The sequence below is a fragment of the Neopelma chrysocephalum genome, unplaced genomic scaffold (genome assembly GCF_003984885.1).
Source record: "Neopelma chrysocephalum unplaced genomic scaffold, ASM398488v2 Primary Assembly neopelma1_22, whole genome shotgun sequence".
NCBI classification, from domain to species: Eukaryota; Metazoa; Chordata; class Aves; order Passeriformes; family Pipridae; genus Neopelma; species Neopelma chrysocephalum.
The window spans coordinates 30,779,605-30,842,718 of NW_020897689.1; the positions used below are offsets into that span (position 1 = coordinate 30,779,605).

The window sequence follows — 63,114 nt, forward strand, 5'->3', positions numbered from 1 at the left end:
TAACACTACTTGTCCCCATAATGTTCCAAAACATAAGGGAGAAACCAAATGCTGTATTTGCTACTGTTTAACTGCAAATTCCTGCTTGCCTTAGGTGTTCCAAGTTGCCTTTAATACATTATTTAAGTTGACAGGACTGCATGATCCATCCCAGTGATAACTGCCATGTGCTAAGCTGGAGGCAGCTTTATTGAGATGCCAGTGGATGTGCTACCATGGCTAGAGGGGGGCATGTTGAAGGCTGGCTCTCCCTAGTAAAGGTACTAATGTGTAAGCCAGGAGATGCTTATAGTAAAGTATTTTGTATCCTGTAATGGTTTCCAATATGAAGTGTGTTGCAGAACAGCAGCAGAAAGGTGCTAAAACTATTTTAAAGATGAGGAAACACACATTGAGAAGTACGTGCCAGATCTCAGTGCAGCCTATGGCGATGCTAGGAATACTTTTTCCCTCACCACTGTTCTCAGTCTCTCTCCACCTGTGAGGTGCAGTTTCCCTCTGCTCAATTCTACCATGCACATACACCTGTCTCATACAGAGCTGTTTTTCTGTGTTTGGCTGATAGTTGCAGGGCTTTGAGCAAGCAGCCAAGACATAGCCACCCCTTGTCCAGAGAAAGAGGGCACCTTTTTCATGGAGGCCAAAATGCCACCCTTGAGCCCCAGGAGCTCTCATCAATGCCAACACCAGATCATTCCAGATTAATTTAACATTTGCAGACATTAGAGTGATTGACAGTCGAGTTGAGTGGAAAATTCCAGTTTAATCCTGCTCTCTCTGTGTGCCACAGACATGGGCTCAGACAGCTTGACCTACATTTAACCCTGGGCAGCAAGAACTCTTAGGGGAAAAGAAAAAAAAGTCGTTTTCATCTCAAAGCAGTGAGAGTGTTCCTGCTCTACATGTCCCTGTGCATATGCATACGCATGTAATTGTGTTACAATGCTGTGACTTTCATAAGCTGACCCAAGTTTGCCCTAGTTGACTTTACTTGGTGAAGAAGACATATAAGTCAGATTAAAAGCACGAATGTGCTTGCATAGCCATTCAGCAGGGTTTATTGCAACAGCAAAATGTATAGGAGCTAGTTTTTTCCTGACAGTGGGGTTAGGATTGTAAGTGCTATAAAATTTGCTTACAGCTGCAAACTTTGTAGCTCTCAGGGAAAAAGCTGATGAGCTGGTAACTTCCACTAATGTTTTGTCAGGAAAAGCCTAACAGGTAAGGCTTGACTGACAGACTGCAAAGTCAATCTGGTTCCTTTGGCCCCACTTCTTCTGCAGATCAAAGTGCTGATAGCAACTTTGACTGTATTTGTTTTGGGAAGTCACTGGTGCAGTATTGGGTGTCACAGCCTTTCAGCAAGAGGTGCATTGGCAAACATTAAAAGCCCTGTGACTGAGTGGTAACTCAACGTGCAAGCCCACTCACCTTTTACAATTATGCTGTATATTCTGCTGATATTATACCTTAAGATAAGATAATATGCATGCTGGCTCCAGGCACTTCACTGTAAAATTGTGCTCTGTCAGGAAAATGGTATCAGGTATGCTAAAATCGCAATCTGACAGTAGTACAGGAGAAGTAAAGTGCCTGTCTGCAGTAAAACTGTACTGGAGAGTAAATCATGCAGCTGTAGTTTGAGTGCTGCTTGTGCACTGACAGTTTGACTTTTTTTTTTTGAAGGAAATTGGCTGTATGTGGGTATATTCTGTGCAGAGGTGTGCAAATCACTTAAATAGAGGATTAGTGCACAACAATCCAGCAATAGAAAGTATAGTTTCAGTGACATCAGGCAGAACTTTGAGTACTCCTCTTATAAAATTATACTGTGTTATCTTTATTTTCATGGCTTTTCTAATCTGATCCAGGATAAAAATTAAATGCGGGTCTTTGTTGAACTGAATCATTAGTCATTAGTCAGCCAAGGCTGAGAAATTTCCCTTCCTCCACTAAAATTCATCCAAAGTGTCTCCTCCTGCATTAAAACACAGCTGCCACGTTAGGGCTGAAGGCCACAGCTGTGTGCAGGCACCTGCTTTTGGGGGAAAGGTGCTCCAAGCCGGCACTCAGGGAGTGCCTGGATAAAGAATAGCACTGGTGGTACAAATGTGCTGGTGGGAGGTGCTTGTCAGTGCCAGCTGAGGGTACTTGGTGCCACTTACTGCAGAGTCTATTAAGCCTGAAGGGCAAGTGAAGCATCACTTCTCATCTCTAACTTCTCTCATGTTCTCTCAGATCCACGTCCTTACAAGCTCTCTGGCAACTCTTTCAGCATTTATGGACAAATTCTTATGAAATAATAAAAAAACCCACGTGGTAAACTTGCAGCTTGTGTATAGAACCTAGTGGTAGATCTGCACTTTGCCTCCATCTGCTTTGAGATCCCAAATGGGAGGACACCAGTAAGCACGAGGGCCAGGTCAAGGCGGAGTTCACAAAGAGCCTGTACTGTCTCTCCATGCCTGCTTTAGGTCACAGAGGTTGCCCAGCCACCCTGCTATAATCACTAGTGCTGGATCTGTTCCACTACTAGTCACCCAGCAGTACAGTTTTGATTCACATTGCATGTAGGAGCACAACTGCATTCCAGGTGGATTCAAGTACAGCATCTCAAGTGGAACTGCATCAGTTTTATGACTTTAGTCTGATTGCAAGAGTATATAAGATCCTTGATTCAGCATGCGATTAAAGGAATGAGTACACAGACTATTTGATACTGTAATGAGTCATTCTGACAATGGAGTTGACTGAAAAACTGTAGCATGTTCAAGCATTTTGAGACCATACTGCTCTGTATGTGTTAGGAAGCCATGGCAAATGTAATCTAGTACTAAGTATGCTAAACCTGGATTTACCCCCTTGAAGAACCAACATTATCAAAAGAGTGTTTGGCAGCAGTCTAGCCAAAGAGTAGTAGTTCAGCTACTCCAGCCACCTAACACAGTAATATCAACACACAGTTCATGAATTACTCCTAGAATCATAGAATTTTAGATGTGTTTAGTTTGGAAAAGACCTCTAAGATCATCAAGTCCAACTATTAACACTGCCCAGTCCACCACTCAACTATGTCTCTATATACCACATCTACACATCATTTAATAATACCTCCAGGCATGGTGAATCGACCACTTCCCTGGGCATCCTGTTTCATCCTAGGGAATGCTGGAGCCCAGAGGTTACAAATGAGATCTTGCCAGCATCACCCATTGTTATCTCCCTGAGTTCATCAGTGCTACCTTCTCAGAGCACTGGGACACGGGATTGCCTGAACCTTTGTTTTCCTATATTGGACTGTTCTTTATGGCAGCGGACAAGACTTAGAGAAGTGGGGCTCCACCTCCAGAGGTGGGCATTGTCACAACCGCCATTACCTTTGGGCAGAGAGAGCTGCACTTGCTGCTGTCAATGAGGAGCAAGTGCTCTCTGAGTTCAGAGGAGCTCATGACTCATGTCACGAGGATGTCTCCCATCTGGCACCTCCAAAGCACAGAGCAGTTTCAGTTATACCAATTCTGCACAGAAAAAGTAGCAGATTTGCAGTCTGATTTTTTTTTACAGTACCTTAAAAACAAAACAAAGAACTTAAGAAAACATTTTTAAAACAATGCTGGAAAATTTAACAGAGCTAGGGTCTCTTCTGCTTGCAGTTTACTCTCTTTCTGGCCACTTGGTCAGACCCAGAAGCAGCTAAAAATCTTTCTTTAATTATGTCTCTTTATGAAACTCTTCCCCTGTTGTATTAAGTCTGGATTTTTTTTTGGGTTTGGTTTTTTTTTCATTCCTAAACAAGCCTGAGTATCCTCCCCTATGTTCCCTCCTCCGCGATTGTCCAATCAATTCATCAAACTCAAGCTCAAACTTAACACTACATGTTGCCCTGCAGGCTTATGAAATCAAGGTATATCCTTTCTACTTAAGAAGATCATAAAACCAGCAGCTAATTGCCAGGGGATAATTACAATTCCCTAATTATTATTGTTGCTGTGGTAAGTGATGAACAAGGATGAATGCGGTGCAATGCTCTAAGCTGACACCCTGAAGGGGACACAATCAAAAGAATGTGCTTCACCTTTGGCTACGTCCCCATCTTGGGCCACTCTTGTGGCTCTGGCCTGATACTGGGTCACGGCTTTGGTTCCAGCCCTCCTTGGGAGGCTCGACTACACCTTCAGCTTGGTGGTTAATTTCAACTGTGGTTGGTTCTGGTCTTTGTTCAGGACATTATTTTGATTGGCCCCATTTTCAGCCATTGCTTCAGTTCCAGCCATTATTCAGGGCAAACTTTCAGCTCATGTTGGGCAGACACTTCAGCTCCAGCCTGATGCCAGGCCATGACTTTGGCACTGTCCCCCTGTCAGGCTATGACTTTGATTCTGATCCCATCTCAGGCCACAATTTTGACTCCGTGTCCAGCTCAGGTTGTAAATTCAGCTCTGGCCCAATATTGGGCTGCAGTTTTTGCTCCTGACTGTTTCAGGCCAGTACTTGGGCTTCAGCTTTGGCTCTGGGTGCATATCATGCTGTAAGTTCAGCTCCAGCTCCTGCTCTGGCCCTATCTTGGGCCACAGCTTCAGTTCCAAGTTGATATCAGGCTGTAACTTCAGCTCTGGCTCCTGGTCGGGTTGTGATCTTGCCTCTCCTCCCATTTCAGGCTGTGACTTCAGGTCTGACCTCTGTTCAGGTTGTGAGTAAAGATCAGGAGCCATCTTGGGCCATCACCATGTTTCCTACCCCATCTTCAGCAATCATCACAACTCCAGCCCCCATCCTGAGCCACAGCTTTGATTCTGGCTCCACCTCAGACTCCCATGTCTACTCTGCCCCTGGTTGGTCTTTAACTCTGCTCTGTCTTGTCTTGTGACTTTGGGTCCGGCCTGACATTGGGCAGCAGCTTTGGCTCTGGCCCCTGCTTGGGCTGTGACTTCAGCACTTGTGCTGAATTGAGCTGTTGACCTCAGCTTTGTAGAGATATTGGAGTCAGACTTTATCTCCTGCCCCATCTCAGGCAGCAATTTCAGCTCTGGCCCATCTCAGGCTGCTACTGTAGCTCTGGCTCAATATTCAGCCAAGATTTTTTGCTTAGCCCCATCTTGGACTGAAACTTGGCTTCAGCCCCATCTTTGGCCAAACTTTGGCTTTGGCCATTGCTCTGCTGCGTTGCATTCTTCTTTGGCTCTGTTCAGACTTTGGGTCTGACCCCTCCTCAAGAGGCTATTGTTTAGGCCATGGCTTTGGCTCTGGCCCCATCTTGGCTTGTGACTTTGTCTCCAGCCACATCTTCATCTGCAACTTTGGCTCTATCTATTCCTCAGGCCACAAATTTGGCTTCATTCCCATCTCAGGCTGCTGCTTTGGCTCCAGCCTGATATCTGACTGCAGTTTTGTTTCTGGCCCTGTATTGGGCTGTGACTTAAGCTCTGGCCTGATATTGGCCAGATACTTTGGCAATGACTTGATCACAACTTTGGCTCTGGCCTTGCTTTGGAGGCTATTGCAGCTCTTGGCTTCTACTTCAGCTCCACTCTCATAGCAGGTTGTGACTTTGGCTACCTTACGATCTGCATCTTTGTCTCTGGTTCAGTACTGGGTTGCAACTTTGGCTTTGATCCCTGCTTGGTTCATGACTTCTGCTTTAGCCCATTTCAGGCTGCAGCTTTGGCTCTGACCTCTTATTGGGCAGTGATTTCAGCCCTGTTCCATTGCAACCAGTGGTGGCTATTTTCAAGCCACATCTTCATCTTCTGTTCAACATGAGGCCACGACCTGGGCTCTGAACCAGTTTTTGGGTCATGACTTCAGCTCCAGTCTAGGGCTGTGAATTCTACTTCAACCCCATCCTGAGATGCAGCATCAGTGGCACCGCCTGAGACAGGTCTGGCTTAACAACAGGTTGCTACTTCACTCCAGTGCCTGTTTGGTTTGTGACTTTGGCTAGGGTTGGATAGCAGGTTGTGACTTTGGCTCTAGGCCCATGTTGGTCTATTCTTCATCTCAGTGGCATCTCTGGTTATGATTTCGGCTCTGGCCCAATAATTGTCTGTGACTTCAGTTTCTGTCCTACCTTGGGCCACCACTTTCCTCCAACTCAAATTTGGCTCTGGTCCATGCTCAGGCAGCAAGTGCTGCTCTGGCTGCTGTATAGGCAGCAGTGTAGTCTCTGGCCCCCATCTCTGGCCATGGCTTTGGTTCTAGTCCATCATGGCTTATGATTTTTTTGGCTCTGACACTACCTCAGGTGGCAACTGCTGCTTTGGCCTGATACTGGGCTGTGATTTTTGTTCCAGTCTCTGTTGGGATGTTTCTTTGACTCTGGGCCCATCTTCAGCTCCTCTGGTCATTGCTCGGGCTGTTGTTTTTGTCTCTTGCCCTCTTGAGCCACAGCTTAGGCTCCAGCCACACAATGAGTTATGGTGTAGGCTCTGGCTCTGCATTGGTTTGCAACTTCAGCTCCAGCCCCATCTCGGCATGTGATTTCACATCTGGCCTCTGCTTGGACCTTGACATCTACTCTAGTTCCATCTTGGGGCCCCAGTTTTGGCACTGATTCCCTGCTCTGATCACAGCATGTACTCTCATCTTGGGTTGTAACTTTCACTCTAGCCCAATAGTGGGCCCTGCCTGCTCAGGCTTACATTTGAGTGCCATTCCAATTTCAGGTCCAGCCCCATCGCAGGTTGCGACTTCGTCAACTATCAGGCCATAACTTTGGTTCCAGGGCACTACTTCAGCTTCTGCTTGGGCTGTGACTTTGTTTTCAGCTTCTGCTCTGGCAGGCACTCAGTGCCTTCATGTATGTACCTATTGCAGAGGTAAACAGGTGAGCAGTGTTATGTATGAAGCAGGGAGCAGACAGAAGCGTGGTAAGTAGCCAAAGCAGCTATTTCTCTGCTGTACATGAGGTGACAGATGCCTTAGTCCTGGTCTCACCAGACTTGAAGTTTTGCAGAGGTGGAGGAACCCCAACCCACCCCTCTAGGGCCTGAAGTACAGGTAAAAGGACAGCCCTGAGGATGCTGAGCTGCCAGGGGAAAAAGGCAACCCCTGACAGCACTGACTGAATGGTCCTGTGGGCAATGGAAGGTGCTGCTGGGCTTCTACCTGGGCTTTTCACCTCACCAAGGACTCTTGGCACTCTGCTGGGCACTCCCTTGCTCAGGTCCCTTGTGGGCTGCCTCAGTGCCAGCTCTAGGTGCTGCAGCCAAAGTGTTTTGCTATCCCAGGCCACAACACCTGCTCCTCTGTGCTGCCAAAGACACTGATGCTGCTCCACCTTGAGGGACACTGCTGCCACAAGTGTGCCAACTTTGCTGGCTTGGGCACCAGTAAGAGAAGATCCTGTGTTGTCCCCAGGTTCCCCCTTCCTTGCCCTAGCCTGTCAGCACAGCCTGGGCACACTGCCCCTCCAGCCATGCAGAGTCACACTAAGTCTTACTGTCACTAACAAGAACTGCACCCTAGTATTGTGGCAAGACCTATGGAAATTAATTTATAAGAGAGATACAAGATGAAAGTCAACTTTACGCAATAGTTACAATTGCAGTGCAGCTGGGTACCCGCTGGGCACCCAATGCACCAACAGTCATTCACTGGCGGCCCCAGGAACTCCCCAGCTGGTCTCTGCGCTAATGAGGCAATGCATTGATTCCAGATGAGGCTAATTTGAGACAAGCTCACCAGTACAACCAAGCATTTGACTAATTGTCACAAAAGCTCTCCAGGTCAGATTTTCAAAGTCCTGAAGATTTCCTCTCCTGCTTTGTACAGATTGATCCACGTAATTGTGTGCTTTGTTAATTGACATCCTGGGTGGAGGATGTGGCTATCCCAGAAACTTAAGCTTGTTCATGCTGCAAAATTGACCAAACAGTACACAGAGGGGGCACTTGCCAATAGTCACTGGGAGCTGTTCCTGCAGATGCAGAAATGGTCATATAGGACAGTCAACTGCACGTAGCTTTTGAACTCAGCATTAGTACTGATGGATCATGTAAGCACTGGAGTGGTCACTGGCCAGCTAGACAAGGGGAAGGGCAAGAAGAGGGGGGTACCCTGTGTAATGAACAAGTTCTAACATACCTGAGGGCTACAAACTCATCGTAGCACACCAAGGTGCCCCTGTGCAATCCCTGCCACATGCAAAGAAGAGATGGATCCTGTGAGCTGCATCAAGAGGGTCCCACATCTGGCCCCAGACTGAATGACCATGCAATATTATTGAGGCAGACTTCGGGCTTTGCAGGATTCTGCAGGACACAGGTAACACTGCCCCCAAAAGTGGAAAACCAGAAAAAATGCCAACATCAGAAGAATGTGTGCATGGGGATAGTAAGGAAAAGTACACCAAAACAGAAAAACAAAATAGCATCTCTTAACTCCAACCCTACAGTAGTATTTAGCATCATAAGAGTTCACAGAAATAATTTTTTTAATAATGTTTATCAGAAACATGGCACTTTACATCTTTAGGTCACTGAATATACAATGATTATTCCTCACAACATCCCTGTGAGGTAGGCATTAGATTGCAGTTACTATTTGACATGTGGACAGAGGCAGAGAAGTATGTAATCAATCCTGCAAAATGAAGTTAATGAAGCTCAACTCAAACACAGAGAGGCCCTCAGTGACTTGAATGAAAACAGGACAGTGGGACAGAGCTGATAGTTCATCAGCTATATTCTTTTACTCTAGTCAATTACAGTGCTTAGGGTCCAACTCTGTTGCTTCCCCTTACCCCCTGCAAAAAAGCACCTTTGTTAAACAACATACACATGCAGAGTTGCTACCAAGTGAGATCTGTAGTAGAAACAGGAAAAACAGACTTTCAATTTAGCCTTATTTGAGTAAGACCGAGAGAAGTCTGCCTGCCCAGTCAAATAGAACAGTTTCAACTTTAGTCCTTTATGACATCTCTGAGGCAGCATTTCAGCCTTCAGCTATGAGTGTTTGCTTGACTTTAGAAAAGCTAGGGGGAAAAAAGTTTGGTAGACTGTGATCACTGTCTCAAAAATCATGCTTATTTTACTCAAATTGTTCTATTGAAGTCTGAAGGATTTCTGAATTGTAGGAGGAACTCTTGGGTTTGACTCTAACTTTCTATGTGTTTTAAAAGCCCCTTAGTACAGCAATTTCTCAAATAAACTTCTCTTTCAAGTTTTTTATTTGTTTCAAAAATGAAATAGAGCAAGTTTGTAAACTTTAACACAATAAACAAATCCTAGTTTTTAATATACAATTATTGATTAATTTCATTTAGTGACTTTCTACTGTAAATCATCTTTAGGAAACAAAGTATACTTGACAGTATGGCTACTGGGATTAACTTCTCTTCCTATAGCTTTCAGTTGAGATTTCTGAAAACATGCACTGTCCAAGAAAGATTCATAGTCTCAACCTGTAAACTATCACAGCCTAGCTGAAGTCAATGTAGCCATTGTAATTCATTCTGGCTATCCCAGTATCTAATCCATCGATTCCTTCATGTGCAGTATCAGTGACAATGGTCTGTCTCCAAGTTGAGAGATGATCACGATTGAAGAGGCTTGGGTCCACATACTCTAAAAACCTAAATATGTTGCCTTTCCCAATAGAGAAATCTTCATTCTCATTTAATGGAAGGTTCAGAATCTAATGGAATAATGGCTGTGCACTACAATGGAAGAAGAATAAAGCAGTGGCTTTTGGCAGAAACCATCTCCATTTTGAGAAGGAGGGTGTGGAAAAAAAAAAGAAGAGGGAAGAGTAACTGTTAACACTATGACCAATGGACATATTAACTTCTAGCATGAGATTCACTTTTCCTTCTGTAAATTGAGATTTTGTCACAACCTCTCCCCCAGGGACTTCAACCTTTAAATCCCCATAGCAATTGTAGTCTCCAGACAAAGTTAAAAAACCCAAAAAGAACAAAAAGAAAAAAAAGAAAAAAGCTCAGAAGTGCACTTTGCATATCCTTCCTCAAAAAGGGTTAAAGTGCTGTTTGATATATCCAAAAATTAAGCATCTCTTCTACTCCTTTATTTTTTTAAATGAGACTTTATCTTTGGTTTCTTGTATCTTCTCCGTAATTTTATCCTTTGTTTCCTCCATCTTCTCCGTAATTTTATCCTTTGTTTCCTCCATCTTCTCCGTAATTTTATCCTTTGTTTCCTCCATCTTCTCTGTAATTTTATCTTTTGTTTCCTCCATCCTGTCTTGCAGATATTCCTTTACTGGTGGTGGTGTGGACATGTAGCCACTCTTACGTAGATATTTAACAGTGATGGATGTTCCTCCCAAAGTCACAGTGTATCTGGCAGGAGTTGCAATCTTAAAGAAATCAAAGAACACGCTGCATAAATAAAACAGGACAATAACATACAGCAATAGGTATTTTTAATGTTCAACATTTATTTTGACCAGTGTCAAATTTTAAAGATATCTTCAATTTATATGGAAATAAGCCAATTTACAGAGCATCCTCCAGAAATGCATACCTTCTACTTAAAGTATCATTTTGACAAAGCCAGCAAGGGCATTAGACTTCCATTAAAAAAAAAACAACAAAAAACACCACCACACAAACCCTCCCCATGCAGCTTGTGGGACAAGCTTTAGGCATCTCAGAATGCAATTCAGAACAAACAGTATGTGAACACTGAGTTTCTTCCAACACTGTCAGATCTCCCAGCTATAACAACATCCTTATATTTAACCACATTTATTTATTGGTCTTTTTTTAGGCGCAGGAATAATTGTGAAGAGTAGTACTTTCACATTTGGTTTGGGAAAATAACCCCTTTAAATAACAGGTAAGAAGCACATCACATTTGTAAACAAAACAAATAGTGGCATGTACAGCACATACAATACCTTGTTTTTGCATGGTCTGACACGATTCAAGTTTCCCAAACACAGACTGTGCAGATATAAAGCAATAAAAAGAAACCTAAGGCTGAATTTAACTAATTGATTCAAACAGACAATGAAAATACTTGACAGTGATGAACAACTAAGGTAGACAAACTAGAGAATCCTCTAGGATAAAAATAACTGTACTTCTATCTGGAATTCAACGAGCTGTTTAGACTTTACCTCTTTGTCCCTGTTAATTATGTCAGGGATACAGAAGAATAACTTAGTTGTATTTAAATCTCAGAGGACAGACAATAGTTCTGCAGTGAAGAAGTTATTTTAGAAATACATATAGACTCCTTGAAGGACACACACCACATACCAACTTGCATGTGAATATTTTTACTACAAAAAGGAATGCTCAAGTACGTGTAACTATCAAAGAAAGTTAATGAATTCTTTCTGCTGTAAATGAGCAAACCCTGTTTAGTTCACCAGGCAAGATTTAAAGCTTATATAAAAACTATAATTATACTTACTTTATACAATGCATACGCAGTTAGTGCATTTCCGCTCTGGGAATTTTTCAGGATGCTTGTTACGCTGTCTGGTAAGCCAATCAACTCTAGGAATGGAACAACATTCACCCCACTATAAAAGAGAAAAAAATTGGTAGCTTGATTTGGAATTTGAAACCTGAACAGTTATTGAGAGCACTATTTCCATTCTTTAACTCTATTACACAAACTTTGTAATTTGAGAGCAAAGAGTTTTTTTCATCTAAGCGATATACTTACAGGATTTATATTTCTGAACAAATGGGCAAATTAATGTTCTTTTCAACATTCCAAAAGGTGACCCATTTATATTATCCCTGTTGGGTTGAGTAGCTTCTAACTCACCTGTGTCCCAGTTTATGTTTGAAGGTAAGTAGATATAAAGGTGGTAAGACAGCTACTCAGGCTCCAGCTCTGCAGGCTCAATTTCATGTTCTGTTTTGCCTAAAATTAATTACTTTTTTCTTTTTAAAATTTCAGACAACGTTCTCCATTGACTTTCAAATATATCAAACAAATGGAATGTGGCAAAGGAAAAGGAAACAATGTGTTATATGGACAAGACTTCAGGGGCTTTGTGCTCAGTTGCTCTACCTTGTCAACATAAGGTGTTAAGATGGGTGAAGGGAGCTCTTATCACAATTTCTTTCTGTTTGAAAGCCGGGGAAGCTAACATCAGCACCAAAGGAAAAAAGAAAGCCCATCTTTATATTACAGTAGAAAACTGTATATAGAAGTTATAGAAGACCTGAGTTTCCAATATTTAGAGATCCTACATTATTAGTATCATTATCCATTTCTACCTAATAATTTAAGCCTTCTTCTGAGCATGCAGACACTTTAGCATCAAGAAGAATAACAGGCAGTAATTTACTAACAGTTACTAGAACCTACAATCTGAAGGCCTATTGCCAGAGTAGAAAATGGAGACCTAGTAAGATGTGACAGACAGCACTAACCGTGCTGTTTCATAAACCGCCACTGTTTAGTCTCCTATCATGAGCAGTCACTCTGAAAGTTATTTTTCCACTTCAAGAGGGTGCTGCTCTTCTGGCATGACAAACTGAAGCTTTGTTATAATTAGTTTCTAGTTAAATATTTGTTTTCCTCTGCCAAATACCTACTTTAGCATCTAGCTTTAGAGTTTCAAGAAAAGTAATCTTCACTCTATCTGAAATGTCTGGATGTAAGCATCAACCTGAATTCATCCAAAGCAAATATTTTTATAGCTCAAGACCTTTATTCCTCTGACATGAGCTAAATTTAGAATGACATTTGGATCTATAGCTCCCAGAAAGGGCAATTATGCCAGCTGGTTAGAGTAACTAAAACAAACACTTGTGCAGTAAGGCATTCTAATGTCAGTGTCCCATCCTTGCCACCATGAACTGTCCTTGCTTCATGCTTTCTATTAAATATACAACATTAGCAGTCCAGAGATAAACATTTGTTCATATTTAGCAAATTTAGCAAAACTATTTGCAGATAAATAAAACCTCTTTCATCTGAACTAGCAAACTAGCAGCTCATAGTTGATGTAGTGGTGTTTTTCTAATAAATGCCATTTTCCAGAACAGTATCTGGCCCATGCTATAACTAAAAGAAACTAAAATTAGAATATTTAATTTATCTTTTTTTTTTCCACCACACAAATATTTAATTTCCAATTAAAAAGTCTGGCCCACAGTAGCAATTTTTTCAGTGGATGGTAGGAAAGACAGGAAACAGAAAGAAAAAGGAAAGGATATACATAGCTTGCGAACAGCTAAATGAGGTTAATGATATGAAAATCCAGTGATGAGGGAAGACTGGGGACGAAGCAGGGAAGAAGTGGTGAAATACCCCGAAGTCCAACAGCAAGAAAAGAAAAGGTCTATAAAGATCTCACCTAATCAGGATTCCAAATCCCCCTCTTTACCTTTTAAGAGGTTACTAATAATTTCAGTGCTGTTTACATCCATTCATAATTTTGGGGAGATGACCATTCCTTCAAACATTAGCAACACACTTGGTACACAGGAATAACTGGATGACAGCAGTATGTATGTGACGCTCTCATGAACCCTATATACTTTTAATATTAACCTTATACTTTATTTAAAATGTAGCCACATTTCCCCATTACATATAAAGGCGCTTTTTAACATGCAATAATAATTTATATGTCCTTTCACCTGTGAAAGTCAGTCTCAATTCAACCGTGGTATTGGGCATTGCAACAAAATATCAACTTACTTCATGGCTGCATAGTAAAAGGATCCAAACCACACAGTGGAAGTCAGAAGATGCACTGGAATCATGACTTTTCCATACTGTTTAAAAGTTTTCTTGAATCTCTGAACGAGACTAATTGATTTATCTTGTAATGGATCAGGATCTAAAGGATCTGACTCTGCAGGGCTCTGCTTGGGTGTATCAGTGGCCGAAGGCAAAGGATTTCTCTCTTCTTTGTGAGGAGTGTCTGCTGGCTGTGATGGAAAAGCAGTTTTCTTTGAGGCAAAGTGTGCTGCACCTGCATGAAGACATCGTTTAGGGGGGTCCAGTGCCAAAATCACTTTGCATCCCACATTAGACAACACGGACTGTCCTTTTAAGCACTGAAGGACAGTAGTGTGAGGAAAAAACCAACACGTCCCATGTGCCAGCTGAGATGCACCATGTAATAGATTCCGTTGCATTTTGACAAACTGTGGATGAAGTTTCTAGAGAGAAGAAACAAGAGTAAATACGCTGCATTTCAATAATCTGATTTCAATAATCAATGCCACTTGAAATTCTCAAATTTTAAATGGTTTTCTATTCTTCTGCTTAAAAAAGTGTTTCCTTATCTTTCTTTGAAGAAATTGTTATCTTCCAGAGTCAAGGAAATAATTTTATATCTAATTTCTTCAGCATTCTGAACTAAAATGGCCCCTTCACTTAACATACTCCTCACTGCTAAGATGCTCATTCTACTCTCTAAAAACACTTTTAGGTGTTTAGTGCTGTCTACTGCTTCTATCTACAGAAGCTTGCACAGTTACTGAAAAGTCACCCTTGAAACTTCACTTAGAGTACCAACTGATAGCTTGAGTGATACTTTGAGCCTACATAAATGCAGTATAAACTCACTGAAGTGAGTGCAATCAAAATTAATTTTTGGTGTCAATACATTCTTAGTTTTGGTATAATTTTTCATGTTCCATACTATTTTGAACTAAAAGTTCATACAATTAAAAAACCCCTATGAAAGTAATTATTGATAATCAACCAATGCCTTAATAGTAACAAACCTAATTGTAACAACCTGACAGTATACATCTATCAGGAAGGAGGAAGGTACTGTTGAATATTATGCATTAACATGAGCAAAACTGAACTCCAATTTTCCAAATATTACAATGCGAAGAATATTTTAAAATGGTGGATAACCCTGGTAAACTTTATATTTTTGAATACTTACCAGTTACTCACAAAAGTTCAAAGAACTATTGAGAACTTCCCCACAAGGAAAGTCAGCATGCATAGACAGCAAGAAGTAATTTTTCCCCACAAAAATGCATACTTTGAACTAGTGAATAAAGTACTCTCTCTTTTCCTCTATACAATGACTGCAAGTTACAGAACTAACTTTCCTTCCCTGCAAAAAAACCCCCAGTGACACTAATTGATGTAACAAATGCCAGTTAAGTTAGTTACATTACAAGTTTTGAATTTTCTATTTTTACTTGTCATAACATTCAAATCATTCAAATTTAATTAAAACTTCATATCTGCTTCCCCTTCACTTGTAGCTTTAGGTATGTTTCAGTCAGGTGCTCTGATAGTGAATTTGTCTAGGCTGCTGAAAATGATCAATACTTTATAACATAGGCAGAAGTTTGAAAAAAACCAAACCTGAAATGATACATACTCTTTATTACTTTCCAGGTATGCAAACAAGAAAAGTATGGAAAGGTTTGTATCTTCAAAAAGTTGCAACTCTTCCACTAGTTCCCCACCTTTCAAATATATGTCTTCAACACATTGATGACTCTGCTGAAGTAAAAAAAAAAAAAGGCACATATTAGAGAAATAGCAACAACAGCAAACTAATAGTATGAAGATTTTTGGTCAGCCTGAAACCTTGGTTACTGAAGAAGTTATGGTATAAATTTGTCTTTGAATACTGATATGCTAACGGGAGATTTTTTTCTGCATAACTTAGAAGTTCCTCAGCTGTGAATTACTGTTCTCTTCCAAGAGAGGAAAGTTTCATAATACAAATGCATCTGTTGGAACATTCCTGACTGTTTTCTAGGTATTTTTATGTTATTGTTGTGCTTGAATTAACTGCAATTACTATAATTACAATGTTTGGTGTGAGAATAAGTGGAATGGTTTCAAACTCCCTGGGCACCTTTACCTTGTTTGTGAAAGCCACTTTTGTTGAACTCGTACTAATAGGAGGTACTGCATCAATAGGGGAAAGAGGAACTTGTGTCTCTATGTAAGGAAGCTGCTACTCAGTCCTGTTGAGTTATGAACTCAGTGGGAATCAAGAAGTGCTGCTGCTTACGGAGCAGTAAATCAGCTACAGGTACTGGCTCTCAACGAGTCAGTCTTCTGTAGGGCTTTACTGGAAGCAGCAACTGCTTGTAGTATCTCTTGTTTTACAAGAAGCAGAGATTCTTGCTGAGTTCTTAAATCCAAATGCAATTGCTTCTCAAAACAAGAAGTAGTGAAAACACTCAGCAAAACTGAAGTGTTCGGATGGCACTCTGCCATATGCCAACTACTTTTTCTGATTTATAGAAATTATAACAACAAACTTGAAGATGACAACTACATTCCTAGCCTATTGCCACTCACACTTCTTTCCTGAGGGATAACACTCTCCAGAGAGAACTCTTTTCCCCTCTCACTAATAGTACACAACACTGAGCATCTGCCCTAAGAAGATTTTCACAATACCCAGGCAGCAGACTCAGCAAAGCATACCCATCTATGGGAACCTGGGAGCTCTTAAGTCAGACTTCCACTGTTCACCTACTTTCAGTGGATGGTACCTCATTCAAAAATACCTGTACTAAACAAGCTTTGACAACAGCCACCATGCAGCATGGGGGAAACCATGCTGAGCACTCTGATTTCAAGTCATAAACGTTCCAGCAGCCTTGGCAGAACATCATTCTTCTGTACAGGACCAAGAAACTGAAAAGCATTTTTTCCATTCTATGTAGTGTATATACAGTAGCACTTCTCAAGGCACCATTTCTAGGCTTTGCTGTCCAGCACCTATTCAGAGCACAAAATTAACACTGTGTAACACCTCTGACTCATTGCAGTGGCTGCAGAACACTGGGGTATGAAATGGCTTCCATTCTCCTTAGTGTGAAGGAGCAATGGGTCACCACTATGTGTTCAGTGCTCACTCGTCAGTACTAACACAGTTGTAATCAGTAAATGAATTTCAAGGCCTTTGCTCACAGAGTTACATGCATCGTATAAGACTTAAAAACAGCTTTAAAGCAGAGCTTCCAGGGCTATTACAAGACTTGCCATGCCACCTTTTTTTTGGTGTCCTATATCCTCAGATGGACTTGAAACTCATTATTTAAAGTTTTTTTACTCCATGATGCATGACCTGGCTGGTCAAAAGGAAGGTTTTGTAACCACCTAAAGTAGATCCTGAAAAGGTTCTGCACCTTGTATGCACAGATAGTACAGTTCTAGCTAATATTCTGAGCAACAGTTTACTTTAAAAATTTGGAGAAGAAAAATACCTTGATATATAAGAAAAGGTCAAGATATGATAGTGCTTATGTTTGAGAGAATAAAAGAAAACATGTTTTTTGAACCAAGGTTAGAATTTTCCTAATGATCTTACTGTGATTCATAGGTATGTGCTTTGCTTCTCTAAATTAACAAAGGAGAGAACTTTAGAAGCATCAATACATTCAGGATTACACTGCCATCCAAAAGCACTACAAGACTAAAGGAGGGAAGTATTATAATGGTTACAGGAAAGGCATATGAACAAAATAATAGATTAATATAACGTATACTCTGTAAATTGATTTTAAAGAACCAAATATTTTTAAAGGGTTGATGGGTGCAGCTGCTCAATTGAAATATTTTAATTACTTGGCTCAACAATGCAAACAAATCTTAAAGAAGACAGAAAAAGTGCACAATAAATTTGGTTAGAGGTCGAAATAAATATGAAACTAGCTGTTTCATCGCTCTAAAACATGAAGTAGAAGCTCCAGACACCAAGGTAGAAAAGCATCTTGTCTGTGGCATGAGAATTTGGGGAGGACAGAGAGGATGCAGGGAGAATGGTGCTTTAAAGCCTCTTAGATTTCTATATTAGTTTTCTCTTAAATATGCCACAAAGGAATAAAATATTATGTCTAGGGACATAATGTCTAAGCAGCTTTTCTCTGCTCCTGAATAGATACTAGTTAGCCAAACCATGAAATGATATACAAACACTTGTGGGATAAGGTCTCTTCTTCAGCACTGTCATATCCCTGCTAACTGTTTACTATATCTCCAGCTGGCTGTAAACTGAGCTGTAAAGATCTTGGATGTTCAGGCCAAACTCCTGGTTGGGATTCTTGGACGTTCATTTAGTTCCTGAAGGTACCTCTGTCTCATGGCAGGCTGTTTAAAAGGCCCCTGAGGAAAGGGAGTGCTCTAGTGACCTCTTAAGGAAAAGTATAGATCAACTTCTCATTACAGTGCTGGAGGTTTTGTTTAACAACCTTTGATACTTCTGTTTTAATTTAGATCAGCTTTGGCATAAATCTGATATATTGCGGGAGCACCCTAGCTCTTGCATTTACTCTACTTTCCAATGATAACTAGGAAATAGATATTAGACTTGCTTTTTGTTCCCGAGGACAACAAAAGTTCAGGATCTTTTAACGTCACAGAGCTGGCCTATGTGACCATCACAGTCATTGGCTTTGGATGTGCTGGTAACATTTTATCCAAAAAAGAAACAGGGATCTTTGGAAAACACAGAACTAACAAGCCAGGCCCATATAGGTACAGCAAAGGCTGCTGTGGATCTGCTGTTGGAAAGAGGAATCATGACAGAGATGCTGTCAGATGAAATTTTCATCAGGATAATTTGTATAATAACAGGTACCCTGTTACAATTAAAGTTTTTTGACCTACCAGAGACATTAAAATAGAAGAATGGGGGTGGATATAAGATGGCAAAAACCTTAGTGTAAGTTCTTTTGTAAAAGAGGTCAGAAAGCATCTGAGGGAATTGAGGGCATAGTATATATAGAGAACACTGGTTTATATTCTCAGTTATACCAAAAACACTCTGGACATAATATGTAAATATGGATGACTTTAAAGCATTTTCACTTGTTTTGTTACTATTTAAAAAAAGAACATTAATTATACCACAGGAGAGTTCTCAATGAAAGTCCATGAGCTTTTTCCACTCCCAAGGCACCTTTCTATGAAACCAGAGAATTAATTTACATTCTTGTCATTTTTAGTGCAAAATCAAGAAAACTCTGAGGGTTATGTGTGGCAGACAGAGAAGAATTTTGAAAGGAAACAAATCAAGTTTTCAGAAATCCTTTTCAACTCATCTTTCAGATTGCATAAAAAGCAAATACAGAGATCTCATCCAAGCAGCAAAGTTTAATAAATAACCCCATTGTAATGCTAACTTTTTATCAAATATAATAAGAAAAATCAAAGCTTGTTTTCAGATTTAAATTGTTCTTTTCAAGAACTTATTGACAGTATATTAAATAAAAAAAACCCATCTTGCCAAGCTTATAAACCAAAATAAGAAAACCACAACAGAACTGAAAACATATATGGTTTGCCTAAAAATCTGGGAACACATTTTAAAATCACTGTAATACTAGTGCAACACATGCAAAGCATAATTTTTCTTAAACTCAGTGTAAAATATAACTCTTGGTAACTGCAATGTGTCTGCATAGCATGCAGTCACTAAGCATGGACAGGAAAATGGCAGTGTATAGGGACTTTTTAGGCTTCATAGTAGTACTTGAACATGATTTAGAATTTGTATTTCAACCTTTACTACTTTTGCAGTGCCTGCTATTCATTCTAAACTAAGAAACTTGCTTATAATTTGAAGTTTGGGCATCACTAGCTGCGTAGTTTTGTCTGCCATTCAGAACTGTCTAAAAAAATATAACACCATATTTTAGGTTAAAGGGAGTAATGCAAAATAAATCATGGTGAAATTTATTTAAATCTTGGTAAAAATCATGTTAAAACAAATGAAGAGTAAACCCTTCCAGACAAAAGACTCTAAAACATTAGCTCCACCCTAACTCTATCATATCTAACCTCTATAATATCTTCACTTAGTAAATGCTATGCTATAATTTTTTAAGTTGATCATATTACTAAATTCAATAGTGATATAAGTAGAGAGAAGCCAACAACTTTTTTTACCCTTATTTTATCTAAACTACTCTTGTTCTTGTTAAAACAAACTTACCAAAGTTAAGAGAGTAGAATAAACCCTCACAAGGTCCTTGCACACAGAACAATCTTTACTACTACAATCTTCTGACACTCAAGTATTAAAAAGGACAAGAAGCAGTTGGGTTAGGAAGAATGAAAGATCTTGTAGACGTGTAAAAAGTCTGAACATTGGATTCAGAAGACAAAGCAGGAGAACCTAATGCAATGCCTGTGTGTTGAATTATACATCTGGAATGCTAAACAGGAGCCTTAATAGCTGATCTGCATCCAGTTAATATGCCAGGAAAGTCTCTTTTCCTCTGTGTTGGAAAGCATTAGATCTTAAGCTTGCACGTAGCTAACCATTATATGAAAGTGTGAATGCTCTCTCTCAAAGGCTTCTAAAAGAAAGTATCTCAATCCTTTCATTTGTAGTGCTTTCTGCTCTTCAGAACTATGTTTTAATAACTGGTGCTATTACATCTGTTAACTCTAGTTTTCCTGCTTTGCAGTGCTATGCTGGTTCCTTGATTCACAAGTTCCATTCTGCCCTCTACTGAATTTTTATGTAAGTACAACTCAGAGTGGTACTACAAAAGGTCTACTCGCTATGATTCCTTCCAACAAGTGTAAATTTGCTGGCTCATCCTCAGAATGTAGGTACATGTCAAGAAAAGGGGAAAAACTTGCTTTTTAAAGTGCTATATGATTTGGATTTTTTATGTCCATTTGTCACTCTACAGATATGTTTGCAATAAGCAAGTTAGAGAAGTTACGCCTATAGACTTTAACTAAGCTTAAAAATAGGCATATATATCTATGATAAAACAGGGCAAAAAAATCCTTTTGTTAGTTCAAAGCAGGGACTGTATTCATGCGCTTCTTCACACAACCTTTCACTTTAGGCTAATGATCAAAATAAGATCCAATTCTCTCTACTTTCTATTCTACTCGTGGGTAATAACTCTCAATCCTAACAGCCTCTTTCATCCTTGTATCTCCCAAGGTATCACTAGTTCATTACCCTCAAAAAACTTGTGTTTTTCTGTCAGAGGGTTTTTAACCACAGAGGCTTTGACATGGCAAGGGTCACGTCAAGGGGCATGTGTGTGGGGCATCTGCGTAATGCTGTGGTTTAGAAAGCAGTGGAAAGTTTCTACTAAATAACTAAAGGGAGCTGCAAAAGGTCCTTCATATAAGCAAGCATCATGTCTGCAGTTTCCTGCATATGACCCTGAACTCTCTCAGAAAAAAACCCAAACAACCCACAATGGAATTGATAAGGGGTTCAACACTAAAATACACAGATCAGTTCTCTTCACTGCTCCAGAATCCATTGTTTGAGAATCTCTTAGGATCCTCCCTTGCAATAGTACACTGAATTTTGACAGATTCCTCACCTGTTTCAGCTTTCATTGAGCATCTCAAGAGTTCTGACTCAACATTTTAACACATGCTGAAACACACTAGAAATATGGTTATTAGTTCCATGTTCAGACTTCAGATACTTCTTTTATGAAGTTCTGCTCTCTCATTACAGAGTTCAGAGCTGCTGTGCACATCTCTTTTCACTAACAGAGCCACCGATTGATACCAGAGTCAAAAGGTTACAGACAAAACCTGAACTCCAGCTTGCTCAAGACTTCCTGCTACTCATAATTTGAATTCTAGTAGCCAAGCTCATTTTTTAATTCATAATTTTTCCAGTCACTCAGCACTTCACTTCACTTATACAATTTAAATTACAATATTTAATTTACACAGCTACTGTAATTATAATAAAATATTTATTCCTGAACAGTGTAATGGAATAATTGAAGACACACTGCAGATACAGTGACTTTCAACAAAACAAATTGTACTAACCCAAATCAAGTTCAGCCTTTTTGACCAGAGGTATTGGGTTTGTGCAGCAAGGTTCTGGTAGAGGGGTAGAAGCTGCCAGAAGCTTCCCCCATGTTTAACAGAGGCAATGCCAGCCAGCTCCAAGACAGACTTGCTGCTGGCTGAGGCCGAGCCCACCAGTGATGGTGGAAGCGCCTTTGGGATAACATGTTTAAGAATGAAAAAAAAAATTGTTGCACAGATGTAACTGCGGCCAGAGAAGAGAGGAGTGACAATATGCAAGAGAAACAGCCCTGCAGACACCAAGGCCATCGAAGAAGGAGGGGAGAGGAGGTGCTCCAGGTGCATGAGCTGAGATTCCCCTGCAGCCCATGGTGCAGATGGACGCCTGAAGGAGGCAGTGACCCTGTGGGGAGCCCACGCTGCAGGATGTTTGCTGGCAGGACTTGTGACCCTGTGGGAGACCCATGCTGGAGCAACCTTTTCCTGAAGGACAGCATCCCATGGAAAGGGACCCACACTGGAGCAGTTCATGAAGAACTCATGGGAAGGATTCAGGTTTGTAGAGGACTGTCTCCCATGGGAGGCACCCCATGCTGTCGCAGGGGAAGGAGTACCAGAGAATGTGTGATAAACTGATCATAACCCCCATTCCCTGTCCTCCTGCTCGGCTGGGAGGGGGAGGAGATAGACAACAGGTCGTAAAGTTAAGCCTGGCAAGGAGGGAAGGGTGGTGGAAAGGTGTTTCTAAGATTTGTTTTACTTCTCGTTATCATACTCTGATTTGATTGGTACTAAATTCAAACAACTTGCCCAAGTCGAGTCTGTTTTGCCTTTGACAGTAACTGGTGAGTGATCTCTCCCTGTCCTTAACTCACCAGGCTTTTGTCGTATTTTCTCTCCTCTGCCCAGGCAAGTGATAGAGCAGCTTTGGTGGGCACCTGGTAACCACAGAGTAAGATCTTAGGTATTCAAATACTTTATCTTGACTAATTGTAAAAGGCATTTATTAGGAATATCCTTAAACTTAGATCTTAGAATCAGCTTTGTACAGCCTTCTGCCTCACCTTCCATGGTGACTACCAAATCTGTTTCTTTTCTAGTCTTGATAAATGCCATTTTTGCCATCTTGGAACACTACAGGTCTTGCCGCATTGGTTTTTTCCCTTCATAACCCAACAGCAATCAACAGTATTGTCTGTAATAATATATTAAATGCAAATTATATTATATAATAATTTTATAGAACACTTAAAACAACAACCCACACCAAGTACCAAGTCTTTTACTCATCAAATTCACCCAAAATGCTTCTAAGACTTCCAAAAGACATCCTCAAGGAAAAACTATGAAGCCTTACAATTAGAAACAAAACAGGAACAAGAGTAAACCAGCATGAAACTGGAAAAAACATCCCAGCTTTCACAAGAACAGAGCTCACAGTGGAAGCAATAGGTTCAAGATTTTTTTCTTTTATTCTCACACCACATTTATTTCACATTTTCAAACACTAAAAAGCTGTCATTTTTCCCAGCAAAAAATACAGAACGTTCATCTTTCAGCAGAATTACTGTTGGCAGACATTCACTTACAGTATAAATCTTTTCTAAATATTCAAAGTAAGTGTTGAATTCTCTGTTGTGAATTCAAACTTCTCCATATGGGGAAATATGTGCAGTATCAATCAGAATATCTTGAAAAATTATGTGTGAAGAGGCTGATCATAACATTTACAGAACACACACATGCTCAAAACTACACTCTTCATCTAATTTTCAGTAAATGCTATTCCAACATGTCTACAAATGGATGTGAACAGTTCTTATGAAAGAAGTATTATTTTTGTTAAGGTCTTGATCCCCGAGTGGCTAAACCTTCTTGCCCGCTATTCAACTGACTGCCTTACACAGCAGCTTTTGAATAGAGGACTTGCAAAGAACCAAATGACAGCATCTCCAAGTGTCCGAAAGTGCATCAGACTCAGAGAGCTGTGTCTTTACACCAGAAGGAGCTCTGATGGGACTTTAGTAATGGGACCCTAATGACATTTCTACTCATAGTCTGAAGTAGCAGCTTTACTACATTGCTGAATTCAGACTGAGAAAGGAATCCCGTTTCTGCAACACTGCAATCTTTGAAAGTACATTGCATTCTGCCAGATGTCACCCAAGGCTTGTGTTTCACACAGAAACATCCCTCATCAGAATATACTATCCTATGGCCTGAGATAGCAGGAAGCAAAAGATGCCATCTGTTTTAACATCAGCAAAGCCAATTTTTAAATCCACAAAATATTAAGAGCAAGTAGTTAACTGTCTGACACATGCTGCAGCTAAGCACTACCACTGCAGTTAAAACGTAAGTGCCACCACATCCTACTAAAATCTTCCACCAGCTACTTTTGGGAGACTCACAGAACTGCTGTGAAGACCCTCACATATTTTTATTCATAACCAACAAAATTCATCCATTGGAAAAAAAGCTACTGCTTTGTTTTATAATTTGTTCATGAGCACCTGACTGTATTAAGCACCATTCCCTTTCCTCATCCCCCTCTTCAAGGACAGACTGCAAGTTCTAAAGAGCTGCAGGGGATTGTCTGCTACAACGCTCTACAAAGCCACAATCACAGCCACACAGCTTCTTGGTTTGTTCATATAAGAACTGTCACACGTGGTCAAGGTCTCTTCTCGGACAAGATAAAATGGTAGATCCAGGGAATTAAAATTTATAGCCCACCTAAGAGTCACTTTCATTTTCTGATGTGCACAACCAGAATAAGACCTAATTTTATGATTCAGATGAATTTGTTTAGAAGAAGCAGCATCACATCTAGAAACACAACAAAATATTTTCATTTTTTTCTGTTGAATCATACACTGGGTAGCTACTTTGAAGAGCATGAGGGGAAAACTGAGTGCTGGAAGGCACTGGGGTAGAAAGGATTGGAGATATTTAGAGGAAACACAAAGTTCCAACCAGAGTGAAGTTCTGTTGTACAATACCAGTGCCTTAAAGGAGACAGGGCTTCCGTCCTTAATAGACAAAAGTGGGAGGACAGACATAAATAGACACACCAATCTGGCCTGCTAACACCTGGTTAAACCATAATTTTCCTGACAGTTTGAAGTGATACATTTTTGACTTAATATGGATAAAATATGTTGGACTTAACACACCTATACTGGTACTTTCAAGACTGAATCTAATTTAGGAAGGTAGAATCACAACAGATCATATGGATTTTTTAACTGAATAGTAACTTTTTACTCTTACTGGAATTTTTGCATAGTGACAGGGACACGAAGAATGATCTATATTTTTTAGAGGTATCATGACTCAAGACTTAAGAAAAAGTCTTGTAATTTCAGCAGTTCTTTTGTTGTTGTTATTGCCATACTGCACAAACCATTTGTTTCAAGTCAAAGAATCTACTAGAGGTATATCACAGTCATTAAGAATCCCTGACTCCAAGTTTGATTCTTTATCTAAACTGGTGGAACTAGGTAGTTACCTACCAGAATATCAAGGTAAAATCCTTTTGATCTATTCTAATGACACCTAACTGTCCAGGGAGATTTCAATTGTGTTTTGGGCCCAGGCCTCAGTTCTTTCAGTGATTGTATTCCATTCCTAATACTGAAATATTGATGATTGATGCTGAATTTGCTTCACTATTCAACTTTCAAAGTAAGTTCACCTTCAGCTATCTGGGTTCTCAGTGTATCAACATCATAAAGAACTCTGTTGGATCATCTTTCTAATCTGCAAGACTAACTGACTGGAAGGAATTTGTTGTATTCAACTAGCAGTTTTACATTTTAAAAATCAGTGATCTTCCTGCTTTTGTCATTGAATTTGCTGGGGCCATATCTTCAAGACGGGACAGAACTCCCTACAGATCCAGAAGTGTGCCAAGATACAAACTGAGGGCTCTTATCTGAGATTAGTGGACATTGAGAATTCCCTGTCTTGCAAAAACAGGCTTCAGTTTCTTAGTGACACCTACAGAGCTAGGTCAGCTAACTTGCAGAAAGGATCATCCACAGCAGGAGAATTACACAGAACCTTTTACAAACCAAAATCAATCAAATCTTTTCTCACCAGTTGCCATAGCCTGTGAAGCAGACCTGCAGACAGTCACATTAGACAAATCTTTAACTTCTTACATTTCTTACATGAATTTGCCTACTCAGTTTTTGCCATGTGTCAGCCACCTGATATCCACCTAACCAAATTATCAAATGTGTTTTTTTTCATTCCCTGATGGAAGTGCTTCTCAGACAACAAATGCTGCCACAGAGGCCAGTCATACCCTTTTTACCTCAAACAGCCCTTGAATAGAAAAGGAGATAAATACCTGCTCTCAAGCCCATAGAAGATGGCTGGTGGGGACATGTTATCCTCTGCGTATGCAATTCCCACATAGGAGCAGCTGCAAGTCATATAAGCTAGTGGCACAGGCAGCAAAACACATTCCAAATGAGGAACCTTCTCCCTATCTCTTCCCAAAGCAGCAACACTTCGAAAATCATTTTACGTTTATACTTGTAACAGCAATGACATTTTGGGGATTAGATAAATTGAAGAACACTTTCAGTTTAAGAACTGACTTTGGTAAGAAATTCTAGGATACTTCATGTACTACTGTCTAAAGCAATGTTTTCTCTTTTGGGACAGTTAGTAGAGGACATTTCAGAAATGGACATAAGTCAGGCTGAACATGTAGTTTGTAATACCCACTTAAAAGCCTTAACAAAAATTCTGATGACTTCTCAGTCCAACTCTCTGGATATAGTTAATGATCAGTAGCAGATTACTAACAAGAACCATAACTAACATCAAACAATAAAACACTTATACAGCCACTTCAAGCAGTCTAAAAAGCCAAGACACAGACAGATCGTGGGAGAGAACCCCTCTATGGGGCACGACCCACCTGCTGCCCTTCAGTGGTACCACGGAATCATGGAATATCCTGAGCTGGAAGGGAACCCACAAGGATCATCGAAGTCCAACTCCTGGCTCTGCACAGGACACCCCAAAAATCACTCCGTGTGCCTGAGAGCACTGTCAAAACTTGTTGAACTCTGGCAGGCATAGGGCCCTTCCCTGCGGAGCTTGTCCCAGTGCTCAACCACCCTATGGGCAAAGAGCCTTTTCCTACTGTCCAGCCTAAACCTCCCCTGACATAGGTCCAGCCGTTCCCTCGGGTTCTGTCACCAGAGAGTCGAGAATGGTGCCGCCCCTCCGCTGCCCTTCGTGAGGAAGTCACGTAACAGCCCGAGATCCCACTCCCCAAACCCACTCCTTCCCACTCTGATGCCGCAGCGGCAGCAGCCCAACACGGAACACCCAGGCCCCTCGGCTCTGTATTTACAGCTCCATCTTTCTATCAACAAACCAACCTCCCATCCCGCTTCTCGTGTCGCGGCCGACATCTCTCGCCGCCGGACAAGACGGACTCGGCAGAGGGCAAGCAGCCGGGAGGGAGGCGCGGGCAGCACAACCCCTACCAGCCCGGGTGGGGGGGTCCGCCAAGTCCCGCCGCTCCCTCCCTCTCTCCCCACCCGTGCCCATTCCTATTCCCGCTCCCGTCCCTGCCGCGCGGGTACCTCGTGCTGGGCCCCCGCTGCTCCTCACGGGCCCCGTGACGGTTCCACGCGGGCCGCTGCCGTCACACACACACACCGCCCGGGCCCCCTCCCCTCCCGCCCGCCCCGCGCAACGTGCGGCAGCGCCCGTCCCCACCGTCACCTTCAGGCCCTGCGGCGGCCCCGCCTGCGCAGGCGCCGGACCCGCCCCCTCCCGCACGGCCCCCTGGAGCCCGTAGTCTCTGTGCCCCGGCGCGGGCTCCGCCGCCTCTTGTGGGACCGTCAAGGCTGGAAGAGACCTTTAGGATCACCCAGTCCAACCGTCCGCCCGGCGCTGCCACTGTAATCCCTAAACCATTATAGACCGCCAGATCCTGACGCCTCTTACAACACCTCCAGGGATGGTGATTCCACCACCTCCCTGACCAATGCCTGACCACACTAACAGTGATTTTTTTTTTCCTAATATCAAATCTGAGTCTCCCCTATCTCAGCTTAAGTCCATTCTCTCTGGGCCTCTCACAGCAGGCACGGCAGAACAGACCGGCCCCCGCCTCACTGCACCCTCCTTTCAGGGAGTTGTAGAGAGCGACAAGATGCCCCCGAGCCTCCTTTCCTGTGGGTTAAACACCCCCAGCTCCCTCAGCCGCCCCTTACGGGTTCCCCAGGGAACAGTGCGCGCGCGCAGCGCCGTGTTTTCCCACTCCTTCCTTTCATCCCTTCCCCCGCTCCATCCCCCGGACGTGACGCTCGTCACTTCCTCAAACAGGGATGGCGGAGCTCTGGGCCGGGTGAGTGCCGGGCCTCCTTCCGTCGCTCCCTCCCCGCCTGGCCCCGGGCGGACCCGCGGCGGTGCCCCGGGGTGGGCGGGGTGAGCGGGGCCGGGCGGGCGCAGGGAAGCGTCGGCGCCGCCGTTAACGGGCGATGAGGTCCCGAGGGCTCCCGGCCGCGTCACGGGCGAAGGGAGGGAGGGGGGGAGGGAGGGGGGGGAAGGAGGGAGGCCAGCGGACCCATTCGCCCACTTTTCTCCCCCTCCCCTCTCCCCCCCTTCCCCACGCTCCAGGCGTTTTGAGCTCTCCGGCTGTTCCCGCGAAGGAGCTGCTGCTCCCCCCGGGCGTTTGGTTGTGAAAGTCGGATCGTTTCACAATTTAGCCCTTCAAACCATCTGCTTGGAATAGCCGCGTGAGCATAAGGAGGGGTGTGCTGCTGCTGCTTTGGAGACTGAGTCAGGTGCTGTGGCGTAGTGGAGAGATTGTTTCTACAAGTTGCACTCTGAAGCCATCTGTTTTGAGGAGAGCTGCTCTGGTGTCTCTGTGTAGTGGCCCCCTTAATGGATGTGTTCTGGCATTAAGAGGCGAGCCTGGATACAGTGGACTGTGCATGGTTTTTGTTATGCGTTTGCTAAACTTTTTGTTAAGGAGTTGCCAATTTGCCCCCTCCCGTGCCTTATTAAATAGTAGGTGCCCCGCGTCCTAATGATGGTGTAAAGAAGAACAAGTGTAAAGAAGGCTAGGATGTGCCACAGACCAAATGAGCTTTGTGGCAGTGGTTTGCAGCCCTATGGGCTGTGTGGATATTTGTGAAATGGAGATGCGGGAATGCAGTTGCAATTGAATATTCCAGGTTAGGCTTGGAGCATAGTGGGTATTCTTGACAAACTGGAAAATCCACAGCTGATATGAAAACTTGCTAGTAAAAAAAATCTTGATCTTTTATTTTAGGACCTCTATTTCAAAGCATATCAGGTTAAATAATGAATTTACTAATTTCAGAGAACTTGTGTTTCTAAACAAAAAGTGATTTGTAGGTTACCTTTTACAGGGAGGGAAAGAGGGAGATTACAGTCTCAAAACCAATAACACGTTGCAGTTGAATCCATAAAGATACTTAGGAAAGACTCAAACATGAAGAGTAAAGATTTATCCTAATTTGATCTTATTATAATGAGAGCACTTTGAAATTCCACATATTTAATTGTGCTGTCTTTATGAAATAACTAGTCAAATTTGAAGTCTATATGTTGTCTAGGGCAAAAGCATGTTATGCTTTTATAATGCCAGTGTTATGTTTGAAAGTCACGATTGTAACCACCAGTAAGTGAAATTCGACACTGAAAATCTTTGGTGTTTTGTTTCTTTCCCCTCTGTAGATTTCCATTCTGATCAGTGGACAAGGAGACTAACCAGTAAAAAATGGCTGATGTAACCAAGACAGAAGAACAGGAAGTGGAGAAGAGTTCGGTTGAAGAAGTGGAAAAAACACCTGGTACTTCAGAGTCAGATTTGAGTCTTGGGTGTGGGGGTGAAGGTGACAGTTCCACCTCAGGTACAGTGCAGCCCACTGCAAATGAAAAAGAAGTTGGTCATGGTGATCACGACGGTAGAGCAAAGAGAAAGAATTTAGATTCTGCAGATGAACCTCCAAAGAAAATAGTGAGTATCATTTATTTTGAGTTGTTTTCAAATCCTTTTTTCAAAGCTCAAGAAAAGATTGAAAATATTTATGCTAAGCATATGTGAACCAGCATGAAACACCAAACATCAAGGTATGTGGGTAGCTTCCTAGCAAAATAACAGGTGCACAAATTATGTTGTCTTCACAGAAGAGAAAGAGGGCTGGTAATCAGAATGTTAGTCTCAGTACAAGCTTAGTCTAATTCTAACTGTCCTTCCATCATCTGTGTGGTAGCAGTCTGGTAGCGTAGGGTTTACTGGCGTTAGTCCAAGTCCTGCATCTTGAACTCAGATCTTGTGTATGTTGTTATGCTGTGTGTTAGAGCAGTTAACCTGTGCTTGGGAGGTTCTTCCATAAGATAATTTTGTCCTTTCATTTCATCGGTAAGGTATTGTATAGTTTACAAAACTCTGCAAACTGCATCCTCTGTGATATAACTTAAGTCTAATTTGTTTACAAAGTGAAGTACTGAAAGATTTAAAATTTTTAAGACTACAAAAGTGGCAGAAAATATGTGCCTTTTTAACTGGGAGGGTGAAAAGGGTAATGTTTTATAGATGCTGTCATTTATTATGTATGAGTTTGTAGAAACCGATGCTTTAATATCCAGTCTGATTTTGACCTTTTGGGATGTTTAAGTGTAGTTCAAAAATGTCTTTGACCAAACGTTTCGTTTCTCTGTCCAGAATTTTTTCCAGGATGTTAATTTATGGCTAAGCAGTCTGGTAAAATAAAGGGTGCCCTTCGCTGTGGTAGAAACATTATTAACCCTTTTATCTTTTTAACGATGTGGAGTAAGGTTTGGATGAACAAGAAATACGTTGTTTTTGTGTAGCTTAAGGGTGGAGAGAGGTGATTGAACATGTCTGCCAGCATCTAGATGTTATTGCTGATGGCTGTTCGCAGCTGAGATGTTAATGGTTTGTATGAGTATGTCCCCCACACTTGTCTAAGCCATTCTAGCTTATGTCACCTTCAGTTGCCATTCAGAGAGCCATCTGTGCTTACCCTAAAAAAGAATAGAAGTGGTCAAAATATTTGTTAGTATCAGTCAGCCTGGTTTGGTAATGAACAGATGATGGGGTCATGGAGATTCCAGACAACTGCATCTGTATTCATTCTGAAGGTTAGCAAATGTATATGAAACACTGAAGAATTCACTTGTTATCTTAAAGTCAGTCAAACCTTTTTTTCCCTTGAGGAACAGCTATTTGAATAGTAAGATCCTGGGAAACTGGCTTTTGTAGTCAACTCTGGGGAATGCTTTTGATGGTTGTATGGATTCATAGTGGCTGGGCTTTGTAGCATGTTTTTGTGTTTTAACTGAGAATCCTTCGTTCTGGTTTGTACTGTTATTTCAAATGCTTTTGTGCCTCATAGAATTTGTGTTGGTTCTCTGTGTTCTGTTACTTTATTTATAATTTATTTTCATTTCATGTATATAGTTGAAGATTATTTTCAAGGTGAAGAAATGTTGGGAGCATAATATCTGGGTGTAGATTGCTTCTCTTTGTAACATGGGACAGAAATCTCTTGGGAGTATTTAAAGTTAAGGCTAAATCAGAGACATTTCTGTAGCTAATTGTAAAGCATTAGATGGAATATATTGTTAAGTGATTCCTCATTCCCTTACCATTGCATGCTTAAAGCTCTGGCAGAGGAGTCCATCTGCTTGGGGCTTTATGCAGAATTGGCTGGTTGGCATTTTGATTAAATTGTTAGTTTATACACTTCTGTCAATGAAAACACTGAATTTCTGAAACAAGCTCTTTGAAGAGTCTTCACGTTCCTGCAGAAGGAACATCCTTTTCTTCAGTCCCAGGCTTAAGGGGAGTGAAAATGATTCTTTGAGAGTGGTGAGAGTATTAGAGAACTGAAAGTATTTCTCTGAGGGAAAAATGCTGGGTATCATCCCTTAGAAATTACTTGGATGAACTGAAAAAGGGATTAAATTTTTAAAGGACATGAGTACCAGGACACATATGGGAAATCTCTTTATAATGATGGTGCTCTTTGTAGTATTGCTTGTTGGCTTTCTTAAATTCTTGAACTGAACATGTGTGTCTTTTGATTAAATGAAAAAGTAATAAAGAGAATTCACTGCTTGAGTCTATTCCTTCTTGTCATTTCTGCAGTCTGAGATAGGCCACGGGCAAGCTGTAGCTGCACATTATAATGAACTTCAAGAAGTTGGATTGGAAAAACGTAGCCAGTCTCGCATATTCTACCTCCGAAACTTTAATAATTGGACAAAGAGTGTCCTCATTGGTAAGCTTCTTTGATTGATCGCTTAGATCAATCAAAGCGATTGAGTAAAATGTAACCAATTTTTGTATCAAAATGTAACCTTTTTTGTTTTCCTACTTGATTGACAGTTTCATAATACGTAGTTTTTCAACTGCAGTGAAGTGTTTATATTTAATTTGAATCTCTGTGATAGTGTTTTATATTGTTGGAGTGCCAAACGTATGGTAAAGCTTTAAAGATCAATTGACTTAAAAAGTAGAAAAAGTTCATACTGGAAACTGTTCTTCGTGACATTTTTGCAGAGAAAAGTACAGCTTTACATCATAAAGAATCGAGCTGTTCTTAGATTGAGCTGTTCTTATTATTTAAATCTAGCTCAAATAATTCCTTAGCCATTTTCCCAAAGCAGTCTGGGCTCTGGTCTTGGTTAAACAGTTCTGCGGGAAACTTAAACACATAAATATTTTCTCTGTCACCCATTAGTCAATGTTTTAAGAGATAAAAAACTAGAGGATGTAATTCTTTAAAAATCAGCAGGTTTTTATTAGAAGGCAAAATCCGCTGTCCCACAGGTTAATTCCTAAGTGAGAAAACAAAACCATCAGATATCTGCCAACAAAGAAAAGAATTATCGGCGCAGCAACACAGGTTCATGAAGAGGGATCTGTGCCAGGAGATGTTGGCACCATTTGTCTCAGCATGCTGCTTTTTGTTGTGTTGTATCAGAGCAGTTAGAAGCAATATTTAGATTTATATAAAGCTGTTCCTGAAGCCTGTGTTGAAGCCTTTGTGTCATAAGGAATTTCAGCAGTGTGGCTTTATAGCAGTTGTATCAAAACATATTTCATGTCTCTTACTGTGAAGAAAAGTTGCTAGCATGCTGATATGTTTTACATAATATGCCAACATCAGTCAGAGCAGAGAGAATCTAGACAGAGTGGAGATAGAAGAGAAAATGAAACTGTTATATGTAGGGTAAAAAGGCAGTGAACAAATGTGTAATGTTACTGCAAGGCCTGGGAGAGTGAGTGGAAAACATTATTCATTTTTGTAGAGTGACCAGGAAGAGATGTTGTTGTGGCTGATGCGTTTAATTGGCTTTTACTCTTCTGCAAAAGGTTTTCCCATACTTTCAAATAACAGCTGCCTTCATTATAATTGTAATGAAAGGGAACCCTGTTTCCCTACACATTCACAGGGTGGTTGTTTAGCCATGTGCAGTTTTGCCTCAGCCGGGGAAACAGTTCAGAGCTTCAGTCACGTTACACACAGAGCACATTAAGCACAGAAAATATTCATTATCTTCTCCATAGTTTTAAAAGTTTGGGGATCCTTTCATCATTCCAGACATTTAAGTCTAGACTTAAATGTTAAGAAGACTTATAGGCAAAGTAAGGTGTGAGGTGTTTTAAAATTCTCAAACCCTTTTGGTCCTTTAGACTTCTATGTGCAATACAAGTGAAGTACAGAAATGTGTATATATGTTTCCTCTTTATTTTTCTAGGTGAATTTATAGACCGGGTACGACAGAAAAAGAATGATATAACTGTTCTGGATCTAGGATGTGGCAAAGGTGGAGACTTACTGAAATGGAAAAAAGGCAGAATTAAAAAACTCGTCTGTACTGGTAAGAAGACATAACTTTCTAGTGAAAGTACATCACTGTTTTATGGGAAGACAAAGTATATCTCCAGTATTTTATTTTTTTTTCCACTAAGCCCAAGAATGCAATGAACATCTTTTGTCAAAAAATCTTATTTTGTCTTTTAGCCTGAAGACATTGACTTGATTGCCGGCAGAAATACAAGAATCATTGGTTTTCTGTGTATTTGGCTTTCAGTTCAACTCCTAAATACAAGCTAGTATCACTAAAGAAACACAGAACTGCCATAGATTGTCTTAGGCAAAATGTGGCACTCAGGAAAACATTGACATTTTGTATTTTATGTCTTATCTCTCACATCTGATCTCTTGTAGTATCTTTAACTGTTCTGAAAACACACACAGAATTCAAAAAACAAATAAACCCCACAATGTTGTGACAAAAAGTGGTCTTGGGTGTTAAAATTTTCAGACTAAGAAAGGGGAAAGAGCTGAAAGCTAAATAAAAAAATCTCGTGTGAATAATTTGCTTAGATATTGACAGGAAGATACCATCTTCCTTTTTCCCAAAAAGTGTCCCAAGGATAATCAGAGGAAGTTTTACTTAACTTCATATTTAATTAGATAATAAAAATCCATAAAATTCCCATAAGTGGGAATTATTCTGGGTATTCTACATTTTGCGGTACTTTCTTGCATTTTTTAATGACCAGTATTCAAATACAGTTAATTCATTTACTTTAAAAGTTCTTATGTAAATTCATTGCATATTGTCAGAAGCTCGCTGCCTGAGAAGGGAACAGTTTTAGAATTTTAAAAAATTTCCTATGATGTAACATATCAGAAATAATTGAATTTCAACATCTTTTATATTTGTAAGAACAGTAAGAATGAGAATCCCTGGGATCTGAACTGTTTTAACAAAACTGAAGATCAATTTTTTATCCCTGCCATATTGTACCTTCTGTGTTCCAATAATCATTCCAGTTTTCTTGTCTGGAGAGCAGTTTATACACCTCTTTTTTTTTTATTATTATCTTTTCATACACAGATATTGCTGACATTTCTGTGCAGCAGTGCAAGCACCGATATGAAGAAATGAAAGCCCGGTGTCGATATAATGAACACATTTTTGATGCAGAATTCATACAAGCAGATAGTACCAAGGTACAGTTTCTATGCTTTGTAATATTTTGGAGATTTAATGTTCTTTTATTAAGTAAGTGTAGGAAGTTGATGGTAGTGCTATAATATTTTGGGCATATATTTGTTTAAGATCAGATTATTGTACTACCAGGAGAATCAGCCATATGAGTTACTGGAAAGTTGCTTAAGATGTAGTTAGATGCATTTTACTGCTGTTGTACAGTGTAATATTCTTGAAGCCTGATTGTCTTTTTCAGATAATCAGTCTGGTGATTTCAGTCTCTTTTACTTGATAAGGGGAACACAACAACTTCTCACCTCTGGAGTTTCCGTGACCCAGCATGGGATGTTGGAAACTATCTTGGTGAATGTGTTTTAAATAATGGAATAAATAAAGAACCTCTTCTGATTTGACTTGTACATTTTGCTTATCCCATTTTTTTTCTAGCTGCATTTTAGTTACTTGTATCTTCAAAACTTGTGTGATACAGCAGGTTTCTTAGACTGTCAGGAGGCAATGCTGAATGCATTTCTGAGGCTTAGGAGGCAGTCTTGTAGCCAGAATTTGCTTTTGCTTCTTAGAAATGCAGGCTGAGAGTACCCTGCTGATGGTAGGCTGAGGTGCAGAACCTACCTGGTTCCAGCATATCTATGGAAAAGCTGAACCTGTTCTCAGCCTTGCAGGAAGGGTTGTTTGCTGAATTCTTGGTTGTCTTTCCTTCTTCTGAGAAATAGTCTGTTGCAGGTTCATGTAATTTCTCTCGGCTCAAAGTTACAGTTAGGGGAGAGAGTCTGTCCTTGCACACAAAAGTTTGTTTGCCTGGCTTTGTATATCTATCACGAATGTTGTATATCCTGCAAAATCTCATTCTTTGAGCTCTCTAATTCTGCCCACCTCTGTTTTTCACTTCCTTGAGTCTTTCTTAAAATGTGGAGGAGGATTAAATGAACAGATAATATTGCTATTGGTATGTGAAGTGTCTGTTTTTATCTTGCCATATAAGGAATGTTGACAGTGTGTGGCATGAACTAGTGAACTTTGGGAGTGAATGAATGGGTGGATGGGAAGTGTGTGAGAGAAGAGGAACTTGAGTAGAACTGTTAAGCATGAAATATTTTAAATACAGAATGCATTTCTTGTGTCTTGGGAGAACTTGTATGCTCCTGTGTTGTTTATGGTGTTGCTACTAGTATTGTATAAAAGAAGTCTGATCAAGAAGACTTAAGAGAACTGCTGAGTACAGAGTCAAACTTTGGCAGGCTTTAACCTGACAAATTTCAAGGGCTTCAGGTTCTTCTGATTTAAGTTACTTGGTCTGGAGTGGGTAGGAGTGTGTTAGTACACAGGTATGTATGTGAGAATACAGACAAATACAACTTGGTGGTCAGAGCAAACCACCATATTTGAAACAACTTCTCCTCTCAAATATGTGGTTAATGGGTCAATTCTCGCTCTCTGAGACTTAGTAAACTGAAAATTCATTTTATTACAGTATTTTTTTCCAGTTAAACAGTAGCCAGTTATAAACCCTCAACAGCAAAGAATCTGTGGAAACTACTAGGTAACTAACCTTGGGTTTTGACCTTTCAGGTGCAGTGGTATTACTTGACAACATGAAAAGAATTTGAGGACATGATAACTTTGAAATTGTGTGTGTTCTTGGTGTTCCTAAATATTGCGTATGGTTTTCTGTGTAGCAGAGAACTTTTTCTTACTCTTACCTTTTTCATCTTGTCCATGTTAACTTGTGAAGGAATGAGTGCTGAAAGGAAAAATTTAAAAGGATAATGGGCATAGTGTATTTGTTGGAAGATTTAAGTGAATCATGCCTGTTTCTGTAGCTTTTGTTTCTTTTAAATCTATTTCAGGATCTCTTGTCTTCCAAATATAATGATCCAGATATGCGCTTTGACATTTGCAGCTGTCAATTTGTTTACCATTACTCATTTGAGACATATGAGCAGGCTGACATGATGCTTAAAAATGCTTGTGGGAACCTCTCTCCTGGAGGTTATTTCATTGGCACAACTCCAAATAGCTTTGAACTTGTGTAAGTACTTCTATATTCTATTAGTCTTTCAAAAGTCTGTGAAGCCTTGTTAAGTGATAATTGTTCTCGCGGTGCTCCAACACATTTGAGCAAATAAAAGTGAGGTTTTTTGCAAAAATTTTGGATTCTAGTTAAAAAAATCTCACTCATGAAGCTGACTCAAACAGGTAAATCAATACTAATCCTTGTCTCTTGCACCCAGGCTCTTCTGGTATAGAGAATAGGTCTTCATACACTTCAGCTCTCTTTAGTGACTTAAATAGTGGCTAAATGGCTACAACCCAGGGAAAAACTGTCAGGGTTTTGTGGTTGTTCCAAGAAGCCTGTCTTGTCCATGTAGACTGTCTGGGCTAAAAATTAATCTTCTAGGTCCATTAAGTCCTTGTTGTGTTGTATAGGAATGATAAACTGTTCAAACCTAGCATGTGACTTCCTTTCATTGTTTCATTTCCTTATTAGATAAGGAAGGTGGGAAACTAGAGAGATCATTGAATATTCTAGTACTGGGAGAAACACTTTCAGGCCTCTTATGTGTAGTTTTCTCTGCCTGCTAAATACTGGTCAATTAATGTTTGTTTATATCTCATTTTACAGAAAGAGACTTGAAGCTTCAGAAACAAATTCATTTGGGAATGATGTGTACAATGTAAAATTTGAAAAGAAGGGAGACTATCCTTTATTTGGCTGCAAGTATGATTTCCACTTGGAAGAAGTGGTTGATGTCCCTGAGTTCTTGGTTTACTTTCCATTACTGGAAGAGTAAGTTAAGTTTTGAATTCATTATACAATGACAGCTGTGGAACATAATAAATATTTGTTTAGTTTCTATGTCATTGCATAACACTTGCAGAAAATAATGTTTTGGTTTTCTTATTATATTTTTCAGTTCTTAGGTTTTTTTGTTGTTATTCCAAATGCAGAGGTTTCTTGCATTTCCATCCGCAACCACTGTCCATTGCACACAGTTGAGGGTGCTCTGGTCAGAAACTGTAAAGACTTGAACTAGGTCTCAGATAAGAACATCTGTATCTGATATGTTTGATCTGTCAGCAAACTTTTATTGCTGTCAACTTTTTCTTCTTTGAACTTAACTTCCTGAGGGGTTTCTTTCTATGTTTTTTTTAGTCCTTCAAGAAGCTTTCTTTTGTGTCCTCTTCATCGTGGTGCCTCTTTCTTGTCTTCAACAACTTTCTTTGAATGTTCATAGGATTTTTCCTTTGACTTATTTTTTCTTCATCTGTGAGCATACATTTTACTGTTACTTCTGTGTGAACTCAGATTTGCCTTTTCTAGTCTGTGTTCTGAGGTACAGGCAAATGATTCCATGTTGGGGTTTTTCCTGCCATCCAAGCTCAGGATGCTGAAACAATATTAAGTTTTCCCATCAAGCCTGTATATTCTCACACATTTTATTTGTAGCTCTCTATGAAAAATACCAGCATATGTCACTGACAGCTATAACTGCAGTGTTGCATGTCCACAGTGTCTACATATAATTGAGATGTAAGGCACTAAATCTAATAGAAATAAGTTCTTGAAATATATCCCTAATATCTGACATGATGGATACTGCAGGGAAAAGAGTATAGTCTGTCTGGAAGTTCTGTATTTTGGGAGAAGAGTAATTTTTCTATTAAAATGTTTGTAAATCACTTCTGTCTAGATTTTTTTTGTCGTAATAAAAAAAAAAAGTACAGTTTGTGGTGGTACTGCTGCTTTTTTCATCTAAATGTCTTAACTAAAAAAAAAATTTCTAAAAAAAGTGTAATCTTACTGAATACCATAAGATGTCACTGTGGCTTAAAATTGTTCCTTTGAAAATAAAGCTACAATAATTTTGGGGCTCCCCTAATTAAACTTATTATTTTGACAGAATGGCGAAGAAACATGGTATGAAATTAGTCTACAAAATGACATTTCGGGAATTCTATGAAGAAAAAATCAAGAACGAGGAGCATAAAATGCTGTTAAGGAGAATGCAGGCCTTGGAGGTAAATTTGGAGTTGACTTGTTTCATTTTAATAGCATTTTACTTCTTGTTAATTATTTGTGGAATAATGGAAATTCCTGTTGTGAACATTTTGCAATTAATTAGGGACTACCAATAGAAAGAATTTAATTCCTAGAACTGAAAGTGCGACTGTGGTGGGTTGACCTTGACTGCCTGCTGGACACCCACCAACCTCCTCTCTTGTTCCCTCTTCCCAACAGGATGGGGGGGAGAAAATAGGAAAAAAAAAACTTGTGGGTTGAGATAAATTCAAGGAGATTACTTAGCAATTACTGTCACAGACAAAACAGAGTAAACTTGGAGAAGATTAATTTAATTTATTGCCAAAAAAAAATAGTAGAAAAGTGAGAAACATAGACAAACCTAAACATACCATTATCCCACCTACTGCTTGTTCCCAGGCTCAATTTCACTCAGCTGTGCTCTGAGGTGGCTCTGTTGGAGCTAGTGGAACCTGCTGTCTGTGTCCTCACAGAGGCCACCTCTGCAGCCCCTGCTGCCATCACTGGGCACCAGCACCCCATAGAGTGATTCAAGTTTGGAAGACAATATTTCAATTTTGAGGCAAGTTTTCATTTTTATGAAGTAGGAAACAGAAGCACAGGAGTCATGCCAGGTGTCAGATAGCGGTGACTGTAATCTGTTTCTTCCTCAGCAAAGAGAGACTGAAAGCTCTATCTTTGTGCAAGGAATATTGAGTGAAAAGACAGAAAGGAATCTTAGTAGGAATAAAAAGACAGGCTGCGTTCATAGAAGAAAATGGTACTTCACTGTAACCAAGCTTATGTTTTGCCCAATTTTTTTGCATTTTTTATCCTCAGGCTCTCATCCTGGATGACTTTAGCAGCTTCAGAGAAGTTTTTCCATGCCACCTCTGAGGCTTTGGTTTTACTCACAGTTCTCTGTGCTTCCCTTTTCCCCCAAACAGTAGAATTCTTCTGCATAAAACTATCAAGTCAAGTATCTGGTAACTTACTAAATTGAGTCACGTGGAGTGCAAGTGAACTTGACTGTCCTTGTTGACTCTGAAAGTGCCAGTGCTGTGTGTGGGCTCACACTGTCAGTAGCATGGTGACACAGCCTTCTTAGAAAAGTGAGAGTTATCTTAAAGTAGTGGCCACTTACAATTGAGGTCTGAATTGTTACATACAGATTGTTTGGAACTGGCATCCTTACTAAATATATCTTAGTTTTGAAGAATCAGTTGTATACTAATTTCCTGGTAAGTAGGGAGTAGCAGACCTGTTCCTGAGGGTGCTATAAACAAGAGACCTAAATTTAAAATGTTCTTTAGGAATTACTGACTTCTGTTCTGGACTGTGTTGTGACAAACCCATGACTGATGTGATTAATGTATCTTACTATGCAATTAATGGTTTTTCTTATGTTTCTTATGTTTTCCAGCCATATTCTACATTTGGTGATTCCAGGCTTGTATCTGATAAACCTCATGATTATGACCATGCAAAAGAGTTCATGAAAGACGGCAAGGCAAAGTTACCATTGGTAAGTTTCTTCATACTTCAGTAGAGCAAGTGGTGCCTAAAATTGAGGTCCTGACCTTTTGGATGTGTGGTGCCTTCATTTCAACTGCAATAGAATTAGTGTGAATGTCTCTCTGCATGTGAAAAATTGTAGAGCTGCAGGGCGGAGGAGTTAATTTAATCTATATCCTATACTCAAAGAATCAAATTCACTTAATTTGGTAGGTATTAAGAAATTTTGTAATATTGTGAAAGGGAAAGGATATTTCTCCATCTTCTTCTTTCTAACTGGTCTTAATTTGAAGAATCTTCTTATGTTTCTGCATATCCACACTACTGATTTAAAGTTCCAATCCTCTCAAAGGAAAGTTGAAAACTTTGTTCATGACACCGTATATACTTGAAATCATCCTTTTCACTGTCACAGATACAGCATGGGGCTGGTCACCTTGAAGTTTTTCCACTTGGATGTTTCTTTTTTTAATCATTGGTTCATCCACTGTTTGTGCTCTGAATTCTTGAGGATATAGTCCTTTTACTGTATATATAAAAATATATAAAAGTCCTACATCAAGAAGGAAAAAAAATCTGCTTTCAATACTTGAAATCTAAAAACTTTAAAAAGCAAACTGCTCCTTTTAAGAAATAGGGTTAAGAACATGAGAATGGCCAAGTCAGACCAAAGACTTTTTTTGCCAGGTGCTTCTTCTTTTGGTCAGGATTGGTGAGTGGGTAGCATATGGACTGAATTGTGTCCCCAGTGAGAACTCATGGGAAGGAGATGGAGTGGGCAGAGCAAAAAACCAGCTTGTTGTTACCTGATGTTTCTTAATTGGTGGGGTAAATGGCAGCAGCTTTTTACTTGTGGGCTTGCCCCGATTTTGTCTGGTTAACTGAGCTGGGAGTAGATTTCCTAGGTTGGATGGCAGGCTGTTTTTTCCAGAATGTCTGAGTTGGATTGGGAGTTAGTATCTTGCAAATAGAGTTTCTGTGGGCTGTGGGGAAGTATTAGGTGGAGGTAGGCAGTGTTCCTGGGGAAGGTGGCAGCACCGTGATACAGGGCCTTTTCTTCACTTCTGTGCAAGTGTTGGGTATCTTGGACTGGAAACAGCAGCTTCAGCCAGGTCAAGTCACACTGATGTGTGGTGATGCACCCAGCATGCTCTGCATTGCAGAGGCATCCAGGCCAACAGACTGTTGGCCCATTTTCCTATACCTGCGTGATTTAGGTGTGTTCCATTGTCTGGGGTGTTCCAATTTGCCCCCATCATAGTTATTGGAGTTATAAGTACCTGTGGTCTACAGTAATGCTCTTCTTGTCCCTAAATAGCCAGTCAATGTAAAGGGTTGATTATCCTGAATTAAATCCGTGTTTTATTGCTTCTTCATTTTTGTTGAAACTGTGGCTTTTTTTGTCGCCTTCTAGGGAACCTTGAGTAAATCTGAATGGGAAGCAACAAGTAAGTAATATTTTTGAAAACTCAGTATTGATTGAATAACTGCTATAGAAAGTGTGTAAAATAGCCTGTTGGTTATGGAAGAAAATACCAATTTTAAATGTAACAAGATGTTATTATTTGTGTAATTCAAATGGCTGTGGATACATTATGTAGTGCACACATCTCAAGAAATCGGGAGGAAAATGCATAAAATAGGTTAAAATTTTGCTTTTTTTAAAATACCTTCTAACACACAAACTTTTGGGCTAAAATAGTTTTGGAACTGTCCTTTACTTGGGATGTATGAAAAATTATACCAGTGTTAAAGAATTATTTTGCTAGTGTTAGAGGATTGAATACTACACTTCTGTATGGTACTCTCGGATATTATACCATTATCAGTCAACTAGAAAACTAACTTCAGTTGGGACATATATTCACCAAAAATAATACAAACCTGTTTAGGGAAGACAGGGACCAGAGCTTTACTCTTTTCCTGTAGTGATTTATATATCAGGAAGAAGCAATTAAAACATGAATAGTGAAGAGGTATTTGAATGTTTTATAAAGAGAAGAGAAAAATTCAGTGCCTCAATCACTGCAAAGGCATTAAATATGTTTTGAAATTATGTGAGCACATGTCATGGAAAACGTTTGATATTGGATTTTTCCAATGTTGAGTTCAATAAAAGCTCAGTTATAAGGGACTGACAATTCTAAGGATAAAAATTGATTCCTGGAGAGATTTTTACTTAATTCTGTGTAAGTGCAGCCAATCAGCATTTGCATTTTTGCAAACCATTATTCTGATTGTTTTAGATTTGAAAGCAAGCAGAAAATGCTGTTTAATTCACAAATGAAAAAATCTTCAATCTGCTTTTTTAAATTATTATTGAATTTTAAAAGGCATGAATCATAAGGAAGATATTAATTCCAGGAATGTAGAAGTATTATGTACACTATTAATCGAATCGAGAGAAACTTTTTATACTTTTAGAAGTTCAGTGATTACTGTGCTTCCTAAGTAGTCTCGTTTTCCAGAGAGATTTGGAATACAGAGCTTCTGATAGCTTGCTCACTGCATGGAACTTTGCTTTGTTGCTGAGGAATGTCTGATAGGCTTGTCTTGAAAGATTTGCAATGTAGCTCATTTGCAATGGCACCTCATCCATTAAAATAAAAGTTAAGTGGAAATCCATAAATGTTTATTAGACTCATGGCCTCAAGTAACTGGTTTAATGTGTCTGTCTGGTATGGAGCGCAAGAACATCCAACTTAGCTGGCATTGATTATGTGCCAAGTAAGAGTTTTCCAAGGATGCTGGTGTGCATTTTACGAATATCCATTACTAGAATCATACTGTTCTGGACTTATAATTTCTTTGTCCATGAAAATTTTAAAAGCAAAATTAATAATATGTGTCATGAGTTTATTCACTTTTCAATTAAAAAGGAAGTTGATAATTTTAGCCCTAATTGTCCATTACTGTGTATATGAAGGAATCTTAACTTACTTGCATATGACTTTTTATGTGCAAGTGAATGTTAATTATGTGTAGGATGTGTACTCTATGAATTCCATTCACATTTCGGTAATATCATTAACTGAATTAGTGTTGCATTAACCTTATCTGCAGTACTTTTGCTTTTGTGCATTCTGTGCTCTGTTGTGAAAACAAGTATGCTAGACTTGAATGCTGGTGTTACTCATTGGGAAACCATAAAATTTTTTATCATTTCAGTAATCTACTAACAGGTTGTTTGGACAGAATATGAACCTGATAACATGTTGAGAACTTAATTGAGTTGCCAAGGAAGCCGAATCTTTAAATACTCGCATTTTCTTTTTTAGGTATTTACTTGGTATTTGCATTTGAGAAGCAGCTGTGAAACTTCACATACCAGATGCAGCAAGAAGAGATCATATCCATGTGCAAGTTGGAATGGTCAGAAATCCATTATGGCAACTATTTTTTTATTTTTTATTTTTTAATTATCAGAAGTGTGCAGGACACTACCAAAAACTAGAGCAGCTCGTGATTCAGAGTTACATTGCCTGTCTGTGACAGATGGACTTGTGTGTGTATATATAAGAAAGATTCTGAACTAGTCTTTTTAAGCATTTGTAAGCAATCTGCATGCTCTCAAAACTTGTGTTTGAACTGACACAACTTTATGTTAGATGCAAATGTTTTGTTAGTAGACGTATGTTTGCGATTACAAGCCTGACCCTGCACTTTCTGAAGTAGATGGAAAGATGAGTGTTGACTTTGATGGTGCAGAATGAGGGCCTAAATACTGTACTGCAGAGCTCAGTTAATTCATAATGAGATTTATTCAAACATAGAGGGTATGTCTACATTGCATGCAGAGCAAAAAATACCTTAGTCAGTTTGAGTACCTCCGTGCTGTGCTCGAGCCTGCAGTGTAAATCTACCTTAGTGGTATTCACGGTGTAGTTTACATGGTAAAATCACACGATGTTCTTGTTTTTCCTGCTTGCTGATACATAATGTCACTTCATGGTGCTTTCAAGATTAAACGAGTTTGTTCTGTACAAAACTGCTCTGAACGTACTCAATTTCTAATGTTTTAAATCTCTGCTTCGTTTTTCCAAATATGACTGTGTGGTAATCAGTAACAGCTGCTGAACTTAAATTACTTTAAATTACAACATTTTCTATTGTATTAAAGACTCTCCTGACTTTTTGGTAGTTTTAATGTTTCTTGAAACTTACTAGGCAGATCTTAGGATGCATTTCTTTCTTGTTTCATAAAATTCCAAGTGGGCTCGGCGATAGGATGTTGGTAGTGATGGGGACCTCATTGCAATCCTTAAGGCATTAGAAGCGTGGTCATGTCATGGATCCTGAATCAGAAGGGAGCCTGTGGAACATTTGGGGATAACAGCAGTTCACTCTGGAAGGGAGGGCTGTGTATGTGTGTACGCACCCTAGTACATGCGGTTAACAATCCCCAAATTAGAGGCAAGTATTTTGCTTGGGAATATAATGTAGTGATACCAGTAGACAGAACTGTGCCTCACTACCATCTTAACTGCTTGTTAGTCTCAGAGCTGGATTAGGGATTTCTGGGGCAGTGTTTGCTCGGCTTTCCAGTGCTTGTAGCCACCAATTACTGAGAAGGCCCGAATACTTCATGTTTTTTCTCTCTGTTTTTGGGCTAACAGTAGCTGATGGCTGCTGTTAGCTACTACAGTTTATGCAGAGATGAAATGATGAAATTCTGATGGTACATGAGTATTTTGAAAAGTTATAATAAACCTAGAAAAGAACATTTCCGTTAGAGTTAAGTATTCAGATTGAGTTCGTAGTTGTATTGCCTTCTCCCTGTAATTAGGTTATATTCTTTCCTCCATGACTCATTTTTTTTAATTGTATAGAAGAACATGTATAACCTTCACTTCACTGAAGCAGTAGAATTAGTCGGTTCTGCTGCTGAAATTAAGAAAACAAGACTTTCTTGTCTGCTAGAATTAGTACTCATGAAACTAGCTGAAAAATGCTGACTTTAGAAGTGCTGAAATGTTTCCTTGAAAACTGTGTGCGTCAAAGCTAGTTTTGTTAGATTTCTTGTATCAAATTCCATTTGAAAGTACATTGTTATGCTATTTTTGGAAGAAATAAGAAAATAAAAAGAAGGGGAATACAGTGGAGTGTCTTTCCTCTTTTAAGCAAATCTCAGCATATCACATAGTCACATAATAGTTGAGGTTGGAAGGGAAGTCTGGAGGTCATTTGGTCCAAACCCTCTGCTCAAGCAGGTTCACTCAAAACTGTTGCCTAGGACCATGTCCGGAGAGCTTTTGACTAGCTCCAAGAAGGGACTCAACAGCCTCACTGAACATCCTGTGCCAGGGCTTGGTCACCCTCACAGTAAAAATGTCTCCTGTGTTTCAGTGTGTGCCTATTGCTTCTTACCCTGTCACTGGGACTTTACATTCCCCCTTGGGGTATTTGTACACATTTATAGGATTACTCCCCTGACTTAAGAAGCTAGACTTAGAATCACAGAATGGCCTAGGTTGGAAGGGACCTTAAATATCATTTCATTCCAACCCCCTGGCTGTGGGCAGGGACACCTTTCACTAGACCACGTTACTCAGAGCTCCATCCAACCTGGCCTTGAACACTTCCAGGGATGGGGCATCCACAACTTCTCTGGGAAACCTGTTCCAATGCCTCACCACCCTCATAGTAAAGAATTTCTTCCTAGTGTCTAATCCAAATCTACTGTCTTTCAGTTTGAAGCCGTTCCCTGCTGTCCTGTCATTACATGCTCTAGTAAAAAGTCCTCCATCTTTTTTGTATGCTCCCTTTGGATACTAGAAGGCTGCTCTAAGGTGTCCTGATTTTAGCTAGGGTAGAGTTAATTTCTCCTCACTAACTAGTACAGTGCTGTGTTTTGTATTCAGAATGTGAATGGTCTTGATAACACACTGATGTTCTGATTTTTGCTAAGTTGTGTTCATTCTAAATCGAGGACTTTTTTTTTCCCTTGTCACATGCCCTACCAGTGGGAGGGAGCATAGCTGGGACAGGTGCCTGAACTGACCAAGGGGATATTCCACACCACAGAACATCATGCCTGTATATAAACCGGGGGGAGTTACCTGGAAGAGGGACCGAGCTGGGTTCAGAAAGGGTGTCTGGCGTCGGTCAGCAGGTGGTGAAGCAATTGCATTGTGCATCACTTGTTTGTTTCCTTTTTAATATTATTATTAACCATTATTATAATATTTTACTTTATTTTCAATTATTAAACTGTTCTTATCTCAACATACAAGTTTTACTTCGATTCTCCTGTCCATTCCACCAGGAGGGGGAGGGAGAAGGGTTGAACAAGCAACTGCATAATGCTTCATCTTCAGCTGGGCTTAAACCATGACATGAGGTCACCTTGAAGCCTTCTCTTTTCCGTGCTGAACAATCCCAATTCTCTTACCCTTTCCTCATAGGAGAGGTGCTCCGTGCCTCTAATCACGGGTGGCCCTCCTCTGGACTCGCTCCAACAGTTTCCTTCCTGTGTTGAGGACCCTGGAGTTGGACACAGCACTCCAGGTGAGGTCTCACCAGAGCAGAGGGGCAGAATCCCCTCTCCTGCCCTGCTGGCCATGCTGTTTTTGATGCAGTCCAGGACACAATTGGCTTTCTGGGCAGAAAGTGCACGTTGCTGGGTCATGTCCAGCCTCTCATCCACCAGCACCCCCAAGTTCTTCTTGGCAGAGCTGCTCTCAATCTGTTCATCCCCCAGCCTGTGTTATACCAGAGGTTGCCCTGACCCAGGTGCAGCACCTTATTAAACCTTATGAAATTCCCATGGGCCCACTTCTTCAGCTTGTCCAGGTCCCTCTGGATGGCATGCCGTCCCTCAGGTGTGCTGCAAATCTTACATGTTCTCCTGTTGAAACACCTCAATAGTTTAATTTACATAATGAACATCTCAGCCCTTTGACTATGAGTGTTTTCCTTTTGAGTCAGAGTCTATTTAATAAAGCACTCTCTTGTCTAATATCTATTTTTATGAAAATAGGTAATTTTTATGTCCTGTATACTAATTGCTAAACTGTGTTTTTAAAGAATTTGAAAACCGTTAATTTACGGAATGTTAAGCTGGGTAGCAACAAATTTAAAACATCTGCAGAGTATCTAAGGGGCTGATAATAAATCCATTTTTGCAATCCACTTATTGCCAAAGTAATAATGCTTCTGGAGGAAGAAATGGCTCACCTAATATCAAGCAGGATTAACAGTAGTCCTGTAATCTCAGTCCTTGGTGTTCCTTGTATGCCACAAATGAGAACCTCTGTATGGAAGTGAGGGAATGAACAATCTATATTGTATATTATGAATACAAATAGGCGTCCTGAGTTTTCAGAAGTGTGAAGTACAAAAATCAGGTAATTTAAGTGCCAAAAGCTGTGGAGACAAGTGTGGTTTTTGAACAAGAAACCTCACTTGAGATTTAAAGAGAAAAGTTTGAAATCTGAATCCTTGTGCTGATGACATTATGAATGCTGTATACTGAACTAACAACTATAAATAAACTATATTAATGAATGTTAATATAGTTTATTTTTTCGCAACTTCAGTGTGCAGCGTTTTATGTGGATGTGCTTGTACTGGTAAAATGGCTTTCCTTTAACCTCCCTTATAGCATACCCCTGTAATACATCACTATCATAGATTTAGGTACTGCCTTGAATGTTTCTGTTACTTAGAGAACAGATGTAAGGCAGAACAAAGCTAACTTCATCAATTAGGTTTTGATAACTTGAAGGTTTTGTGATGTTGTTTTAATGGAAGCTGTCATCCTTTCTTCGTTTTATTAAAGCTGTTTCTCAACATTGTTGTCTTTTTATTTGCATTAATGTGTCTCCCAGCAACTGAAATCCACTTTCAGGGCAAGGTATTAGAACATTTAAGGTCTAACTGATCTGTGCTGTTAATAGTTGAAGCCCAGGGAAAGAATATTTTTTTAGTTCACAGGCCATATTGTCTCAATGTGCAGGTTCATAAGGGTTGTGCTCTCTTCCTCTGAGTCTCACAGTCTTGTCTGAATTCATTCAAGTTGTGTTTCTGACAGTCTAATTTGATCACTAATTGCAATTAAACTGCAATTTTACTCTCTTAGTGGTGGAATGAACATCACCGTGGGATTTAGAGTAACAATGCTCACATTGCTGGAGTCATACTTTCTCACTCCCGCCCCAGGTGCTTGGCTCTTCTTAACTTTTACAGCTTTTTCATAGTCTTGGAATAAGACTACTCAGCTGGTGACTTACTACCTCCCAACTAGTAACATCTTCCTTCTCACTTCTAAATGGGCAGTGATGGAATTATTCTGACTTTAGACACAAGACTAGTCTTTGTAGGTTTTAAACTAAAACAACCTATATTAAATAATAAACACAAAGAAAGCCTTGGTTTATATGTAAAATACAGCTTTTAAATATCTAATTTTTATAGTCCAAGCAACTTCTCTGTGGAGCACTAATTTTCTGGTAGCAGAATTATTCTGAATTCTTTGGTCCAAGTAGTCCTTTTCTTTCTTGGTTCACTTTGACTCCTACAGTGTACAACTCTGCAATAGACAGCTAGAACTGAAGCCTGCTTCTTTATAACAGAGCTGTGAGCTGAACAAATAACAATAATTACAGGGTTGGAAATTGTTGGCTTTCTTGTATAATTTATAAAAGATTTAATTAAATGTTTCTTAACTAGAAGCAAATCACTGCTTCCTCTTAACAACAGCCTCAAGTTAAAATTGGGCTTCTTTACAAGTATGTAGGAGTATAATGGTAGAAACTGGAGGATCTGGTCTGACTACCGAGAATCTGAGCCTACAGGAGGCTTTTAGACAAAACCATGGAACGTCAACTGTAGTAACCAAGGGGCTGATTACATAGTGTACAGTTTGTCTACTGCCTGTTTAAGCTGAAACTTATATAAAATTTAACACAAACTGAGAAAAAGACATAGTCCTAAGCTTCCTTAAAGATATACCTGTCAGTGATTAGATTAAATATGTCTTTTTGCTTGTGGGTTGTATCCCTTGCATGTTTGATGCTGTACAGACAGGTGAAAGAATAGTTTATCCTCTGAAGACCAGTCTTTAAATCAGAAGACAATGGTTTTCTATGTTTCTATGTTTCTAATGGACATTGCCTACACTAGTACTATGGTTTTATGCCTAAATAAAGATGAATTGATGTTTCATTTTAATTCTGTAAGAATATTTTGGCTATTTAATAGAATCATAGATAGGTTCATGTTGGAAGGGACTCCTAAGATCACCTAGTCCAACCCCTTTGCTGTGGCCAAGGACACCTTCTACTTGACCAGGTTGCTCAAAGCCCCATCCAGCCTGGCCTTGAAAACTTCCAGGGATGGGACATCCACAATTTCTCTGGACGACCTATTCCAGTGCCTCATCACCCTCACAGTAAAAAATTTCTTCCTTATATCTAATCTCAATCTACCTTCTTTTAGTTTAAAACTGTTATGCCTTGTCCTTTCACTACAGGCCCTTGTAAAAAGACTCTCTTCATCCATCTTATAAGCCCCCTTTAAGTATTGAAAGGCCTCAATAAGGTCCCTCTGGAGCCTTCTCCAAGCTAAGGAATTTTGAGCAAAGCAGAAATATTTTATTGCATGTTTGTGATGAGTTGATCCTGACTGGAATCCATGTGCCCACCAAAGCCTCTTTAGCACTTACCACCTCAGCCGTGCAGGGGAGAGAAAATATAATGAAAGGTTCCTGGGTCAAGAGAAGGGCAGGGAGAGATCACTCACCACTGTTATGAGCAAAACAGACTCGACTTGAGGAAATTAATTGAATTTATTACCAATGAAATCAGAGTCAGATAATGAGAAAAGCTAAATCTTAAAACAACTTCCCCCCACACCTTGCTTCTTCTTGGGGTCAACTTCACTCCCAAATTCTCTACCTCCTCCCCTCCAGCAGTACAGGGAGATGGGGAATAGGAGTATATGGAAATACAAATTATAAAATTACTGTTGTTTTATGAAATTAATCTGCTGATGAAGATGGGGTTGCTGTTCTACTAATCACTACCAACATATTAGAAAAAGAGGCAAGAAAAAGTAAGTTTTATTTTTTTCCTCTTCAGAGGTTTCGATTGACTCCTGAGGTAAATGGGAATGAAATATATAATTTGACCGCTGCCTTCAGTTTTTGTATGCCAAACAATTTTGTGCCCCTCTTTCCTAACGAGTGAAGAGAAGGAAGATGTCCTGCTGATAGAAGTCCATTAATTATGCAGCATTGTCACCTGTCATTCTCATGGCATTATTTAGGAATCTTAAGACAAAACAATGGAATTTTATAGTGGCACCACTTTTAAAACAGTGCCTGAAATGTTGGTTAGACTTTCATTTACAGACTGCCTAACAGAAGAAGTCAGTGTATTAAATGACTTTCCTCTATTCTGACACTACTTTTTAACTACAATTTTTAATTTTAATCATCATTCCTGTTATCAATTTGTGCTAACTTCAAAGATGACTTAGGCGCACTGATGAAGAGCATCCGCAGTGTCTGTGCACCTGCAATTGAGTCACAGATGGAGCTTACTGTGGAATTTTTGTCTCAACAATTGATTTCCTTAGGTTTTGCCTTAAAAATGGTTTGTACAGGGTAGGGCAGTACACTTTACAAAAAATAGAAGAGCAGATAAAAGGATTTTTTTTTTATTTCCTGTATTTCCTTTTTCCCCATTTTTCCCTATTCTACTATCAAATGCAATGCTGAGTGCTTTTCAAGTCTCTTTTGGGAATTGATCAGTTCAATTTTTGTAACTGAGACTTTTATAGTAAGAATATTTTGGGGAGAAAAAATTTATTAATAAAATGCATTTTCCAGCTTTGCAGGAGTTCCTTCCAACTGTAGTGCAGAATAATCAGTGCCTGTTTCTTTAAATGAATTCTTGAAATGAATTTTAGTCTTTGGTGGTCACTGCCTTAAATAATCAATTGCTACTGTACAAAACACATCCATTTCATGAGGGAAAAGACCATGGATCCTCCAGCACAAATAAGACTGATGAAAATATGCATTACAAAGCAATGTAAACATTCTGGGTCTAGCAGGCAAGAAATTTTCCCATAAATTGTCCACAGTGGGGAAAATACGACATTCTGCTTGCAGATTCAAGGCCAGGAACAGTTCATGGAACAGAGAACATGAACTCGTTTTGCTTTGAGTAGCAATTTCTACTTTAACATCTTAAATCAGGTGAATATTCTTTCCTCCCTTCTTGAAGATGCGCTTGTCTCCAGACAGTATCTGTGGTTTTACTTATCATGTTTTCTCCTCTCACAGTTGCCCTTTCTAGTAGCAATCTAGCAGTTATACACTGAAGCATGTGTTATAAAAAGAAAAACGAATCTTTCACAAGGTCACCTTTCAATCATTTGGTGTGCTGAAACTCCTATGTGGGCATGAAACCAAATCCTGATTGATTGATTGCCCACTTCATCCAGTCAGTATAAAGCTGGCTGCACTCAGTGTGGTGGAGAAAAAAATAACTCACAGTCTGTATTTCTATATTCAGCTGGTGGGACTAACCACATGTCTCCTCAGCCTAATTGAAAAATGGCATTTATTCACAAGAGGATGTGTTAATTTTTCTTTCTCTCAGTAACAAACCAACCTGGCTAATCTTGAATTTGCACTTACACAGTGAAGTACTTGTTTTACTTCTGTCACCTTGAAATTCTTTTTAGATTTAAGCATGTTAGATCTAAAAACATAATTTGCTTTGATCAACTAAGGTGGTGACATTTATGTAGAGACCAATGACAGGGTTGCTTGTAAATCATTCACTAAGACCACTAAGACTTTATGCAACTCAACCTTGTGCTGTGGGGCAAAACTTTGTTCTGTTGTCTGGCTTGCTTGGCACAGGATTATACAGGATTATACAAAGGGCTAGTAATACAAAGGTTTTAGATTTCTAAAACTGGATGCGGAGGAGTTTTAAGTATTTGGATTTGAAATTATGATTCACACAGACCCTCTCAGCAGACTCCAAATTCCTGTAGAAACCCCTTCCTGTCTTTTTGATTCTCTCCTTTTCCCTGCTTTCCCCAAGTTTTACCTCTCATGTGGCTGACTTCTTGAGAACCCTGGTCCAGTTGGATTTACTCAGACTACATTGAGCAGAGTTAGTATGGCCTAATAGAGCCTTTTTTTTTTAAAGAGTGACTTCCTTGCCATCACTTTCTGCAAAGAGAAGGGACAGGAAGAGAGTTAGGGTAGAGGGGCCAACATGTTAGGAGACAGAACATGTGAGTTAATATTTATACCGGAAAACTTACATAATTCCAGCTGAAATGCAATTTTTCTTTTAGTCACTAGAATCAGCTCCTAGGAACTAAGACAGAGAGTAGCTCAAATTAGCATGAACATTTCCTAACTAGTCAAATAAACAATAAAAGAATTTCCCAGACTCTTGTTTACTTATGCTTAATTAAGTGTGAGATAATGAATTAGGACAAATTGCTTATTAACAGGCAACAGCTTAGTCAAGGCAATGTGTTGTCATGAACTACCAGAATGAGATATAGGTGTATATAAAAATGTCAGGTCCAAGTTGAAGCCTAAGCTTAGAGATTAGTTTATAATCACTTTTGTATTATACAGTGAATAGTTTTTACAAGTAATTGACATGCCATTCAGTCCTGCTGTAATTAAAGAATACTAATGAGACATGCCAGGCAGTGCTCTGCTTGGCAATTATACCAATTCATAAAATGACGTATGGTAGGCACCAGAATGAATGCAGGGTAGACATGCAGACCACCAGCAAAAGCTCAGGAGTCTGGGAAATGCTGAGTTAATACAACTATGTGAATAAGTAATTGAATTCTGATATCTATTGATATGCTGATAGAGACAGAAAAAAGTGACTCAGCAAAGGCTCTGTGTGATGTTACACACAAGAATATTTCTTCTCTCCTGTTCGGATGACTGATTTGGTGAGCAACAGGTTTCTAGAAAGAAACAGGGGTACTCTGTAGTGTTGTAGCACTGTCAGAGGATCACTTAAAGGCCATTTGCTTCAGCTTCAGCTGCTGGTTGTCATCTTCCATATATATAACATAGCATTTTTTTCTGCCTGTACTAAGCATCTAGTTGTTTAGTCCAGGTTGGTTCTTGTCTTTCTGTCCTATTCCTATGCATTCAATTGCATTTGTACACAGTACTTCTCCGATAGTGTGTAAAATTTCCTGTTACTTCTTTGCTAGAATGAGTTTCTCTCAGATCCAGTTCTTCATGGAATATAATTGCAGCATGCCTTTGTTGTCATTTTCCCAAGGCCATAGGCTTTTGACTTAGTTCTTTGTACAATGCCTATATAGAGAGTCAGACCAAATACTTCTTCAGCTCAAATACTGTAGCCTTTAAACAGAGCCTTCCTTGCTCAAATCTGCATTAAAAGGAGCTGACAAACCATGTTCTGTGTAGGTACTCATAAATAGGAGCAGGGCAGGAAAGGGAAAAATAAAGTAACCAAAATTTATTTCATACTTTCACTAAATTTTATTTCCAATCGTCCTTTAAGTCCTTTTATTTCTTTCTAGAGGCCAGAAAAGTACAGAGGAAGCGATCAGTAATTTAAAATGACATTTTATTATGAATTATGAATCATTGATCTATTTAGTTGATGAACATTTTTATTAAATGAAGGACATAAGGTATTCATAATTTTTACTCTGCTTGGGAAAAAACAAGTCTAGGGGAAGTGCTTCAAGGATCACAAGCTACTCTGTGTACAACTCAAGCCTATATGCAGATCTCCAGTTTGTAACTGAAAAATGGGGTACCTGCAACAGAGCAATCTTCTGTGGCTGGAGGCTTGCTGTACTCAGAAAGACAATCCCTTATTTAGGCAAGACATCCTCAAATGGCAGAAGTGAAGGCAACAGGATCATACGGAAATGAGGGGAGAGGGTGTTTCCTTGATATTTGGTATGTGACATATTCTATAGTCTCAGGCTCAAAGGCAGCATTTCTCATGCCAAGTAATGACAGTCATGAGAGTTGTGTGGAGCAGGAATAAACATATGCACAATGTCACTGTTGTGCCTGGTACTCAACACTAGAAAATTATGGTTAAACTACAGTTTTATTGAGGGAAAGAGCATAAGCCTGTAGGTATTTTTGCAGTAGATTTGTGTAAAAATAAAAGTCCATTTATTTTCAGTTCTAAAAGTATGACATCTGTGAACAGCTTTCTTTTCTTAAACTTTGCGAGTCTGTTTATGGTTGGGTCCCTGTCATGCTTGCTGAAAACCTTAGTCTAGCATATGCTATTGGGATGAAAAACCACATGAAATGAAGATCAAGCTTCAGTCTGACTTCCATTGTGGTCAGAGGAACTATTGCAAGAGTCTTCTATAACTTGCCCCTATTTTTCTGAAAATGTCCCACAGCTATGCAGGAGAACCGGGGTGTATCCACATTGGGTGCATTGTGTCTGATTCCAAACTAAAAACAGATACTTAGGAAAGTTCATTTTATATAGTTAACCGTCTTCTTTTAAAAGTCAGTTGGTCCCTTGTCTTGCTGATTTCAGCACTAATTTTCTTTTCAGTTGCTAGAAACCAGATGACACCTCAACACTTGGAAACCGTTTCTGTAAATCATGTGGGAATTTGAGGTATATTCAGCAGAAGAATTTGCCAGGAGCCGTAATTCAGAGACAAACCCATTAGTGACACAAACAAATTACAACCTGACAGAGGAAAATGAGTCAAGCATAAAATAATAGATATTCCCTTAATCACATCAGAATGTTGACATATCTGGAAGGATACAATAGCAATATGGTAGTAGGTTTTATTAATAGAAGAGATATTTGGCTCTTGCAACCCTTATAATCATGTTCAATGTATCTTTAAATTCTGCTTTTTGCATTAACCATTCTCATCTGGTGATACAATTATTTTTGGTGATCCTCATTACTTGAAAATTTTAATAATTTTTTAGTTTTAAATCATCAGGGTGATCCATGTATCATATAGTGTCTGTTCTGGATGATATTTAACTCAAAAGGCTTCAGACATTTGCATTTGGAGTTTTCCCTTTCACAGCAACAGCAACACTGTGAGTACTGTATATTTAGGCCATGTATGTCTACTCTGTTGTATTGTGAGTACAGTAGTTTTAAATGTAATAACATAAAGACTCTTAAGGGCACGAATCCTCTATCTTCTTTAACATCTCTCTTCAGCTCCCAAAATAAAAAGGGCTGGGTATTTCCAAGAAGGCTACAGAGCTAGGGTCTACCTTTGCTTCAAAAGAAATGATGATTTTTTTGTCTCTAGCCTTTATAGGCTCCTTTTAAAATTTTAACTTCTGACTGTTTTCAGTGAGGTCCAGTGTGGAAAACACTGTGAAAAGAATAAAGTTTTGTTACAGACTTCTGGAAAGCAGGAGTAGATGGCAACTTGGACTTATTGTAGGCTGTGTTTAGAGGTTTCATTGCCCTTTCCAGTTTCTGATGCTACCAAAGAAACTCATTTGAAATGATGCAATCAAGGCTTCTTGTGCTGGAGGTGGCCTATTTTTGCTACCCTAAGAGTGTTTGGCTTGTAAGTGGAGGCACTATACCTCCTTTCTGGAGAGAGGTTAACAATCTAAGGAAGTGGTTTGTAGCTGTCTTTTCTCATAAGTCTACAGAATTATTCTGTTAACCTACTTCACAGTTCATATTGTTCCTTGGTGTTGATTTTGCACAGATGGGATGTAATCAGAATGCAGGCTCATCATATGGTTGTATTAATTCTGAGAAGCCTGGTTGATACACAGATGTGACTGTCAAAAAATGATTTGACCTGTTTTGGCGCTTGCCTTTGTCCCTTTGCTGTGTGCTATCACCCGTCTGAAAGACAGTTTTGTCAGTTTCTTAGTAGAGATAAAACCAGTGATGCTTAACCTGGGGGCAGCATGATGTGATGTGTTCTTTTTATTCAGTCCCCTCTTTGTCAGCCCAAGACCAGTGTCGGGTTTCCTGAAAGCAGCTTTGCGTCAGAGATCCACACTATCCAAGTCCAAGGCAGTGGCTGCATTCCCCTAAGTTAGGGTAATTTTCTTCTTGTCTACAGGGTTACCCTGACAAAAACCACTGAGGAATCCAGAGAACTAGCAAGAGCAGCATACTTTTCCAAGAGTCAAGGTTGTTCATTAAGTGAGGGGGAAAAAGTGCTTTGTGACTTGTGCACAGCCTTGCAAGATGGTAATGCCCATCCTAGTAAAAGTTAGGCACTCTATTATTCACACAAATTAATGTTTTATTTGTCTTTTTTTTTTCCTCTGTACAGGGTGTATTTTCTGAGACTGACTGCATATCCAAATGCTGGGCTTTAGACTTCCCCAGTCTCCCTCCTAAAACTGAATTGATGTTGAGGAGTAGCGTTAAGAGTATAGTTGTCCCTTGATATCAGAATGAGGAAAGAGAAAGTACTGATTCAGGGTCTGACTGAGATGGAGTTCCTATCAGCCTCTATGGTGGTGGAAAAATGTGGAGAAAGGATTCACAGGATTAAAGTGTAGTAAAACCTAATCATTTAGGTTTTTCTTAAAAGTAGAAATCCAGTGTCTAATTGTACCATTAGGCTCTGGTATTAAAGCCTTATGTTACAAATTCTAGGCTTGTATGAAGGTATTTTTCAATGCTGTAATGCTTTAAGCATTCTAAATTATTTTACTATAGTCCCTCTTCTACATAGGCTGAGCTCTGAGGGCATTAGCTTACTATTAATTATAAAGGAGTTAGCTACATTGCCCAGTGGGCTTGCGATCAGCACATATGCCAAAATAATAGATGGAATAGCACAAACAGTACCTAGACAAACCAGTACTGTCAAAGTCTACAGAAACACTGGAGAAATCAAATATGGAAAGTACTTGTACAGGGTCCAGCTGGGTGTGGTAGAGTAGTGGAGGGAAGACTCTTGGTCAGGTACGAGTAGTATGACACTGATTATGTGGATGATTATGATTAGGTTTATTGCTAATACAGTATCTAAATATTGCTGATACAGTATATAACATAAGCAAGTCTACAGGGTTGTAATATAAGCATGTTTGGCTAGAAACATACAGGTTTACAGTCTTTGACCTTGCAGAATGCAAAATTACAAAGCATTAAAGCACCTATGGGAGCTACTTTGGGATTTTATCTCCATATGTGACCAGATTTCACTCTTTTCTTTTTCACACTTTTTTCACACTTTTACTTACCCATCCAAAAGTGACTGTTTCCCATCTTCAGGCTGGACACACCCTGCAGACATCCCTGTTAAGGGATGCACAGAGAAGCTGCCTGCAACCTCGGGAGACCAGTTTACCCAGTAGGCCCAATCTCCAGCAGCATTTCATACCCTTTTGCAGGCAGATGTGTACCAAAGTCATTTGCAATCATCACAGCTCCCCTGTCTCTGGAATATATTCATTATGCAACCGTCCAGACAGTTCCTTCTGCAATTCCCACCTGATGTTCTTAGGAGGAATAATAGTGCCCATCAGAGCCAGCAAGAGGGAGTGTGTGTGTGTGTGTGTAGGATGAACAAGAAGACCCTCTCTTTTGTTGCTGTTCCATTAGGATGGCGTTCATATCAGCCCATATGATGCTGTGCTTTGCATTTGTGACTACAACAGTGTTGATAGCACACCATTGTTTTGGCCACTGCTGAGCAGTGCTATCACAGCATCAAGGCTTTCTTTCCAAACCACTCCTCCAAAGACCAGTAGGCAAGGTGTTGGAGGGGACACAGCAGGTAAACCAACCTCAGCCGACCAAAATGATGTCCTGTACCATATGATATCATGCTCAATACAACAAAGCTCAATTTTAAAAGGTTACTGATTTTAGAAATTATGTTTTAAGGCACTTACTAGAAATAGTATTAAAAGGTCTGATTGTTTAAAGATGACCTGATGACCTGTTCAGCAGTCCTTGAAAATCAAGTCCCTCTTAAAATCCTGCATATAAGAATGAGTATATAAAGCCACTTGCATTAGCTCCTAAATTTATTTGTGCGGGTGGATATTTGAACAGCAGTGTGTACCCCCTAACAAAAATAATAGCAAGATGAGCAAGTTTGGAACTCTATGATACTTTTCTTTCTGATGGCAAAACAGGTAAATTAGAGAGCTATAGGAAAGATTATTACTGGTGACTATATGTTATGTGTTTGTGCTACATCTACTGAGCAGTAATACAATGTGATTTTTCACAACTTCTGCAGGCTTATCTTCACTCAAGCACGTGTAATCATTACAGTGGTTTACTTCATCATAGATACACAGCATAATTTTTTGCCTCCTTGAGATGTAATTAAACACTTGTGAATATTGAAGATTCTGTTTATCAGTGCATCTTTTAAGTTTTAAAATTTGGTGGCTGTGCAATTAGTGTAACCAAGTGAAAGCTGGAGTGCAGCATGATTGTAATTCTTGGTTTTTTGCAGACAACAGTGAATGGGGAAGGTGCTAATTACTGTAGCTGGTTGCAATGCACTACCTAGTTTCTTGCCTTTGCTAAGCTTGCAGAGGAACCTAGATGTATTTTTGGAAGTTTGGCACTGTAAATTCAGTGCTAACTTCAGTGGTGTAGGCAATTTTGTAGCAAATTTGTCCTTCATACCTCTTTACTCATTGCTCTTCCAACTTCGGGAATAGAAGTATTCTTTTATTACTGTTGACTTTGTAAGAAGCAGATTTTTGGCCGGCCTGGGATCACTCTTTACGTATTTATTAATGTCTATAAAGAAACAAAGGCAACCTAGAGAAAAAAGAAGCAGCCATTATTTTTTCTTTCCCATCTATATATTTACTAGAAATTATGGAGCAGAAAATCATGGGATTGTTGTGTTGGTTTTTGCTGGGATAGAGTTAATTTTCTTTGTAGTAGCTGGTATGGGGCCATGTTTTGAATTTATGCTGCCAAAAGTGTTGATAACTCAGGGACATTTTCTTTATTGCTGAGCAGCACTTGCACAACATCAAGGTTTTTTCTGCTTCTCCTATTGCATTACCAGCAAGGAGGCTGGGGGGAAAAAGAAGTTGTGAGGGGACACAGCTGTGAAAGCTGACCCCAACTGACCAAAGAGACATTCTGTACCTTAAGGTGTCATACGTAGCATAGAGAGCTGGGGGAAGAAGAAGGAAGGCACAGGGGATGTTTGGAGTGATGGTGTTTGTCTTTCCGAGTCACTGTTATGCATGATGGAGCCCTGCTTTCCTGGGGATGGCTCAACATCTGCTCTTGGGAAGTGGTGAATGAATTCCTTGTTCTGCTTTGCTTGTGTACACTGCTTTTGCTTTACCTATTAAACTGTCTTTACCCCAACCATGAGTTTTCTCACTTTATTCTCCTGACTCTATTCCCTGTCACCCCTGGGAGCAAGCAGCTGTGTGGTGCTTAGTTGCCAGCTGGGGTTAAACCACAAAAATTGTATAATCTAAAATGGATATGAGGAAGAAGATCTGTATTACCTCTTCAACATCAGTAAAACAACCTACCATTGAACAGAATATCTGATTTTACAATTCCACACTGGAATAATGTCAGCCACATGTACTCAAGGATACCTAAATCATCAAGGTGGTTTTGAGTAACTTTCCACAACCACTTGTCAAGGCAACTTCCAATAACTTCTGTGGGTAAAATACTACTGTGGTGACCTTTAATAATAGCTAAAATACAGGGAGAGGCAAAGGGAGTGAATTTCTGGACAAGACTTTGCTCACACCTGAAAGTCACATCAACCCATTCAGGGCAACACTCAGCTTCCATTTGTTTGAATCTGTTCAAATCTGTTCCTTGAAACATTTTTATATTCCTAATCTGTGGTCAAAGTGCCCTTGAAGAGAAAAAGTCATATCAGAAAACAAATTGTTTTGAACCACTTAGGGCCAAATTTACCATTATATGCTTTAAAGATTGGATAGAGTGCTCCTGTGAAAAGCTGGAGGCTGGAATTTTCGTTAAAGCTGTGGCCTGTTGATATTATGAGAGTTCCCATTGCTTTCTCTGAAATCAATCAGTATTTCTGAGTATACGAATAGGTCACTGTGCTTTCTCTGCCAATAGCAGTTAAACTAGACATGCTACTAATTCATAATTTAAGGTAAATGTATTAAGAAGTATGTCTATCTTCCATCACTCAGCAAATTTTGTCTTAAAATTTTCTAATTTTCTTTTACTTGATTTTCATTGTAAAATCCCAATGTGACTTTTGGGGTTTTAGAAGATAACAAATTACTTCAACCTTGTATACTTAATTTTTTCTCCAGACTGAAAGAAAATAGTAGAATTTCTTCTAATGGGAAGCTTGAAATTTGCAAAATGCTATTAGTTTGTTTATGTTATTTCTAAGAAACAAGCCTACTAATCTTATGGATCAAGCAGAGGGCACTGGCTTCCCAAATGCTCTTTGAAACAGAAACAATTAATGAAGTAACTTTTTAATTGGGATCAATGAAGGAAAACCGGGGATAGTGGAATATATTTACATGGGTTCCTTTAACTTCTCACCCCTGACAGAGAAAGGCAAGTGACATTTTAGATATTGTGTACTAGCTGCGGTTTCCTGCTTTCTCCTGCTCCAGTTGCACTGTGTGAATGTTTTCTCCAGTCCACTGTGATGATCAGTCCTCAACGTGTGTCTACTCCTGGCACAGATACAACACTTTACCTCTTAACGCCTTACATATCCTACATGGAGCATAAACTGAAAAAAATGATATAGCAGCAATCAGAGGCTAGCAAAAAGCTGTCTTATTAACTCAAAAACTCTGACTTTCAAAATAAGTGGTAAAGTTTGTTTGTCTACTTTTTTTCCCAAGATGCAACCTTGTGCTGTATTGTAACAGAAGCTTTTCCCCACAGCTCTCCTGTGCTCTGGAACCACAGGCTGATGCTCACAGCATTGGATGGAACAGTGGATGATATAACCTCGCTGAACTACTACCCTGTCCTGTTCTTGAACAGGCCCTGAGGCGAAAATCCACTCCTCAGTGAGCTTCAATGTCTGCATGCCTCTTACAGAGCAACCTAATCTCATGTGAATAAGCAAAACCTTTGGCTGCCAGCAAGAAGCACTTGAAAGAAGCATTAATTATTAATAGTAATATTTTTTTTTTGTAAACAACAAACCAAGTGCAGTTAGTAATAAAAGAAAAAAATAAACACAAAAAAGTATTTAGATACAACAGGTGTTTCCAGGGAGAAATACCAGAGCACACATTCTCTTAAAAAGCAAAAAGATGGTGTATTTTAATCCAGATTTCAGCATCAGACCTAAAAGAAGGTTTCTGTACCCCTCAACAAGGGCAAAGAGTGCCTTGCTGACATAGTTACCTCGCCTTTTTTCAGGCAGCAAATAAAATAGTCTGAACAAATATGTCATTTCTCCTCTAAGAGGTTGTGCGAGCATCCAAATGCTCAGTTTTACACAGGGCTTACCTGTAGACAACAGTTGTTTTGTGTTAGTGTCATTAGTTATGTGAAAGTGGTACAGCTCGCTGAAGGTGTAGTTGTACTATTACAGACCATTTGCAGATGCAAAAAGACAGATATTATACGCAGAAGCATCTCTGCCCATTCAAGTACAACCAGGTGTGCCAGGTGAAACTGTCCTGACAAAGATGTCACATCTCTAATTGATATATCTTTCCTAAACTAAATTAAGAAAGCTGAATTGAAATTCGATCTTCCGATCATGATTGTGTCTCCTCCTTAATAGTGGGCTGTGTTTTGGTAGGTACAAAAAACATTTGCTATGCCTCAGTATTCCTGCTAACAGATGTCATTTGTTAGCAAACACATCAGATAACTTCAGAGAACTTTAGTTATACCAAAGGAATAGGAAGGATACAACTTCCCACCCACCCACCCTCACCAAAACCAAGCAAAAAAAAATCAACCCTCCAGGTGCCAATCCCTATTATATTTTCATAACTCTATGCTAGAAAATATATGGGGCAAGGTTTTCTAAAATGTGTGCCTAGAGTTAACCTTTAAGTCAATACTTAATGACCCAAACATATGTCTTTAATCTCAAAAGTAATAATCATTCTGCGGTTAATGAAATTTTATTCTGAAATGCCTCTTGGAAAAAAAATCAAGAATTCAATGATTTTGTAGGTCAACTTCAAGAAACACAAATAATCTGAAGTTGAGAACGAAGTAAAAAATGGGCTGACAGAATAGAAAAGAACATTTTGGACAGGGCTAAGATATTAATATCCAATGTACTTTGGTTTTATTGGCTGGGTGTGGTGGACACATTCACATGCAAAAAGCTTTATTAACACAATTGCAAGTAGTTGGAACATTAACCTGCAATATTAAAATTGGCAAGAATCTGAGCTGGAAAGGATGTAAGTGCTGCAGTTTGACATGGCAGTAAAGTTACTGTTCTGATCCTCTGTTAAGAATCTGGCTGTGATGCAAAGCTCTGATGCAATACAGATTCATTCAGCTAGTTCAAATTTCTTTAAACAAATTTGAGGGGTTAACTTGATAGTGATGTGTTTTAGGGCAGTGCTTGAATTGCCTGTCCACCCTGTTCCAACTCTATATCGGGTCAGGCATTGATCATCCCATTGTAGAGCATAAACACTACACTGCGTGCTAAATCTAGCACAGACCATAAGGATAAAAAACATATCTCTTCTGCAAAATCAGGTGTCCTGACCTTCTTCTCACTGCATCCTCTAACTTGTAGGGACATGTTGCCTCAAGCAATTCCCATTGCCTTCTTGTTATTTTTTGGCATTTTGCACGCTCACTGTGTTCATCTCAAAATAATTTAAAAAGATGCTTCTTGCATCTAGTTACTGATGAATTT

At 39.6% G+C, this 63,114-nt stretch overlaps 2 protein-coding genes across 11 annotated transcripts; one reads left to right on the top strand and one right to left on the bottom strand.

The window, feature by feature from the left end:
• Positions 1–8,397: 8,397 nt before the first annotated feature.
• FAM210A (family with sequence similarity 210 member A) lies at positions 8,398–27,994 on the bottom strand. Of its 8 annotated transcripts, none has more exons than XM_027677274.1 (6): positions 27,296–27,415; positions 15,289–15,413; positions 13,632–14,098; positions 11,379–11,490; positions 10,195–10,314; positions 8,398–10,161 (listed from the first exon to the last, which is right to left on the bottom strand). In XM_027677274.1, the coding sequence occupies exons 3-6, from the start codon at positions 14,072–14,074 to the stop codon at positions 10,015–10,017; spliced, it is 822 nt and encodes a 273-aa protein (XP_027533075.1). In that variant the 5' UTR covers positions 14,075–14,098; positions 15,289–15,413; positions 27,296–27,415; the 3' UTR covers positions 8,398–10,014. The 8 variants fall into 8 exon arrangements, with proteins under 8 accessions (XP_027533075.1, XP_027533056.1, XP_027533032.1 ...); XM_027677255.1 differs by adding an exon at positions 22,748–22,878 and having other exon boundaries at positions 8,398–10,314; positions 27,296–27,356; XM_027677231.1 differs by lacking the exon at positions 27,296–27,415 and adding an exon at positions 27,438–27,994 and having other exon boundaries at positions 8,398–10,314.
• Positions 27,968–45,378, top strand: RNMT (RNA guanine-7 methyltransferase). Of its 3 annotated transcripts, none has more exons than XM_027677126.1 (11): positions 27,968–28,065; positions 29,424–29,706; positions 31,864–31,996; positions 33,480–33,602; positions 34,629–34,744; positions 36,593–36,774; positions 37,369–37,533; positions 38,648–38,765; positions 40,190–40,291; positions 41,696–41,729; positions 43,560–45,378. In XM_027677126.1, exons 2-11 carry the CDS (start codon positions 29,467–29,469, stop codon positions 43,595–43,597), a joined length of 1,251 nt encoding a protein of 416 aa, XP_027532927.1. In that variant the 5' UTR covers positions 27,968–28,065; positions 29,424–29,466; the 3' UTR covers positions 43,598–45,378. The 3 variants fall into 3 exon arrangements, with proteins under 3 accessions (XP_027532927.1, XP_027532918.1, XP_027532936.1); XM_027677117.1 differs by lacking the exon at positions 27,968–28,065 and adding an exon at positions 28,256–28,504; XM_027677135.1 differs by lacking the exon at positions 27,968–28,065 and adding an exon at positions 28,256–28,472.
• Positions 45,379–63,114: the final 17,736 nt, after the last annotated feature.

Coding starts and splice junctions, on each gene's coding strand:
- FAM210A (XM_027677231.1), bottom strand. CDS start 14,074: ATGCAACGGAATCTATTACATGGTGCATCTCAGCTGGCACATGGGACG. Junction 11,491..13,631: donor TTTTACTATGCAGCCATGAA/GTAAGTTGATAT, acceptor TCTCTTTTATAG/TGGGGTGAATGTTGTTCCAT. Junction 10,315..11,378: donor CTGCGTATGCATTGTATAAA/GTAAGTATAATT, acceptor GATTTCTTTAAG/ATTGCAACTCCTGCCAGATA.
- RNMT (XM_027677126.1), top strand. CDS start 29,467: ATGGCTGATGTAACCAAGACAGAAGAACAGGAAGTGGAGAAGAGTTCG. Junction 38,766..40,189: donor GGAGAATGCAGGCCTTGGAG/GTAAATTTGGAG, acceptor TATGTTTTCCAG/CCATATTCTACATTTGGTGA. Junction 40,292..41,695: donor GCAAGGCAAAGTTACCATTG/GTAAGTTTCTTC, acceptor GTCGCCTTCTAG/GGAACCTTGAGTAAATCTGA.